This window comes from Lathyrus oleraceus, chromosome 3, assembly GCF_024323335.1.
Source record: "Lathyrus oleraceus cultivar Zhongwan6 chromosome 3, CAAS_Psat_ZW6_1.0, whole genome shotgun sequence".
In the NCBI taxonomy this organism is placed as follows: Eukaryota; Viridiplantae; Streptophyta; class Magnoliopsida; order Fabales; family Fabaceae; genus Lathyrus; species Lathyrus oleraceus.
In genome coordinates, this window is record NC_066581.1 from 300222083 (window position 1) to 300294171 (window position 72089).

Below are 72089 nucleotides of genomic sequence, written 5' to 3' on the forward strand. Positions count from 1 at the left end.
CCCATCAACTTAGTCAGGAGATTGAGACTCTCTCTACTCTCAAAAGTCTTTGTGATCATCGAATCCAACTCCAGAGGCAGAAGTTCGCCACTTTGAAGGAAACTTTTGCCAATTTTAATTTTTAGTCGAATTTATTTAGCAACTCTCAGCCCTTTGAGGCTTTCTTTGTAATAACTTTTGAATGCCATTTTTATTTGGCCCATCTTATCACAATTATGTTTTGCACTTATTCTGTTACTACTTTTACTTCCTGCAATATAGGCTTATATTTTTTCAAATACTTGCCATTTATTCTTAGGATTCTCTTATCCTTCTCTATTTCTTCTATTTCATACGCGCCGTTTGAAAATGTTCTCAAGACCTGGAAAGGTCCCTCCCATTTAGGAGACCACTTTCCCATTAATTTATCCTTTCGATCCATAGGAAGGATTACTTTCCACACAAGATCACCTATTAAGAAGGTCTTGAATCTTACTTTCTTGTTGTAAAATCTTTCGACTCTCTCCTTTTGTCTTCTTATTAGGTCTAGCGCGCGCAGCCTTTCTTCGTCTAAATCAACTAGTTCGTCCATCATCATACTCCAATATGTATCTGATGGGATTTTATGATGCCTTTGTACTCTGACTGACTGCAGATATATTTCGACTGGCAAAACTGCATCGTGTCCGTAAGTCAACTTGAATGGAGTCGAATTCGTTGCCTCTTTGGGGGACGTTCGACAAGCCCACAAGGCTTGATCCAAAGTCTTATGCCAATTTCTAGGCTTTTTCCCCACATGCTTCTTAATCAAGTTTATCACTACCTTGTTGGCTGCTTCAACTTGCCCATTTGCTTGAGCGTAGTAAGGTGTCGAAGTAAGGAGCTTAAAACCTGTTTCTTGTGCAAACTTCTGCATGTTTTTACCGGTGAACACAGATCCTTGATCTGTTGTTATTGTCTCAGGTATCCCAAATCTGTAGATTATGTATTTTTGGATAAAGTCTATGACTGCTTCTTGATCCACATTCGCCAATGGTATGGCTTCGGTCCATTTTGTGAAATAGTCTATCCCAACCAAAATGTACCTTTGCCCTTTTGAGGAAGCTGGTCGAATCTCTCCGATCAAGTCCAACGCCCATCCTCTGAATGGCCAAGGTTTTATAATTGAGTGCAACTCACTTGCAGGGACATGAGGTATGCCTGCATGTACTTGACATTCCTGACAACCTTTTGCGAATTCGACACAATCTTTCAGCATTGTTGGCCAATACATTCCTTGTCGAAATAAAAGCCACTTCATTTTGTGACGTGCTTGGTGCGCGCCACACGCTCCACTGTGTACATTCGACAAGGCTATGTAGGCTTCGTCCTCACTCAGGCATTTCAACAAAACTCCTTCTGCAGTCTTTTTGAACAATTCATTTTCCAAAAGTACGTAACTCAAAGCTCTGTATTTTACCTTTCTTTCCGCTTTCTGATTTGGGTCTTGTAGATAATCCTTGACAGGCTTTCTCCAGTCTGTTATTCCTGAATCATCTATGTTGAATATCTCGAAGTTTTCTTCGTCACCGTATCCTAATCTTATTGACTCTAGATCTGATGGGGACAACTTGGTGGACACGACTCTTCTTCTGACTTCAATGGCTTCTTCTAACTTTTCCTTCGACACTTTGTATCCGGACGCTAGTTGAGCAAGATCATTCGCTTCTTGATTCTTCAACCTGGGAATGTGCCTGAAGACGACGTTGTCGAATGCTTTGAGAAGTCTATTGGCTATTACAAAGTACATGATTAAATTTTCTTTCACGCACTTATACTCTTTCGTCAACTGCTTTATTACCAGTTCGGAATCACCCATTATTTCGACTCTCGTTGCCCCCAATTTCAACAAGATTTCAAGTCCAGCGATCAAAGCTTCGTATTCTGCTTCATTATTTGAACACAGACTTTCAACTTTGTACTTGAATTTTGTTGGAATTTTTTCAGGAGAAATAATCAACATCCTAACGCCCGTTCCGTTTTTATGACTGGAACCGTCGAAGTACAGTTTCCAAGGTTCCAGTTCGACGTATTCCACGTCTTCGTTTATAGAGTGGTCCGCTATGAAATCAGCGACCACTTGTCCTTTCACTGCTTTTAAAGGCAGATATTTCAAGGAGTATTCTGTTAAAGCTAAAGCCCACTTTCCAATTCGACTATGTAAAATAGATTTAGATAACATATACTTTATTACGTCGAAATGGGAAGAAATATATACATCGACAGGTTTTATATAATGCTTTAGTTTGATACAAGAGAAATATACACATAGGCATAACTTTTCTATAATGCTATATCTAGTTTCGGCATCGTTCAGGACTCTACTGAGATAATAAATGGCCCTTTCGACGCCATTCTCATCTTCTTGACACAACATACTTCCTAATGTTTTGTCTGATGCCGAAATGTACAATCTCATATTTCTTTTTCTGCAAGGAGACATCAGGATTGGGGATTAGCCAGGTACTCCTTGATTTTGTCGAAAGCCGCTTGCTGTTCTTGCCCCCATGCGAAGTCTTCTTTCTTTAGTCGAAGTAGAGGAGAGAAAGCTTGTGTCTTCCCACTGAGGTTGGAGATGAATCTTCTGAGAAAGTTGATTTTCCCTAGCAGAGACTGCAACCCCTTTTTGGTTGATGGCGCTTTCGCTTCCATTATGGCCTTGGCTTTATTTTCGTTTATTTCGATCCCCTTCTTATGGACCACAAAGCCTAAGAAATCACCCGCCTGCACACCAAAAGCACATTTAAGTGGGTTCATTTTCAAACCAAACTTCCTCATCCTTTCAAAAGACTGTCGAAGATGATCTATATGATTTTTTCCTGAAACAGACTTAATCACAATGTCGTCAATATACACTTGCATGAAAGTTTCGATGAAATCATGAAAGATGGAATTCATGGCACGTTGGTAAGTCGCTCCAGCGTTCTTTAAACCAAAAGGCATTACTACCCATTCGTACGTTCCTATGGCTCCAGGACAACGGAAAGCCGTTTTAGGAACGTCTTCTTCAGCGATAAAAATTTGGTTATAGCCAGAGTATCCGTCTAGCATACTTAAGTACTCATGGCCGGCTGCAGAATCTATGAGCATTTCTGCCACTGGCATAGGATATTCATCCTTTGGGGTAGCCGAGTTTAAGTCTCGAAAATCAATACATACCCTAAGTTTGCCATTTTTCTTAATTACTGGAACAATATTTGCAATCCATTCGACATACCTGGTTGTGCGGATGAACTTGCATCTTAGAAGTCTTTCGACCTCTTCTTTTATTTTCGACAGGATTTCTGGTGCGAAGCGTCTCGGAGTCTGCTTTACTGGCTTCTTCCCTTCCATTATTGGCAACTGCATTTCGACCAGACTTCTGTCAAGACCAGGCATTTCGTCATAATCCCATGCGAAGCAATCTTTGAATTCTTTCAGCAACTGGACTATTTCGACCTTGAACTGGGGGTCCATTTTTGCGCTTATGTACGTTGGTCTATGTTCTGCCCCCGCTCCTATGTTTATCTCTTCTAAAGGATCCTGCGCCACCATCTTCTCGTTAGTTGACACTGGATCTTTTTCGAACCCCAGAGGTTCGTCGTCGTAAATGGCGTCAAGCTTTTGGTGTTGCCATCCGCCCATTTGGTTGGTGACATGATCTTCCGCAACGTCTTCTTGAGGACATTGTTTGTTGGAGTTCTCTTGGTTGGCTTCGACAACCATATTTTTTACCTCAGCCTCAAGGGCCTCTTTTAGTTTGTTTTCGGCTATGTAAGCCGTAATCTTTTCGATCGCTGATTGTTCACTCGTCATCGTCAAATTCACTACCCCATCCCGTCGGCGCTATATGAGTGGTTCCCCATATGTAAGTTTCGCATTCACTTCTTTATCCCACTGGAAACCATGCGTTGGATGTAGGTACATGGAGCAATAGGCATTGTCTGTCGTCTTCAAGTCGAATTCTGCCGGGCTGCAGGGAGGTATATGAGCCAGGTTTTTGTCGAAGCTTTGGCTGTTGACAGTGTTTACCTCGGTCATGAAGTAGCTTTGGTCAGCCTCGATGTTTTCGACGATTCCATCTGGCCTCCATATGGCTATCCGCTGGTGCATTGAAGAGGGTACAGCTCCTACGCCGTGAATCCATTCCCTACCAAGCAGCAGGTTGTAGTTGGATTTCGAAGCGATGACTATGAACATTGTAGGTCTTGTTATGGTTCCTACAGTTAAGTTCACTTGGATGACTCCCATAGTTGTCCCTATCTTCCCTTCGTAATTCGACAGCACCATGTTGTGAGGCTTCGCGTCCGAATCGTCTTTTCCAATCTTCTTCAGCATGTGGTGGGGCATCAAATTCACTGTCGCTCCCCCGTCCACCAGTATCTTATTCACGCCGACATTTTCCACCTTTCCTTTTATAAACAGAGGTTTCAAATGCGCTTTCATGGAGTCGTCTGGTCTTTCGAAAAAAGCGTTCTGCTCTTCGACGCATCCGTTGTTCATCACATAGTAGCAGACGGGCTTGTGTGCCATTGTTTCTTCCTCCATTTCGTCTCCTTCATCCTCAATTTCCATGACTCTATCATAGTCTCTAGGGAGAACAGAGACCACGTTGCAAATCACGTTGAAGGATGCCTCTGAGTCAGAGTTAAAACTGTCGGTTACTTCATCATCTTCCTGTATCTTCTCTTTCGACGCCACCGATTCGACAACTCTGCTAGGATTGATCTGGAGGGGAGTCTCTTTCCTGCTCCTTGTCTGACGATTGTTGCTAGATTCTGCTTCATTTGGACCATTCATGTTCTTTTTCGCCATCTCTATTTCTGCCCTCTTCTGCCTTTGGAACCTCCTCCATTGGGACTTGGACATGGGATTTTTGCCTTTGTAATTCTCTGACGGGTATGGTCTTGGCTTGTGTTTTTCCATTTCCTTCTTGCCCTCCATCGACGCGCCTCTCTGAACCTCGAACTTTCCCCATTTCTTCTGCCCCTGGGCGTCCCTAATGGGTTGAACCCATTTGTCGTCCGTCGCTTTGTCAGATGGTTTATAGGTGTTCTGGCGTCTCTCTCCGTGCCTCCACTGGTGGTGATCACTTCTCCTTGGGTCATACCTCACTGTTCCCCAATTCTCTTTCCTTTTGGTCTTATCCACCGCTTCCAGGTTGGTTGCTGCCTTCCTGTCGAAGACTGCGCTGCAGCGTGGGCACAACATCACTTCGGTTTTCATCCTTTGGCACCTCTTGATGAATTCCATTAAGTTTTCCTCCTCTCTAGGGTACGCCAGCCTTTGGTACTCTTTCTGACGACGCTCTTCGCCCTCTTCGACCTGGTCCTTCTGAGATATTTCTACCATATTTACCCCAACATTTTGTTCGTCGGCGATGCTTAATTCGTTCATCTTCCTGATGAGCCTCTCTTCTTCGCCTTCGACGCCTTTTGGTGTCTGGTCGAACTCTTTCTCTGGGCAACAGCACCAAGATATGGTCCTGGGACCATGTTTGCAACAGCATTTGTTCCAATTCCTTCTGGGGTCTTCCATTGTCCTACGCAGAATCCCACTGATCATGGGCTTCGAAGGACCGTTAGCGGCTTTCGCTTTGATTTTTGTGACCTCTTCACTGAAAGGCCCCATGGTGTTGACGCAGTTGGCGATATCACCTTTCTTTGCTTTGTTAGAATCAAGGCCTTCAGCAGCCTTGTTTTCAATCGCTGGGTCTTCAGTAACCCCCCCCCCCTTCGTATTAGGGGCATGCTCAATTGCGTCGACTGTCCCCTCATTGTTTTCTGAAGAGGCATCTCCCCAACCGCTTGGTTGGATTGTGTTGATGTCGATCTGAGAGCTTGCCGACGCGTTGTACTTCACAAGAAAATCATATTTCCCACTTGGCTGTCCCAAGCGGTCCCAATTCTCCTCTTGTCGAAACTCCACATTCTCGACCGCATTGTCACCGTCCTTCTTGTCGAAACCTTCAGTAGTTTCTATTCTTTTCTGGCTTGCGAGATCATCAGTAATCTCGACCATGTTGACATTTGCGTCGAAGCTTCCAGGGGCTTCCACCATTTCCAAATTGCCATCAGGAGCAACTTCGGCCTCCACCATGTTTACGACGGATGGTTCAGCGTAATGGGCTTCGACTGCTTGCATAGGATTCGAGTCGATCTTCATCTGTTGTTTTGGTTTGTCACCAAACTTCAGCCTTCCGTCCCGGATAGCATTTTGAACGAGATCCCTGAAAAGGAAACAACGAGACGTCTTATGGCCCAGAAAATTATGGTATTTACAAAAACCTCTCTTTTTCTGTTGTTCCATAGGCGGTTCTTTAGCGCCTGGTGGTTTTATTAATTGACCATCTTTAACCAACAGATCGAAGATTTCGTCACATTTGGTAATGTCGAACGTATAAGTCCTTTTGGGGAACTTATCGTTGGTTTCGACTGGGTTTCCGTTCGACGGAGTTAGTACTTTGCACGAATAAGGTGGCCCTTGTTTTAGTTCTGCTAGGTCGATTTCTTGTTCGTCGAAACTACTTGGTTCGTGTTCGTCGAACTCATCATCTTGGCGAACCCCTACGTAGGCTACCCTCTCTTTTTTATTCTTATTTGCCCTGAATTTTTCGTCCCTTAACCTTTCGACCTGTCTCACTCTATCCGCTAATTGTGCCATATCCCTCAGATACTGGGTATCTAGTTTCTTCCTTATAGAATAATCTAGTCCCCCTGCGGCCATTTCGACCAACTCATGTTCTGGCACTGGGGTGAAACATCTAGCCTTTAGCAATCTGAACCTATTTAAATAATCATCTATTGGTTTGGAGTGTTTTCTCTTGACACTGGCTAATTCTTTCAGACTTATTTTTGTTTGTCCCATGTAGAATTGTTCATGGAACAACCTTTCTAATTGGGTCCACGTGTATACTGAGTTTGCAGGCAAAAATGTAAACCAAGTAAACGCGTTTTTTGTTAAGGAACTAGGGAAATATTTTATTTTCAAATTTTCGTTACGGGCTATCTCCCCTGCCTCGATCAGGTAACGTGCCACATGTTCTATAGTGGACTCACTAGTGTCCCCTGAGAACTTTGTGAACTTAGGGACTTTCCACCTTGGTGGCAATTCTTCTTGCAGAATATATTCTGATAGTGGGGATGCGTAACTAGGCCTTTGTAAACCCATGTTCATCCCATTTTGTGCCATTATCGTTTCGACCATGGCTGCCAAATTATTTTCGACAGGCGGATTATTATACCGCATCCGTTGTTGCAATACAGCATCCGCGTCCTGGCCTCTCTGGATTACTATCCTTCTAGGCTCTTGTGGAATGGGGATTTCGACACGAGGCTGTTCGACTACATCCTCTCGGTTTCTGATGTTCGTTTGAGGATTGTCTAACGGTATCTGGTTTATCGTAGGTTCTTCTTGGACCGCTACTGCTGGGTTATGAACCACTTGTTCTCTGTGTCGAGTTTGAGGGACTCCAAAGAAATCAGCAATGCGCGTCATTTGCGCTGCCAACGCTTGGTTTGTTTGAGTGGTTTTCTGTATCAGTGGATTAAACACCGCTCCCATTTGTTGCGTCAACATTTGGACCATATCATGATTACTCTCGTCCATCTGCTGTCTAATCACTTGCGCCGAATTATTTGTTATCGGCGGCACGTAAAGTGGTTGTTGATTCAGTCTACTCACGTTTCCACCATATCCTGACCCTTGTAAGGGTGAAGACACGTTGGCCATCGAGTCTGAATATATTAACGGGGAGTTATGTAAATTTGCCATCACCGAAGTTGGCATTCCGAAGGGTTGTTCCCTACCAGGCGGAGGCATGGTGAAATTCGTTACAAAAGGCCTAGAAGTGTTTCCCACAGGGGGGGTGTCCCAATGGGCATTTGTTGTGCCCTGAAGGACGAACTAGGCGCGTTTTGTGACATCGAAACCGCTGGTATCGACCCCGCTGACGAAGGTACAGCCTCTGACACAGGGACCGATCCTATATTGCCTTCTGTCGAAAGGACAGGGTTAGATACTGGGATGGATTCGTTAGGATTATTTGGCTGGTTCGCCATTTTCCTTACTCTTGTTCTTTTAGGTATTTCTACTTCGGATACGGCTAATTTACCGCTTCTCAGTCTCATACAAATGAAGGACAGATTTTGACTAGCGATTATCTAACTTTCTAAATTTTTGCACAGTCCCACCGGGCGTGCCAATTTGTTCGCTGTGAATTTTGGCGAACAACCTCTGGTTTACCAAAACTTGTAGAATTGGGTTACTTGCAGGATCAACCACACAAATCCTAGGACATGTGCAGATCTAGATGGTCTTGAAGATGTCTAAAATCACTTTCATATCTTTCATTTCTGTTCTCTAAGTGTTTTACGTCGAAATACGTTGATTACAATGTTAAGTGGATGTAAATTTAACAAGATAAAGTAAATGGCGGAAAATAACTGACGAAATGTAAAGTGTCGAAAAGGATAAAGTGCAGAAAGATAAATGACTGGAAAACGTAAAAGAGATTTGTAAAGAACTTTGAACTTTATAAAATAAACTTTGAAGGAATTGGTGTTTGTTTACCCATACATTTTCCAAATATGACTCTTTTCTCTCACACGGGTACTTTGAGTGTTTTCAGGAATTTTGTATAAGTAATTCTTCACACCTTTTTTTAGATAATAACTACCCTATATATACACAAATAACATAACTGTTATTAACGACTAAATCCTAAAACTATGACACATGGCTCTCCTCCTTTCGCCAGATGCTTCCACGCGTCTTCTGCCAAACGTCACAACCTTTTAAATTCAAATTTACTTTTAAGTCGAAATGACGTCTTCCTTCAGGATTTTTGTCGAATTATCAACATACTGCAATGTTCTCCCTATCTGTCAAAAGTGCTTTTCCTAGGTGCAAACATCTTTGTTGAAATGACGAAACTTCCATTTTGTCGAAGTGTCGAACCATACTTATTAATCAAATCGTTTCAACCCATGTCATCATTTGTCGAAAAAATCATTTCTTACACCAAATCTCATGGCGTCGAAAACGCACGTATACAGTGTCATGCTAGTAGTTTGTCATTGTTTCATGTATTTTCCAAGTAGGAGTTTTACAAGAGAAAACAGAGCAAAAATGGCCAAAAACAGAGAAGAAGTATAGAAAATGCACTGGTGGCGACCTCCGTTGCGTGCGCCATTACGTGGCACCCAAGGGGCGCTACCCACTTTAAAAGAAAAAGGCAAAAATTTGAAGTCTGAAGTGCGTGGCGTTTTCCACTGGGGTATGACATTCGCCATGACCCCTCCACCAACAACGTTCACCACTCAGTGCTCATGGTGTTCGCCATAAGGCCATGGCATCCGTCATGGGCTTTGTGTCCAAAAAAATAGAAAATGAATTGCTCAATTTTCTCCCATTGGAGAACTTTTCTCTCAACTAATCTCACACGAATTTGACTAACTTCTCAGTTGTTGGAACACTATATATAGTCTTAGTTTCTAGGTTTTAGGGGGAGGCAAGTTTTAGAATCAAATAGTCAGAAAAATCATTTATTGTAAAAGTGTTTAATTTCTCACATCGAGTAGTAAGCACACCATAATTTTAAGATTCTGCAAGTTTCATATTTGTAATTAAATCATTCATCATTTAAGCTTGCCGCCGTATTAATTCCCGAGTTTTATTTATAAGTTTTTCGGTTTCCAACTTCTGCACTATGTTGTTACAGTACATATTTTTCTTTAATTTTCTGCATTTTACTGTAATAAACTTTAATATTATAATTTCCATTTTTTATTGTTCTATTAGTTAAATTGCTACTGTTTAGATTGCTAAAGTTGTTTACTAGTATTAATTGTATACATTCAATCAATTTGCATACATATTGTACTGCAATATTATTTTTTGCATGCTATTTAATACTACTTCTCATTATCATCATTATATTATCATGTTTAAAAATTTATTTGTTATGCATAGTGAATTTAATATGAATATTATATCAAATATGTCCAGCTAAACTATTTAGGGTCCGGAATATGAGCACAGTCGTTTCGAAAATACTTGCATCTACATTGGAAATTATCGGTTAAATTGGGATTCATTTTTGGAATTGATTTTTTTAATGTTTTAAACTGAATTTAATCACCGCGAAAGCGTTAATCTTAGAGATATCGGTTCTGTTTTGAAAGAGAGGAATCCATATCTTAGCTAGAAAATAAAAACCAAATTTTAAATTAAATCTAAAGAGACACTTCTTTTAAACTATAAAAATAATCATTTTCAAAATAGAGTTTAGAAGAATAAATGTGTTGCGACAGGAGGCGTTTGTAAGTTTGGACTCTGGTGCTACGCGAGCGATAACCGTTATCACCTTTAAATTTGTTTTTCACTCGAAACGAATTTTTAATTAATTAGAAGTTCTTGATTTTCAAAAACATAAGTTTTATACTTTAACACGCTGAACTGCGACAACGACAATATAGATTTTAGAATAAAACCCAGTTCCAATTTAGTGAACATAAACAGTTCATTTAAATTAAGTTTCTTTCTATTAAAGAAAAATATTATCCCGATTTAATTAATTAATCTGACTTAGCTGTGAGTACTATTGATCGACGCAAACCATATTTCAGTCTCGCTTTTTAAAACCAACTTGCTTTATTTTCTATTTTAATTCCCTTTCTCATCCAAAATCCAATTAGTCTTAAATTTACAATGCAACAGTAGATAACATTGAGATTGACTATAATTTCTTGTGGGTTCGACAACCTTTTATATTACTCCGATACATTTCATGTTGTGAAAAACATCAAAGAGAAGGAAAAAATCACATCAACTACTGGCTTGCTTCAGCCAAATGAGGAGTTATTTCAGGAAGCTTTGTCCCTATTTGGGAAGAAGGATTTGTGCATGACCGATTATATTACGCTTAACCACGGGATGCTTAATGCATTCATAGAGAGATGGCACACTGAGACCTCATAATTTCATCTACCGCTTGGTGAGATGTCTATCACACTCAGTGATGTATCCTGTTTGTTGCATCTTCTGATTAGGGGGAACTCCTAGATCATGGTGGGATTACCTGAGACGAGGCACTCGAGATGATGGTAGACTATCTAGGATTTGACCCAAAAAATGCATTGAGCGAGTTTGAGAAAACCAGGGGGCTCATGCTAGGTTTGAATTCCTGAAAAAGGTGTATACAGATGCGCTCCTTAGAGCTCATGAGGCTAGAGGTGATGACGAGCAGGTGGGGCTCCATAGAGCACATGCTATGAGAGTATACCTGCTATATTTGGTTGACACTATGATTTTTATGTGTTTGGTCTACTTGTACTCGAAGTTATCAGAGGGCTGTAGGTGGAAAACGAAGTAGGTCACATGCAGCATCATACTACTAACAGTAATATTTATTGGTCTTTTAATGTTTCTATGTCATTTTCATTTCAACTTTGCAACACCATTACCGATTCTTCGTGTGTTCCAACTCTCTTAAGGCTTGGATCCTTCAGCACTTCCTGCACATCTATGACCAGGAGGGTGTACCGACTTATACTGAGGATATGTCACATACTATTGTAGTTTCCCCGCTCAGAGGGAACCAGGACACAAAGTCGTTCAAGGTGTATCTTGACTGTTTAGTTGCCGAGGTCATGCACTTCAAAAGTTATGTCGATCACCGTGAGACGTAGCCATTTGACGACATAGTGATATACTCGAGATGGTTGGCTTGCGGATCACATCTCACTCCACCTTATCTTTCCGAGCACGTGATGCTGCAGTTCGGTTACACTCAGACACCCTTTTGTCTATGTCTCTCCTGTTTTAACACGTAGACAGATGAATGCCATGTTTGATGATTATGAGAGTCACATGTTACCGGAGGAGGCACGAAGTAGCATAACTGAGAGTGAATGGAGCCACGTTGACGACTACATTAGGTGGTTCTTCACGATGTCACATAAGTATATGGTGCATGCTGCTCTAGGAGATCCACTAAGGGCATCTCATCAGGAGATACTAGAAGAGGAGCAAACACCGTCAGATCATACTCATGATATCTTGCCTAGATTTCGTCGCATAGTGGAGATTACGTAGAAATCATTGATAGAGGTATCTTTCCTGATGGGTTTGATAAGAGGTAGGTCCTAAATGTCATCATAACCGAGATATGAGAGACATTCATGTATCGGAGACAACACCGGAGGACGAGGGGTAGTCTGACATACGCAGTAATGTAGTAGTATATAGTAGTTGTACTTTTGATTAATTATGAATTGTATTTTATTTTTACTTCATGCTACTTTATCGTGTATTTCGACTTTATTTATATATGTAATTTTTGAACCATTTGGATTTATATATGTCATTTTTTTGCATATCGATTGTATGGTTTAAATCTCGTCACATAACATAGTACATAACACTTATAAATCTTCATTTGAATAAACATAGCATGCACTGTTCTGATAGGTTACAAAGGTGTATCTCCGTATAATAAACGGAAATGCATCTCCAGAACAATAAATATGTAAAATACCTTTTAGAGTGGATGCATGGTGTACGTTTTAAAATATTACGAAGATGCGTCTTTAGATCAGTTAACATTTTGATTTAGAACAATGTGTGTCCGAAAATGTATCTTTGAAGTTTGAGAGACATTTTAAATTTTCTAAAATATTTTTCCACCCATAGGATGAGATAAAAAAAATTCTATTTTTATTGTTTCTTGAAGATACATAGTCATGCTAGAAAATAACATAGACCATGTTAGCATCTAAATAACATTCAAATCAGCGTCCAATTGTGCCAAAAACAAATAACTTACCCTTCACCTCAATTTCTGTTTGTAGAAGTTAACGGAGAAAATCATTAGTGTAGACACAAGTTTTAGAGGAATTAAAACTTACTAAAATAATTTAATATCTAAAAGTAAATATTAGTATATGTAAAGAAACGAAAATATATTTAACCTTAATACTCCTTTCGTTCCATATTATAAGCAAATTTCACCTTTCTAAATTCATTAAATAATTAATGTATCTGATTTATTATATAGATCAGATATATTAATTATTTAATTAATTTAAAAAGATGAAATTTGCTTATAATATAGGACAGATGAAGTATCTCTTAAGATTAAAAATATACTGTTTTTTTTTTTATTTTAATTCTTCTATAAGTGTTGAAATCAGTTGTTATGATTATGAAGACGCATTTATTATATATATTCATTTGTCAACCATTTCGATTGAGATAGTTTGGTTGATTTCAAGAATAGTACAGTATTAAAGTCAGAGTAACTCGGTCTTCAATTAAATGCTACAAAGTACCAAACAAACACCTACTACTTTTGACCACAATAGTTAGTGTTTTTTCCTGTCGTATGTGCGATTGTGACATTGCATGCATACAATGGCCACTCATACATATACCTCATGACAAAATTTAAGTGATTTTTACTACTGTTTCCTTAACATGTGGAATATTTTTGAAGATTAAAATCCAAAACTCAAGAACTAAACTACTCTATCTATTTCCACATGTCATATACGTAGAACAACAAAACAATGAGAGCATTCCAAAAAACGATAAGAATTGTATATGTATCATATAAAATAAAAAGTTAATATTGTTATGTGCGTATCTAATGGAAATCATTGGCACGCTATTGTGTAAATCAACAGCTAAAAATCATTGTTGTGTTTATTCTATGCAAATTTTTGTATGTATTAGTAGCATTTGCTAAAGAGTGACACTTATTTATCCTAAAAGTGTGTTGGTCATTATAGTTTACGTTGTCGACATGTTTCTATTAGTCATGATCCATTTGGAGGACAAAGATCTATCTTTATGTAACCATGATAACACAATATTTGGTATCTTATCGAGCATTCCTATAGATCGAACATCTCAAAATTGATAAAATAGAGTTTGGGTCATTAAATTAGATTTCAAATTTAATATCTAAAAAATTAACTTGGTCTTAAAAAATCCACTATCTATTAAGGATAGTTCGGTCACATATAATTTGTTTAATTTGCAAAAATATTAAATCTAAAAAATATAATAATATGTATATTATCTCACTTAAAAATAACACAATAGATTGATGTATTATATTATATTCTTTATATTAAATACTATAAACTAATATATATTTTGTTTATTAATTTTAACAATTTTAAAATTTATTTTATTTAAAAACATGTTATAATATATTTTTTTAAATAATACAACACTTAAAAAATGTGTTATATTTAAATAATATATTTTTATATTGTATTTTCAATAAATATTATGAAAATTTTGATTTATTTACTTATAAATAAATAGTTTATTTAAAGTTGGATAACTCATAATTTGCATAAAACCAAAGTTAGATAATATATTAAATATATATTAAAACACAATTTTTAACTCAGTCTATAAAACTCAGGATACATTAAAATCTATTAGATTTAATTATTAGATTTAATTCATATTTAAGTTTGTTAGATATTAGATTTAAATATTAGATTTGATTCATATTTAAGTTTGTTAGATATTAGATTTAAATATTAGATTTGATTCATATTTAAGTTTGTTAGAGGCTTATAAATAGGGTGTCAATCATTGTAACTTTTAATCATGTTTTGTAGCCGTCATTCTTAATAGAATATTCATCTTTTATTCTACCTTTGCACCAACAATTGGTATCTAGAGCTCCGGTTCGGATTCATTGGGAAACACGGGAAACACGAGTGAACGTGAGGTCTTGTGTGTTTGGTTTTGATTCTTAGATTCGTGTTGAATCTTGAACAAAATCTGATCAGAATTTTAATTCTGTGGGTTGGGAAACACTGTGTGAGAAATCTGAGTGTACTGTGCAAGGTAGAAAGATGAACGGAAACGGCAACATGAACACCAAACTTCCAGTATTTGACGGTAAAAACTGGAATCGTTGGATGATCCAAATGCGTGTACTGTTCGGTGCTCAAGATGTTCTAGATCTTGTCACTGATGGTTATGTTCCGGTAGCAGCAGATGCGACGGATGAACAGAAAAACGCGCAGAAGGAAGTAAGGAAGAAGGATCAGAAAGCATTGTTCTTCATTCATCAATGTGTTGATGTAAATGTGTTTGAGAAGATTGCAGATTCAACGACAGCAAAGGCTGCGTGGGACACACTGGTTAGATGTTATGGTGGTGACGCATCAGTGAAGAAGGTGAAGCTTCAGTCCTTGAGAAAGCAATATGAGAATCTCAACATGAAGAATAATGAGAAAGTTTCTGAATACATCTCCAGAGTGATTCTGATCACTAATGAGATGAAAGCGTGTGGAGAAACTCTTTCTGAAGAAACAATCATGGAGAAGGTATTGAGATCCCTTACCTCTCAATTTGATTACATTGTGGTAGCAATAGAACATTCCAAAGATCTGAGCACCATGAGAATTGAAGAGCTGCAGAGCAGTCTAGAAGCGCAAGAGTTGCGTTTGACTGAGAGAACTTCTGAAAGGGAAGTAGAGCAGCAGGCTCTGAAAGCAACTTCTGATAGGAGGTATCAGAAGCAGTCAGAAGCCAGGAGAAGATCTGATGGTGGTCAGAAGTCAGAAAGCTCAACCTCTGATAGACAAAAGAATGTTCAGAAGGGAAAAGAGAAGTATGACAAGAAGAAAATCCAATGTTACTGCTGTAAGAAGTTTGGTCACTTTGCTAGAGACTGTTGGTCAAACAAGGAGAGAAAATCAGAAGAAGCAAATATAGCCAGAAGTTCTGATGACGAATCTGTGCTATTGATGGCCTCTGAATCTGGTGATATGGATCTGATAGACTGGTGGTATATGGACACTGGCTGTTCAAATCATCTTACTGGAAACAAGAAATGGCTGGTTGACTTTGACTCTGAAAAGAGGACAAAGATCAGATGTGCTGATGACAAATATCTTAATGCAGAAGGTATGGGAAATGTCAGAGTGACTCTGAACAATGGGAAAACAGCATTGATTCAGAACGTGTGGTATGTACCTGGCATCAGAAGCAATCTGATGAGTGTGGGACAATTAATTGAGAAAGGTTTTTCAGTTACCATGAAGGACAATCTTCTGAAGCTGTATGACTGCAATCAGAAGTTGATTATGGAGTCAGAACAGGGAAGGAATAGAACATTCAAGGTGAATGTCAGAACTGCAGACTCAGAATGTCTTAGTGCAACAAGTGCTGAGAAGGAGAGTGAGCTGTGGCACAGAAGATTTGGTCATTTGAATTTCAGAAGCTTAAAACATCTGAATTCAAAGAAGTTGGTACATGGAATTCCTGCAATTAAGAAGCCTGAAAAGTCATGCAAAGTTTGCATGGAAGGAAAACAACCACGATTGCCATTTGCGTCAGAAACTGCTCCAAGAGCAAAACATGCCTTGGGAGTTGTACATTCTGATGTGTGTGGTCCATTTCCAGTAGCATCGATTGGAGGGAATAAATACTTTGTGTTATTTGTTGATGAATTCACAAGAATGACATGGGTATCCCTTATTAAGTTTAAACACGAGGTGTTTGATGAATTCAAGAAGTTCAGAATGAAGGCTGAGAATCAGAGTGGTCAGAAGTTGAAGATTCTTAGAACTGACGGTGGAGGTGAGTATAACTCCAAAGAGTTCCAGAAGTTCTGTGAGGAGAATGGAATTGAGCATGAGGTTACTGCTCCTTATACCCCTCAACACAATGGTCTTGCTGAAAGAAGAAACCGCACTTTGCTTGATATGGTGAGAAGCATGCTAAAGGAGAAGAAGCTTCCTCAGAAGCTCTGGGGAGAAGCTGTTGCCACTGCAACGTATGTACTCAACCGTTGTCCTACGAAGAAGTTGAAGGAAATAGTTCCAATACAGAAGTGGACTGGAGATAAGCAAAGTGTTAGTCATTTGAAGGTGTTTGGTTCTGTTTGCTATAAACATGTTCCAGAAGCCAGAAGACAGAAGCTGGATGATAGAAGCAAAGTGATGATTCTGATAGGGTACCACAGTACAGGTGCATACAAGCTCTATTGTCCAGAAACCAATAAAATTGAATTCAGCAGAGATGTGATTGTGAAGGAATCAGAAGTTTGGAATTGGGATAAGTCTCAATCTGATTCTGATGTTAGAACTTCTGAAGAAAGGTCAGAGTTCAGAATTTCTGAGGTTGGAGTAAATTCTGACGTTGATTCTGACTCTGATAGTGATCCAGAATCTGATGTTCCAGACTCTGATGTTCCAGACTCTGATGTTGCAGACTCTGATGTTTCAGACTCTGATGATCCTGACTCTGATGACCCAGACTCTGATGGTAATCCAGATTCTGGTGGCAATTCAGACTTTGGAAATATGCCAGAACCTTCAGATGGTCAAAGTTCTGGAGGAAGTCAACCATCTGAAGGTAGAAACTCTGAAGTTGAAGACTCTGAACAAGTTCAGAGACCACAAAGAGTCAGAAACATCCCCAGAAGATATGCAGAATTTGACATGCTGCAAGACACTGAAGTAGACTCTGAAGGAGAAGTTATTCAGTGTGCCATGTTAGTAGACTCTGAACCCATAAGTACAGAAGAGGCTCTTAAGCAGAAGCTCTGGCTGAAGGCCATGAAAGAAGAACTTGATGCTATAGAGAGAAACAAGACTGGAAGTTCTGAACAAGAGATAGCCAAGTTCAAGAAAGTTCTGATGAATGAATTCGAAATGACTGATCTAGGCAAAATGACATACTTTCTAGGGATGGAGTTCAGATACTCTGAGAAAGGTATTATTTTGCATCAGCTCAAGTATGAATTAGAACTTCTGAAGAGATTTGATCTGAAGAATTGTAAGATTGCTGTTACTGCATGCCAAGCTGTGTGGATTCTGAATCTATTGCAGGATCTGAAGATTAAAGTAAACAAACCTCTGAAGCTGATGATTGGCAACAAGTCTGCAAACAATCTTGCCAGAAACCCAGTGTTGCATGGGAGAAGCAAGCACATTGAGACCAAGTATCATTTTCTGAGACATCAAGTTCAGAGGGGAGTGTTAGAAGTTGTACACTGCAACACTCAGAAGCAGTTGGCAGATGTTCTGACGAAAGCTATCAAGACTGATCAATTTCTCAGATTAAGGGATGGAATTGGTGTTACAAGTTTTGATAGAATATGAATTAAGGGATGGTATTAGATTTAATTATTAGATTTAATTCATATTTAAGTTTGTTAGATATTAGATTTAAATATTAGATTTGATTCATATTTAAGTTTGTTAGATATTAGATTTAAATATTAGATTTGATTCATATTTAAGTTTGTTAGAGGCTTATAAATAGGGTGTCAATCATTGTAACTTTTAATCATGTTTTGTAGCCGTCATTCTTAATAGAATATTCATCTTTTATTCTACCTTTGCACCAACAAAATCAACTCATTTAAATTAAAAAGACTATTTTGACAATTCTATATAAATCTGACATCCATATCCTCATGTTTTGAAGATCATATTAATTCAATTGTTGGGAGCATATATTCCAAACTTTTAGAAAATTATAAAAATGAAGGATTCTTACAATGTAAAAAGTTATTCTTACTTCAATGGTTGAAGTTGTGGATAAAATCAACAATTGTGTATTAGACTTAATTCGAGGTACAGTATGTAAAGTTATGTTCATTTATGTATATAATTAATCTTTAATCATGTTCAGTTACTAATGTTTTTATGTTTTAATTTTATACTATATTGAAACAGAAGAAAAATAATATCTAACATTACTTCAAAAAATATATACAACAACACTCACGTTACCAAAGTCCTTTGAAGTACCGTGATGATATTTCTAAATTTACACGTCAATATTTTTTAATTAAAAATTGTTAATACATTATCACGGTTGTTTAGAACAGTCGCGGTGATATCTTTAACCTTGTATGAGTTCGAATCTCAAAGCCGGCAAATTCGTGATTTTTTCGATATTTTAGTTGCGCATATCCTTTTTATTTATTTTTAAATAAAAAATAAAGATGATATCACTAAAGTTGTCTAATCCAACCATTGTGATATATTTTTCAATTTTTGTTTAAAAAAAATTTAAAAACTTAAAACTAGGACTTTTTTTTATAAAATTTCATTAAGTAAACCATATACGATTGGTTTATATGACCGTGGTAGAATGATTTATTCACTTAAATGAAAGACAACTATTATCTCTCTTCAGTAGCCATTATTTCATTTTCATTTATAAAACCATTTTCAATCCTAACTTTCAACGCTGAGAAACCATTTTCACTCAAGAGCAGTTTCATCGTTCATTAACGAAACCTAACCCTTTTCCACCAACATTGTCTTCATCTTCATAGTTCAAACAACTATATTCATCGTTCATTAATGAAACATAACCCTTTTCAACCAACGTCATCTTCATGTTCATAGTTCAAACAACTACATCTAGCATTCGCTAACGAAATACAACCATTTTCAACCAACGTCATCTTCATCGTTCTTGGCTTACGTACCTTCGAGGAGGAAGAAGAAGAATCTGACAATATTTATTTAGATTTTTTACTTACTCATTATGTTTTCGGTATGTAAATATTTTCCCCCATGCATCTATATAAATTACTAATGATAGCATATGGGCAAACGCTAAGGTATTAATTTAAATTTTCATCAAATCGATATTGCTTTATATAATTAATAATACATACTTATTGATGTAATTGTGTAGTTTAGTTTGAGTTTTCTAATGATTCTAAGTAGTAAAAAAAGTGGATCACTTATGCTGATATGTGTTGGAAGGGCCTTAAGTCACGACTCACGTGTGACTATATTAGGGATCCTAAGTCTGATCGTGAGCTTCTATGGGTGAGATATAATATTATTGACAAGAAGGTTTGAAAAAAATTTGTGTAGTCTTATAGTTCTGAGGAGTTTCTGGTTAGTACTAATTATATTTTCTGATAAATTTACGCTTATGATTTATAGATATAACCATGCAAGTTAATATTTTTCCTATGTTTAAAACACGTTAAAAGTAAAGCAGGAAAGCTGGACAAGGCAAAAAAGAAATACCCACATAGATTGCTGAAACTTGAGAAAATAATGATTGTTGAAAAAAGACAACAACTAGGAGATGAGGACTCCACGAGTCACGATCGCAACTTATCTCCATCATCATGACATGAGAAGTGGAAGATAGATCGACAAAGACCAAATGGAGACTACACTTCAGATGCCTCAAGATTAGTCGCTGAGAAAATTGTAAGTGGGATTTATTGTGCATATGTTATGTGTTATTTAAATCACTTTGGTAGTTAATAATGTATATCTTATAGTGTTATGTAAGATTTGTTGATTGAGATGGCTAGCCAAGTTTCCTTTGTTCCACAATCACAACATGATATATTAGTAGAAACAATCAGAATAAAGGAGCATGGTGGAAGTGTCTGTGGTGTTAGAGATGGCATCGGCCTGAGAGTGTGGTTTGGTACATCTAGAAAAAGCGCTGAACAGGAAAAAAATTGAAGATTTTGAGAGGAAGTTGAAAAGTAAAAAAAATAAAATTTGAATATGCGTTAGCAGCGGAGCGGAAAAATTACAGGAAAAACATGAAAGAGTTATATGCAGCATGTGAGAATATTATGATATCTGAAATATATGATATATATTGTGTTGATTATGTTTTGTGTTCCTGTGATTTTTATGATATTGAGAACCAATGGAACCGTCCCACAGTATACACATGAAAATGATCGTGATCAATCTCCTAAAAGAATTGTTATACGTGGTGCGAGTACAAAAGGAAGTTGTTCAATCGACCCTACCGATAATGAGATCCATAACGAGCTATTGACTCCTTCTAAAGAATCATATACCAGAATGTTATGCCACATTATAGATAAGATAGATCTAATTCCTCTTGAGCTAGAACATGATTGAGAGTTAGATTATTTTATGTCAATCCTAAAGATATAAAGGATTTGGTCATTGCAAATCGGTGGTTGGACATATGGTTACTTCAGGTTTGGTGCATGTAAGTGTATAAAATTGAATATCTCATTATGATACATTCATCGTTATTTATAGAACTAATTCCTCACTTATTTTTTTAATTTTGTTTAACCATTTAGGACATTCACCATGTTTGTATAGAATTAAATAAATTATATATTTATGGATTCTTAGATCCAGTTGGTATTCGATTTACAAGTAATTCTGCAAAAAATATTGAAGTATACTTAACATCATAGTTAGATGGAAGAAAAGACTGTCACTTAACATCATTTCTCCATGAGTGAGTAATTTTGAAATTGTGGTTTCTCTATTATATATAGTTAGTTTCCATGTTTTAACCAATACTAATTATATATATTTGTGTTCATTCAGTGAACATTTTCAATTGATCATCATATCTCTTCAATTAAATATGGTAACTACACTATGTTCCTTACACAATCCACTTGAATCTAAGATGAATCAAATTATTACTAGGAAACTTTATGTTTATGATACTTTTAGTAATATTTTCTTTGACTTTGTAATTAGTTTAGTGTGTAATATTTTTAAATCATTTTCAATATACAGAGTTGTGGAGCGACATTATTATACGAACAATTCTAGAAAAAAAACTCACATTTCGTGAGCCCAAGGTAAATGGATTACTTGTGAAATATATATATATATATATATATATATATATATATATATATATATATATATATATATATATATATATATATATATATATATATATATATATATATATATATATATATATTATTGAAATGTTTAAACTTGTATACGAGGACACAAGCAGAGGGATACGAGTGTGAGTATTTTGTAATGAAACACATGTTAAAGATTGTCTCTGCCAGCATTGTTGATTCTTGGGATCAAATATATATTATGTCAGGAAATGTTTACAATATATAAAATATTAATATTTAAGTTTGACATTACATTTAAAATCATGTGATATTCAATTTTATTCACTTTTTTATGTAGATATTTAACGACAAGACACCTTTCTCTCTCGATGACTTAAAAGACATCCGTAGACGTTGGACGTTTATTTTCAAATGCGCTACTTGACAAGGATGTTAATGTATGACTTTGGCTTTGATGTTTGTAAATATATGATTTTGGATTAATTTGATGTTTGTAATATATGACAATGATGTATACATATATGTTTGTAAATAATATTTTTTGCTTTTATGTAAAAAAATATTTAGGTAATATATGTATAAAATACATATACAAAAAAATACAGGCTTGTAATATATGGAAAAATAAAATAAAATAAAAACAAAGTATTTCATAATGATTATTTATAATAACCGTTGTTATAGGTAGCGTGCTAATTATATATTGCACAATGGTTGTTTACTATAACTGTTGTGATAGATAGTGTAGCATAGTTTATCACAAGAGTCACACACCCGTGGTGGAAAATAACATACTTACAACCACATCCTATCTTACAACAGTTGGTCAGTCGTGATGGTATCCTTTACCAATCATTGTGAAATGTATTTTCCGTAGTAGTGTAAGTTCATATTCAATTGATAGGACACAAGTCAATTATAATCAAACTTATGAAGTTCTAACTCTAGAATTTTTGAATTCTCTAAGAACATCAGGTCTACCAAATCACATGATTAAACTAAAAATTTTCACTCCCATTATGCTATTGAGTAATTTGGACCAAGTTGAACGGTTATGTAATGGAACAACATTAATTGTGATAAGGTTAGCAAATCACGTCATTGAGACCAAAGTTATGTATGGAAAGAACATTAGAAAATAATTTACATACCCCGAATGTTTATGTCACCTTCTGAAGCACCATGGTCGTTCAAATTGATTAGGAGACAATTTCTCATCATTTTCTCATACACAATGACAATCAATAAATCCCAAGGCCAATCACTTGATAGTGTAGGATTATATTTTCCTACTCTAATTTTCAGTCACGGCCAATTATATGTAGCAATTTTAAGATTTAAGAGAAAGAATGGTTTGAAAATTTTAATACACAACAATGACAACGAATCATGTTCAACTACTATCCATGTTATGTACAAAGAGGTCTTCCAAGCACTATAGTAGTAGGTAAAGGACTTATCCTTTTCTTTTATGCTATAACTTTAATCTTCTTTTTAAAAAAATTCTCTTGCTACTGTTTTATTCCACTTGAGGTAGAGAACCGAATGTACGGTTTATTCACTTTAACAAATTTTTTTATAAATATTCAATCACTTAAGTATGATGCATTTGATCTTGAAAACATTGGTTTTTTTATCAATAATTCATTTTTTAGCTTTCAATCTATTTGATATTGGGATGCTTCCTTCTTCTAGCCTTGAGGATTCGGTATGAAATCAATGTTCCTAATAAGTTATAATGCAAATAATGAACATGTTTCTCAAGTTTTCTTGTAATATTTTGTGTCATGTTGTAGTTGTTGAATTTTAATTTCTTGTGTTGAAGCAGGTTGCTTGACAGAACTAGGATGTGTCGAATAACCTAGTGTGTCGAGTTGTATTAGTGTGTCGAAGTTTCGAAGCATGTTGCTTCACACAGGATTTCGACTTAGGCATATTTTTAGTAATGTTATCTATTTTGGGCTTTTAGAGTTTGGGGATTTGGCTTAGGGAGTAAACTAACCTAAATCTCTAAATAGAGGGAGTAACCCATATTCTTAATATAACTCATAACATTGTATTCACAGAACTTTGCAGTTGCAGAGTGAATAAAGAAGTTTTCCACACGTTATGGGCAGAGAGAAAAATCTGCAGAAAATATTCTTCTTCTTCTCCAAAGTTCTTTTCTTTCTTTCTCAATGGTTATTTTATTTTCATTGTCATTGTGTGGTTGATAATAATATTGTTCATCAAGATTGATATAAATTCTCCATAGGTTGTGGTGGATTTCCAACATCCGGTATCAGAGCCTCGTTTGAGCGATTCTTGGGAAGAAAATCACGATGGCAATGAATAATCCAAACGGGCATTTTCCAGCGAATCTTCTGATTCTCAAGAACAATACTTATGAGAATTGGTGCAAGCAGATGAAGTTTGTGTTTTGTTATCAAGATCTTTGGGATCTTGTGAAGGAAGGAATAACAACGCTTGCAGAAAACTTGACAGATGAAGAAAGGGTTGCACATAAAGAATTGAAAAAGAAAGATTATAAAGCTCTCTTTATAATTCATCAATGTGTTGATCCAAATAATTTTGAAAAAGTTAGTGATGTAGAGTCAACGAAAGAAACATGGGAGATTCTGGAGAAGTCGTTTGGAGGCGCAGAGAAGGTGAAAGAGGTGAGGTTACAAACTCACAAAATGACGTATGAATTGCTTCAGATGGAAGACAATGAAAGTATAACTGATTTCTTCACTAAGGTTACGAAACTAGTGAATCAAATCAAGGTATTTGGAGAAGTGTTGACATCAAGATCTGTTGTTGGAAAGATCTTGAGGTTGTTAGCTCCAAAGTTAGACCATGTGGTAGTATCCATAGAAGAGTCGAAAGATTTGTCAAAACTGACAAAGGAAGAGATTCAAGGGACGCTTGAATCTCATGAACAAAGAATGGTTGAAAGAGTTGCAGGAAATTCGAAGAGTGATGTAACTTGCAGGCGCAATCTGCAAAAGAAAGGAAAGGTAAAGGAAGTTGGAATGGCAACAAAGGCAGATGAGGCTACAGTAATTCGACTGGTCGAAATCAGCAAGAAGGAAACTGGTCGAATCAGAGAAAACCCTGGAACCAAGACAACCAAAGAGGTGGTGATATAGGTAGAGGAAAAGGTGGTGGTCGAAAGCCAAACAAGAGCCACATTCAGTGTTACAATTGTCAGAATCATCGTCACTGTTCTAGTGATTGTCCAAAAAAGTAGAAGAATCAAGAAACTGTTGCAAAGCTGGAGAAACATGAAGAAGAAGAGATGTTATTGATGGTTAAAACGAGAGATGAAGAGAGATGCAAGGACCAGTGGTACTTGGACTCAGGATTCTCATCGCACATGTTTGGAAGGAAATATTGGTTTGTCAACATAAAGCCCTCAATGAAGAACACAATGAAATTTTCAAATGATAATACTCCAGCAACTGAAGGTGTTGGTGATGTTCTGATTATGAGGAAAGATGGAAAGAGGTCAGTAATTTCAAATGTGTTGTACATACCAGGAATGAAGAGCAATTTGCTCAACATAAGGGTGTTATTCTAAAAGAACTACAAGGTGTCGATCTAAGATAAGATGATGAGAGTTATCGACTCAAATGAAAGGTTGACCTTAAAGATTGAGCTTAATGTGATGGAGCATAAGTGCCTTACAATAGCAGCCAACAGAGATGAATGGATATGGCATTATAGACTTGGCCATCTCAATTTCAAAGACATCAGAGATTTGAAGAGAAGAAATATGGTTTTAGGATTACCAGAAATCGACATTCCAAATGAAATGTGTGAAGAATGTGTACATGCGAAGCAACACAAGAACAACTTCACTAAGGATGCAAGAAGCAGGTCGAAGGCAATTCTTGAAGTCATATACTCTGATGTATGTGGTCCCATCCAGGTGTGTTCGATTGGAGGTAACAGATACTTTGTTACATTCATAGATCATTTCAGTCGAAAACTGTGGGCTTTCCTGATCAAGAAGAAAAGTTAAGTGATCAAGGTATTTTCCAAGTTTAAATCTATGGTTGAAAGAAAAAGTAGTCGAAAGCTCAAGATTCTAAGGACTGATGGTGGTGGAGAATATATGTCGAAAGATTTCGATGCATTATGTATGAAAGAAGGGATTGTGCATAAGGTGGTGCCACCCTACACTCCACAACAAAATGGAGTCTCATAAAGAAATAATAGAACCATCATCAATATGGTGAGAAGTATGTTGAAAGGCAAGAATCCACCCACAATATTATGAGGAGAAGTTGTGTCGATTGCAACATATATCCTGAACAGATGTCCAACGAAGAAGCTAGAAGGAATCACGCCAGAAGAATGTTGGTCTGGTGTCAAGCCTAGCTTGAGTCATCTGAAGGTGTTTGGATCTATAACACATAGACATGTGCCAGATCAGTTGAGAAGAAAACTTGATGACAAGTTGAGTCAGATGATCCTGATAGGATATCATTCGATTGAAGGATACAAGTTATTCGACCCAGTGAATAAACAAGTGGTGATCAGCAGGGACGTGATCATAGATGAGCTTAAGGAATGGGATTGGACTGAGAATGTTAAAAAGGATTTAGTTATAATCTAATGGAATGAACCAGCTAGTGAAGTCGAAAGAGAAGTTCGACAAGAAGTCAGAGGTGATACAGGCCCACACAGACCTCAAATAACAAGACACGTGTCTGCAAGGTTGCAAAAATGTGTGATTACATCAGATGATGTGGTCAATGAAGAAGGTGAGCTGGTACACTATACTTTCTACACAGATGTCGAACCAGTCAATTCAATTGAGGCATTGAAATATTCGAAGTGGGTGAAAGCACTGAATGAAGAACTGAAGTCAATCGAAGTCAATAACACTTGCTCACTTGTCGAATTGCTTCAAGACAAGAAGGCAATCAATCTGAAGTGGGTATACAAGGTGAATTTGAATCCCAAAGGAGAAGTGACTCGACACAAGGCGAGACTTATGGCGAAAGGATTTCTTCAAAAAGAAGGAATCGACTTCGACGAAGTTTTTGCACCTGTTGCTAGGATTGAAACAATCAGGTTGGTTGTTGTTCTAGAAAACATGAACAATAGGGAGATGTGTCAGATGGATGTGAAATCTGAATTCCTGAATGACCCCTTAGAAGAAGAAGTTTATGTTGCACAACCATCTAGGTTTGTGAAACAAGGCGAAGAAAGAAAGGTATACATGCTGCATAAAGCTATGTATGGACTTAAACAAGCTCCAAGAGCTTGGAACAAGAAGATATATGGTTTCTAAAGGAAAAGGAATTTATGAAGTGCACAACTGAACATGGAGTATATGTAAGAAGAAGCAAGAGCAAATTGCTTATACTATGTCTCTATATCGATGACTTATTGATAACAGGTAGCTGCAAGAAGGAGATAAAAGACTTTAAAGGTGATCTCAACAAGGAATTCGAAATGTCAGATCTGGGTAACATTTCATATTTCATTGGCATCGATTTCTACAAGAGTGGTAGAGGTTTGATGATGCATCAAAGAAGGTATGCAGAAGAAATACTCAAGAGATTTGAGATGCAAGATTGCAACCCAACTTCGACTCCAGCTGATCCCAAATTACAATTGTCGAAAGCTTCAAATGAAGATGATGTTGACCCAACCTAATATATAAGACTTATTGGGTCACTTCAATACCTTTGCCACACAAGGCCTGACTTAGTCTACAATGTAGGTATGGTGAGTATATTCATGCAGAAGCCAAAGGTACCACATATAACTACGGCGAAGAGGATACTAAGGTATCTAAAAGGAACTCTCGACTATGGCATTTTATTTCCTATGGCTGATGAAGGAAAATAATGCAAACTAATGGGATACACCGACTCAAGTTGGTGTAGTGATGCTGAGGATCGAAAATCCACAGCTGGCTATGTGTTTATGCTAGGTGGTGCACCAGTTGCTTGGAGTTCGAGAAAGGAGCCAGTAGTGGCATTATCGTCATGCGAAACAGAATACATAGTTGCTTCCCTATGTGTATGTCAAGTAACATGGATGGTGAATTTGGTCGAAGATATAACAGCAAAGAGTCATGGAGCAATTACCATGAAGATTGATAGCATGTCAGCTATCAATCTAGCGAAGAATCTGATAGCACATGGTTGAAGCAAGCACATAGAAATGAGGTTCTACTATCTTCGAGAGTAGGTAGCAGATGGAAATATTGTTGGTGTAAGCCCTAGAGGCCAATACTTTTGGTACTTGTATCGAATTATTTATTAATAATAAAAGGCTTTTTCTTTATTATGTATGTTTAATAAAGTCCCTAGAATAGCTAGTCCGTTTAATGTATGAAGTGTGACTTAATCATGAGATCACATTAAACATAAGGACATTATTCTTAAAGTATCCGTAGTCGAGCTTTATTGTGAAGTGGGATAACATTAAAGCATTAAGACTATTATATATATAGACTGATGATCACATCTCATGGATCATGGATAAAGAGTTATCAAGTCTTAAACATAGGTATGCATATTAAGAGTAATATTTATACTGGATTGACCCACTATGAGAATACTATATAGAATGTTATGCAAAGTGTCATAAGTTATTCTCATGGTGATAATGGTGTATACCACCCTTCGAACTGAAACCACTATGAACCCTAGATGTAGAGTCGAGTGCCTTATTGCTGATCAAACATTGTCCATAACTGGATGACCATAAAGACAATTGATGGGTACTCCACGAAGCATGCTAAGGGACATGAGTGACCTAGATGGAATTTGCCCATCCTGCGTAACAGGATAAATGTCTATGGGCCCAATATTGAACTGGACAAGGATGACACGGTCTATGCCTTGTGTTCAATATAGACATAAGGGCCAAAGGGTAATTGTACACATAAGTATTATCACAAAAGGATTTGTCATATCACATGACATTTTCGTGTCTTAGGTAGCAGTGATGTGTTGCTAGATACCGCTCATTGTTTATTATGTTAAATACGTGATTTAATATAATTGCCAATGCCGCGATAACCTACAGGATCACACACAAAAGGACGGATTGATGAGAGATAGAGTAACTAAGGAACACCGTAAGGTACGGTGCACTTAAGTGAATTGTAGAACATCGTAAGGTACGATTTACTTAAGTAGAATACGAAATATGGTAAGGTACCACGCGCTTAAGTGATTTTGGCATATTATAAGATATGGGCCACATACACTTAAGTGGGCTTTTTAGCTTATAGCCCATACAAGTGGTTCTATAAATAGAACCGTTGTGCAGAAGCCTTTGAGAAGTTGAAATTTCGTTTCTCTCTCTCTCTCTCTCTCTCTCTCTCACTCAAAGCCTTCATTCGTAGCAGTTATCACTGAGATTGAAGGAATCTGTTCGTGTGGACTGAGTAGAGGCGTTGTCATCGTTCAACGTTCGTGATCGCTTCGTAGATCTGCATCAAAGGTTTCAATCATCACAAGAGGTAACGATTCTATCACTGATCATGCCCATTCGTAAGGATCACTAAAGGAGAAAATTTTAAATTCCGCTGCGTTTTGGATCGCTATTCTCCTTTAGTGGTATCAGAGCCACTTATGAAACCATGCATATGATAACTATTTATTTTCTGTAATAATATGATTAAAAGACAGAATGAATCAAAGAATAAACGAGTAATTAAATTTGGCATCATGTGTGTATGATTTGGATGATTGATGTTGACTATGCTTCGGAATCCGACATTAGTATGGTAAAGCAGCGATACATTGATCGATCAAGTTATGTATATGATATAAGTAATCCTGATGCAAAATACGGTATATATGATATACTATTTTTGTTCCGTTCATTCAAACACTTAATGGTTGTTTTCCTTTGAGCGATCAATGGTCGTATGCTTCTTGATCCGACATTAGTGTGGTGAAGCAATGACCCATTGATCAATCATACCGAATCAACAATCGAGGTGTGTTTGACGGTCTGAAATTGATGCATTAGGGTTAATGACGGCATAAGGGTTATGCTGTCAAAGAGTTTCAAAGCACTGATTTTGGTCGCGTGACGTTCGTGATGGGCCTGTGACGGTCGTGACAGGCTGGACGTGACGGTTGTGACATGCTTTGTGATGGTCGTCACATTCACAAAGTCTGTATTCTCTATTTTTCTATTTTGTGACCGGGCAGCGGACCATCGGCTAACTCTGCGTAGTGTGATCGGTCACCAAAATTTAATTTGGTTTTAATTAATTAAAAGAATTAAAATTAATAATAATAATGTGTTTATTATTATTGTCTTGTGTTTATCGGTTATGGCCTTAGTTTTCCTTTACTTTGTTTTGGGATTTTAAAATACGACTTGCGTGTCGTGCCTCTCTTTTAATCTCTTAATGTAACTTCTTTTCTCATCTCACTCCCTCGTATGTAAAACGAGTTTCTTTTATGTAATGTAATGTTATGAAGAAAGAGAAGAATTCAATATCAAAGGAGGACAACCTTGAAGATCTTGCTTGAAGAAGCTTAGATCGTTATTAGGTTAGCTTACGTTCTCTCATTGGCTTGGGAGAACAATTGCACTAGGGGCCATAACTGTTTCATTATGTATGTTGATGCATGTGAATGTATGTTGATGCATGTGAGAGACGATTTATATGATAAATAAGTCGGTGAGATCAGAATAATTGTAAATTCCCTCAAATTAAATATTAAGTTTATGCTTTCCAAGTTTTAGCACTCATCAAGACTAGTATCGGATAATGTAAGTTTCGCCTACGCGAGGTGCATGTTCTATATTAGTAAGGTGATATGGGATAATTGTAATATGCAATTGTTAAAACAATGGGTCAAACTTAACTAAACAAATTATAATAAGATTATATATATTTAGAAGCAAGAGTTGGAAATGATCCATGTGATGGATTGGAATAAGGAGTTATTCACCCAACTAAAGTATTCGAGAGTTGTATTAGATACAATTGGAAGGAGTTCCTACCTAAATAACCTAGTTTTATGTAATCCGCCTACGCGGACTTAAAACAAAGTGAAATGTGGATCTCGACCCACTGGAAAATCTTCCAACGGGATTTTCTGAAATAAACGATGAGGGTCATTTGTTTTGAGTAAAATAGTGGGAGCATATTTAATTAAAGGCCTAATTAAATATGTTATTGATACTTATATTTTCATTATTTTCATGTATATTACCATGAAAACAAACACCTCTAACAACATTTTATGATCAATCCTTGACAAGGAAAAATTGTCTGGGACAATTTTTTTTGATTGGCACCGAATTTGAGGATTGTCCTCAAACATGATAGAAAGTTGTATGTCTTGGAGAAACCTGTTCCTGAAGAGGAACCTCCTAGTTCTGCACCTAAGGCATAAAGAGATGCTTATAAGAAGCATGTCGATGATGCCAATGAAACTGCTTGTCTCATGCTAGCTACCATGAACTCAGAGTTGCAAAAGCAACATGAGAACATGGCAGCGTTCGATATGATCGAACACCTGAAGATGCTCTATCAAGAGCAAGCAAGACATGAAAGGTTTGAAGCTTCAAAAGCCCTTTTTAAGGAAAGTTAGTTGAGAGAGCCCCTGTAGGTCCCCATGTGCTCAAGATGATTGGGTATGTGGAAAACCTTGAGAGGTTGGGTTTTCCCCTCGGAAAGGAACTTGCGACTGATTTGATCTTGCAATCGTTTCCATATAGATTCAGTCAATTTGTCCTAAATTTCAATATGAATGAGATGGACAAATCTCTTCCTGAACTGCTAGCCATGTTAAGAACTGTTGAGCAGAATCTGAAGTCAAAAGGGAATTCCATTCTGATGATCAGAAATGGAAAGAGACAGAACAAAAGACCCACCAAGCAGGGTGATAAAGGGAAAGGCATAGCAAAGGAAGGCACCTACTTCCATTGCGGTAAGACCGAACATTGGAAGAGAAACTGCCCAAAGTACCTTGAAGATAAGAAGAATGGAGTAGAGACTTCAACTTTAGGTATTTTTGTTATTGAAATTAATTTATCTACTTCTGCATCATGGGTATTAGATACTGGATGCGGTTCTCACATTTGTACCAATGTGCAGGGGCTAAAAAGGAGTAGAGATTTGGCAAAAGGTGAAGTTGACCTACGAGTTGGCAATGGAGCAAAGGTTGCTGCTTTAGCCATAGGAACTTATGTATTGACTTTACCTAGTGGTTTAATAATTCTGTTAGAGAACTGTTATTATGTACCTGCAATTAGCAGGAATATTATTTCCGTTTCTTGTTTGGACAAGTTTGGTTTTTCATTTATAATAAAGAACAATTATTGCTCAATTTATTTGAATGATATATTCTATGCTACTGCACAAATGAATAATGGACTATATGTCCTTGATCTTGAAATGCCTATTTATAACATTAATACTAAAAGGATGAAACCTAATGAGTTAAATCCAACTTACCTTTGGCATTGTCGATTAGGCCACATAAATGAGAAACGCATTTCCAAACTCCATAAAGATGGACTCTTGGACTCTTTTGATTATGAATCATATGAGACATGCATATCTTGTTTAATTGGAAAGATGACAAAGTCTCCATTCACAGGAAAAGGTGAAAGAGCTAATGATCTTTTGGCCCTCATACATACTGATGTATGTGGACCACTGAACATACCAGCCAGAGGAGGTTTTCAGTACTTCATCACATTTACTGATGATTTCAGTAGATATGGTTATGTGTATTTAATGAAACACAAATCAGAGTCCTTTGAAAAGTTCAAGGAATTCAAGAATTAAGTACAAAACCAACTAGGTAAGAATATTAAAACTCTTCGATCAGATCGAAGTGGTGAGTATTTAAGCCTAGAGTTTGATGATCATCTGAAAGAGTGTGGAATCCTATCCCAACTTACTCCTCCTGGAACACCCCAATGGAATGGTGTACCTGAGAGAAGAAATTGAACCCTGTTAGACATGGTCTGATCCATGATGAGTCACGCCGATCTTCCAAACTCCTTTTGGGGACATGCACTACTGACAGCAGCTTACACACTTAACCGTGTTCCATCCAGAAAGGTTGAGAAGACACCATGTGAGATATGGAGTGGTAAGAAACCACATATGTATTAAATGAAGATTTGGGGTTGTGAAGTTTATGTGAAACGACAAATTTCAACTAAGCTTGAGCCAAAATCTGACAAATGCTTATTTGTGGGGTATCCTAAAGAAACAAGAGGGTATTACTTCTACAATCCTTCTGAGGGAAAAGTGTTTGTCGCTCAAACTGGAGTTTTCATAGAAAAGGATTTTATTTCCAAAGGAATCAGTGAGAGGAAAGTAGAGCTTGAAGAAATTCAAGAATCACAAAGCATTGATACACCTATGGAGGAATTAGAGTTGGAAACACAAGTAGTTATGGAAGAGCAACCTGCTCAAGTAGAACGAGACCAGCGTAGGTCAAGCAGGATAAGTCACCTACCGGAGAGATATGGATATCTCATAACTGATCAAGGTGATGTATTACTCATGGATCAAGATGAGCTTGTGACCTATCAAGAGGCCATAACTGGTCCCGAGTCTGAGAAGTGGCTAGAAGCCATGAAATCTGAAATGGATTCCATGTACACAAACCAAGTTTGGACCTTGGTAGAGCCTCCTGTAGGAGTTAACCCTATAGGATGCAAGTGGGTCTTCAAAAAGAAGACTGGCATGGATGGTAAGGTACATACATATAAGGTAAGACTGGTTGCAAAAGGATATAAACAAATTCATGGGGTTGACTATGATGAAACCTTTTCACCAGTTGCAATGCTTAAATCTGTTCGGATTTTACTTGTTATCGCTGCATATCATGATTATGAAATATGGCAGATGGATGTCAAAACTGCTTTCCTTAATGAGAATCTTCTTAAGGATATGTACATGACACAACCTGAAGGATTTGACATACCAGAAGAAACCCAAAAGATATGTAAGTTACAAAGATCAATCTATGGATTGAAGCAAGCTTCCAGAAGCTGGAATCTTCGTTTTGATGAAACAGTAAAACAATATGGGTTCATCAAGAACGAAGATGAGCCTTGTATCTACAAGAAGGTTAGTGGGAGCATGATCGTTTTCCTGGTATTATATGTAGATGGCATATTACTCATTGGAAACGATGTCCCTACCCTACAACACGTAACGTCTTGGTTGGGGAAATGCTTTTCTATGAAGGACCTAGGTGAAGCAACCTATATATTAGAAATCAGAATCTATAGAGATAGATCACAAAAACTGCTTGGCCTAAGTCAGAGTACATACATAGACAAAGTGTTAAAACGCTTTAATATGCATGATTCCAAGAAAGGATTCATACCTATGCAACATGGCATGTGTCTATCAAAAACACAATCCCCTTCAATTAAGGAAGAAAGGGATAGCATGAATAAGATTCCATATGCATCTGCAATAGGATCTATCATGTATGCCATGTCATGTACTCGACCAGATGTCTCGTATGCTTTAAGTGCAACGAGTAGGTACCAACCTGATCATGGTGATGCTCATTGGGCAGCTGTCAAGAATATCCTTGAGTATTTGAGAAGGACTAAGGACTCATTCTTGATATATGGAGGTCAGGAAGAGCTAGCTGTAATTGGATACACCGATGCTAGCTTCCAGACAGATAAGGATGACTTTAGATCATAATCTGGTTATGTGTTTTGCTTAAACGGTGGCGCTGTAAGCTGGAAGAGTACAAAGCAAGATACAGTTGTTGATTCTACAATCGAGGCCGAGTATATTGTTGTCTCAAGTGCAGCAAAGGAAGCTGTTTGGATCAAAAAGTTCATTAGTGAACTTGGCATAGTTCCTAGCATTGTGGATCCCATTGGTCTCTATTGTGATAACAATGGTGCTATCGCACAAGCTAAGGAGCCTAGATCTCACCAACGATCCAAACACATAGTTAGGCGTTATCACCTCATTTGAGAGATAATAGATAGAGGAGATGTGAAAATGTGCAGAGTACCCACACTTGACAATATTGTTGACCCACTGACAAAGCCTCTTGCGCAGCAGAAGCATGATGGCCATACTAGATCTATGGGCATTAGGGGTATGCCTGATTGGCTCTAGTGCTAGTGGGAGATTGTTGGTGTAAGCCCTAGAGGCCAATACTTTTGGTACTTATATCGAATTATTTATTAATAATAAAAGGCTTTTTCTTTATTATGTTTGTTTAATAAAGTCCCTGGAATAGCTAGTCCGTTTAATGTATCAAGTGTGACTTAATCATGAGATCACATTAAACATAAGGATACTATCCTTAAAGTATCCGTAGTCGAGCTTTATTGTGAAGTGGGATAACATTAAAGCATTAAGACTATTATGTATATAGACTGATGATCACATCTCACGGATCCTGGATAAGGGGTTATCAAGTCTTAAACATAGGTATGAATATTAAGAGTAATATTTATACTGGATTGACCCGCTATGAGAATACTATATAGAATGTTATGCAAAGTGTCATAAGTTATTCTCATGGTGATAATGGTGTATACCACCCTTCGACCTGAAACCACTATGGACCCAAGATGTAGAGTCGAGGGCCTTATTGCTGATCAAACATTATCCGTAACTGGATGACCATAAAGACAATTGATGGGTACTCCACGAAGCATGCTAAGGGACATGAGTGACCTAGATGGAATTTGCCCATCCTGCATAACAGGATAAATGTCTATGGGCCCAATATTGAACTGGACAAGGATGACACGGTCTATGCCTTGTGTTCAATATAGACATAAGGGTAAAAGGGTAATTGTATACATAAGTATTATCAAAAAAGGATTTGTCAGATCACATGACATTTTCGTGTCTTGGGTAGCAGTGATGTGTTGCTAGATATCGCTCATTGTTTATTATGTTAAATACATGATTTAATATAATTGGCAATGCCGCGAAAACCTACAGGGTCACACACAAAAGGACGGATTGATGACAAATAGAGTAACTAAGGAACACCGTAAGGTACGGTGCACTTAAGTGAATTGTAGAACATCGTAAGGTACGATGTACTTAAGTAGAATACGAAATATGGTAAGGTACCACGCGCTTAAGTGATTTTGGCATATTACAAGATATGAGCCACATACACTTAAGTGGGCTTTTTAGCTTATAGCCCATACAAGTGGTTCTATAAATAGAACCCTTGTGTAGAAGCATTTGAGAAGTTGCAATTTCGTTTCTCTCTCTCTCTCACTCAAAGCCTTCATTCGTAGCAACTAGAACTGAGATTGAAGGAATCCGTTCGTGTGGATTGAGTAGAGGCGTTGTCATCGTTCAAAGTTCGTGATCGCTTCGTAGATCTGCATCAAAGGTTTCAATCGTCAAAAGAGGTAACGATTCTATCACTGATCATGCCCATTCGTAAGGATCACTATAGGAGAAAAAATTAAATTCCGCTGCATTTTAGATCGCTATTCTCCTTTAAATATGAATTTGGAACACTGCAGAACTGAGAATCAGATCGCATACATCATGTTGAAGGGAGTGCGGGTCGAAATATTCAGAAGAGTAAGAGTTATGATGAATGTAGAAAGCTTAAACACAATGAATTAGGTGGTGTGTTGAATTGTAATTCCTCGTGTCTGAAATTCTCGTATGCAGATATCAGATGTCCTAAGATATGTCGAGACACTGATATCTGAACAAGGAAATAATAGAACATACAAAGTTGTTAACCCAGTTCGGTGTACAACAACACCTACATTTGGGGGCTACCAAACCAGGGAGGAAATTTACTAAATAGTATTAGTTTGTAAACCTTCTTCAAACTATCTCCAATTTATAGAATACACCCTAATCACTACCCGTGCTTAACTTCTACCTAAGACGCTCCTAGGTGTGAGGCCCTTATCACCTCCCTTTCAATCACAACAGTGACAGGTCAAACTATTACAAGAAATTATGAAGTCACACTTCACAGACACACAATCACTCAATGCTTAAAAGCTTATGAGTGCTTGACAATCCTTACAACCAGTTTACATAATCCTACTCATATATCAAGATGATATTTGAGAGGCTCACAAACAGCTCGTACACTCAAACCCTAATACAATAAACTATCTTCTTTTCTTTGTCTTTAAATTAGGTTTTGAGACATTCTAAATATAGCCATAAAATGAACTGGATTTGGGCCTTGTACATGAAGTGAACCAGCTGCATAACGTTAGGTTATCAATCAAAAGTTTCCTAAAATGTATCAACATTTAGAAAACTGAATCCATTAAAATCAATCAAAATCTCTGATTCCTCAATCACGAATGTCACAAGGGATTACTTAATATGCTTAGGATATTCTGAAATCAGTTAAACAATTAATTGTTACCAAGAGTAAAACCTGTTTCAGACAAGATGTCGAATCCACATGTTAGGACATCTTGTTCAACATGTTGCAACTAATTTAGTTTTACCAAAATTACAGCCAATCAAAAAACAAGGAATTAACAATCTCCCCCTTTGGAAAAATTTGGCTAAAACAACCAAGTTCACCTCGCACACCTGCACCACAGTCCAGGATAACTACATAGGACTGGGAAAAAATAGATCACTATCACATACACATATTACCGGGGCACTCAAGCAATCATATCAGTCAGTGTCAGTACTCCCCTTGTTTCACATAACCATGACTCCCCCTCAAGGGTTCCTCCATAACTCAAAACACTTCCTTAGTCAAGTTGATGTCAAAACATCAGGTTTGACATCACAACACAGCAACCTAGAAAGGGCCAGACATGCATCTCCTTTAACCTTAAGCACATCCAGGCAGTATAATTGAGGTTAGTGGTTAGTGGTTAGCACACACAATACTCCCCCTTTGTAGCCATAGTCTGACAAAGGTAAGCATCTAACCAAAAACAGATAAAAATACATTCAAAAAGTTAATGATCACACACAAGAGAGCACCTAAGAGTGCAAAATATCCTGGTCACGGACCACAAAACATAATTAAATATAGAATAAAGCAATACTGCAATTAGATATCTTCTGGCTATCTGAGTCAGTTGTTGCATACTCTTCTCCTTCATCTTCTTTCTCTTCATCAACATCATCCTCGCCAGTATAATCTTCATCATCAGTTCCTTCATTACCATCACCACCCTATACAACTTCCGTCTTCTCCTATTCCATCATAGCCTTCATCAATGTCTCCAGTTTAATCTTAGTTGCGGTTCTAGGTCTAATGGAATCCTCCAGCTCTTTACAAGTTTCCTTCAGCTGAGAAATGACACTCTTTTTGGAGGTGGCAGGGCCAGGTGCCTGAGAGGATGTCATAACAATGTCTGGGACATGTGTTCCTGCAAAGAGTTTGTAGTGGAGTGTGTAAGACCCCAATTTTGACCCTAAGATCCCTAATGCCATCTCATCATTTCCATTGGCATTGGGATCACATCTTGGCATCCTCCTCACCCCTCATTCATTGGGTTTGCATTGGGAGAGATCACCAAGAATTTGGAATTGTATCATACTTTATTTCTCTTTGTTTACTAACCAAAATACCAAAAATATGTCTAGGGTTTGAGACCCTAAGTGCAAGTGGTCAATCAATGAAAGGTTCATATTTCTAAGCATCATATATGGATCACCATGTTCTTCATTTGTCATTTTGGTCAAGAATTCATCAAGAGTTTGAAGCTTGTTTGTCAAGGAAGCCCAAATTCATCTAATTATCTTGTGTGCCTTCCTCAGTAAGTTTCTTCAACATCTGATCAAATATTCCCTCTCAAGCTCACATCTAGGGTTTGAGACCCTCAGTGCAAGTGGTCAATCAATGAAAGGTTCATATTGGTTCTAAGCATCAGATATGGATCACCATGTTCTTCATTTTTCATTTTGATCAAGAATTCATCAAGAGTTTGAAGCTTGTTTGTCAAGGAAGCCCAAATTCATCTAATCATCATGTGTGCCTTCCTCAGTAAGTTTCTTCAACATCTTATCAAATATTATCAAGGGATACTCCATTTTACTCCATCTTATGAATATATGATCCTCTAAGAGCCCCAAAGAGCAAAATAACCTCAAGTTTGCAAGTTGGTTCGAGGAGGTTGACCAGAAAAGTCAACTGGTCAAATCTAGGGTTCCCTAGATCCTATCTCATACAATTTTTGTCATATAAAAATGATTAAAATAAAAACTTTACTCTTTATAACATTCCAAACAACTTTCATGTTGGCATCAAGAGCTAAATTTGCTTGTAAAGTCATTTTTTATGGTGAAATATTATAGGTCATTTTGTTTGTGCCCTAGATAGAAGGTCAACTTCCAAGAACCATAACTTTCTCAATTTTTGTGATATGAAGATCATCCAAGTTTCATGATCAATTGCAATATGTTTTCTCCAATGTTTTGTCTTTGATAAAGGTCAAATTTCACTTGCAAGGCCATGTACTAAGAGGAACCATTATGGGTCATTTTGGGTTATCACCATTGAATAAACAATTATCCTCAACTTCTAAAATCCATAACTCCCTCATGCAAGATCCAAATGGTGTCAAATTTGTGACCAAATTGAATATCATTGAAAGATATACAACTTTGAAGAAGGAACCAAAGTCATTTGAATCCCATAGTAAAATTTATTCAAGGTGGAAAAAGGGGTCATTTGACTTTTAACTTAGAAAATTTTCAAGTATGTTTGATTCCTCCAACTTCCACACTAAAATTTATCATGATCCAAGCTTCAAATGGAAAAAATTTCAACATAAAAGTTGTTCCCTTACATGCTAGCTTTCCAAATAGTCCAATATCATGGCATTTGGATTAAAATTGAGGGACTTGCGCATGGTTCCTTTGCATGGCCCTTTTTGGCATCTTTTGAACTCAATTTTCACACAACTTTGCATGGCTTCATGAAGTGGTCTCAGCATCAAATGTGCACGAATTTGGACCTATTACAATCAGAATTTGGGCCTTAATGTATGCATATGCAACCATGCAAATGAGTTGCTATGTTTGGATTCAATTTGAAATGGTGTGAATATCACTTTGCCTTGCCTATATAATGAACACATTAGCCTCAGAATGAAGGAGGACGTTGGCCCAAGCTTTGATCATCAATCACAAACCTCCATTGACATAATACCTTGAAGTTTTCAATTGAAATCGAGTTTTAGTTCTCTTTATGTTTTTGAACTAAAACTCCAAGGATTCAAAGCCTTTTGTATCCCAATCACCTCCTGCAAGCAAGAGGAAGCAAGGCCAACATCATTTGCATTGAGATCTAACTCAGAATTCACCACCCGAAGGTGAATTTTTAGAAACTTCAAGTCTTTGATTCTCTCTAAGATCTCCATAATTTTACTTGATTTGGGGTTGGCTGAAGTCCTACCAATATAGACAACAAGATTGAGTTGCTTTAAGGTCAAATCGAAGCAACTCAGTTTGCACACCTCATTTTTCAATTCCACATATCTGTCTATATAGTAAGAATTGGAAGAAATGGAGGTCAGGTTTGTGTTCCTCGTGATTTTCTCTTTAAAACCATGTATACATCTTTCATTTTTATGAAGCTTTTGGTTGGACTAGTCCGGTGATGGTCATCGAAGAAGATGAACGGAGCTAGGGCTCCGGTGTGCGCTGGAATGATCTAGGCCATCTGATCTGGTCCATAGCTTCTAATCTTGGCCCTTGGTTCTGGTTACTCTGTTTGTTGCGCATTGACTTTGTTCCACCATAGGCCTCATGCGTGTGGCCATCAGATCTGCCACCTTAATTAATAAGGGAGATCTTATGACACTCCTTTTTTCTGATTTAATTGATTTTCACTTTAATATTTTAAATACCCATTTCTTTTTAAATTCATAATAATTTCTATAGCGGTAAATTCATGACTATCAAGTTATGGACAAACTTGACGTGAATAAAACCAGAGTCGCCACCGCGCTTTTATTGTTTCCAAAGGAAAAGGGAAAAATACGAACAAAATCCAAAGATAAGAAGTTTTCAAATCAAAACTAATAAAATGTCAAAGATTACAGGTAAGGGGGTTGGTTATACAGAGGGAAGGTGTTAGCACCCAAAGTGTCCTAGGTACTCATAGGAAGCCCTTTTTTGTGTGCAAGTGTTTTGGTCTAAATGATGTTTGATGAAATATAGACTGAGGAGATGAGAAAGAATTCATTGATCATATTTTTGTGTTTGACAAGACCTACGGTGTTATGCCTACGTACCAACATAAAAATGAGTGATCAAAACCCCGTAGTTCGTGGTAAATATTTCAAAGAAGTTGGTGAATTGATTTTAATCAAAAGTTTAAATGAAAAGGCACAAAAAGGCCAAAGATTTGAATGAGGTTGTTAGTTATTTGTCTTTTTAAAATTAAAGTCAATATGGTTAAGTTCATTCACAAGATTGATTAAGGAAAGAGTTTGAAAATTCATTGGCATAAGGCCAAAGTTTATAATCATTAAAACATGTCTAAGTTGAAAACACAAACAAAGAAAGTTTTTTAAAAGAGGGAGAGATTTTTAAATTTTAGAAGTGGGAGGAGATGAAGAGACTACCCTAGGCAAAATTTAAAAGTTAAGAGTTGAAAAGATCTGACCAATGGGATGTAATCCACATGACATGATTGTTAGATAGAAACCCATTTTTGTTTGGACTTTATCAAGCAACAAGCATAAGCAATCCAAGCAATTATATAAAGACCAAGACATCAAATAAATATGGCCATAATATCCAAGCAAGCACTCCAATAGCTAGCAGTCTTCAATGTCTTCCAATGTATAAGATGAAAATATTTCCTTGGTCAACTCTAAGAAACAATCATTAAACATAATCAAAATAACAATTAAACACAGAGACCAAGTGATAGATGAACTGAGTGGCACTTCACGCTTGCATCAAATGAAAGGCACTGTCTCAGATAGATCAGTCTCAAATAGTGGCATTGGCCAAGTCCTTTAACATAGGGAATGTGGCCTAACTCTAAGTCCAAAAGTTCAAATCAAGTCCAATAGTCCACAAAGATGCTTTTTAGGGTTTTTGTTGTTACTAAGTATTTTAAGGTCCTAAGACCACAAACAAAAACAAAGACAAGAAACCAATATATACATTCACAAGATATGGCTCAAGTGAGCAAAGTGAAAAGGACTTGAAACATAAACAAGTTGCATGAAATATAAATGGAAATGAATGATAAATGCACTAAAATTTAAATTGCACTAAGTAAATGACTTGAAAATAAAGCAACATTAATAAATGGCCAAGGGATTTATCCTAGGTCAAACAAGGTCAAAGTACCTTAGACAAAAAAATTCAGAATTTTTGGAAAGTCAAAAGTATTTTAAAATATTTAAAAACAAGTCAAAAAACATTTAATTCATGAAAAATGTCAAAATTAATCCAAAAAATTATTTTAATTCAAAATATGGAAGAGGAAAATATTTAAAGATTTTTGGTGAAAGTCCCATATTTTTTGAATTAAAAATGAAATTTCTATGAATTAAATGAAATAAATGGATTAAAAGTAAAAATCAGAAATTAAAAGGAAAATAGAAAAAATAAGGGCCACCAGATCTCCCTCATTAATTGAGGTGGCAGATCTGATGGCCACACGCATGTCATCCACATTGGTTCTTAGTCAATGCACGCGTACGATGGGTCAAACAAAACAAAGGTTAAGACTAAAAAGTTTTAACATGATCAGATGGCTTGAGGCACGCCAACTCATCACCGGAGCCCTAGCTCCGGTGATCTTCTCTGGTGGACCTCACCGGACTGGTCCACCACCAAAGTTTACTAAAATAAAAAATGCATACACTATTTTAAAGAGAAAATGCTTAGGAGCTCGAATCTGGCCTCAATTTCTCCTAATTCCAAGTATATTGAAAGATACGAGGGATTGAATTTTAAGGTACACGATATTAGTTGCTTCGATTTGATCTCAAAGCAACTCAATCTTATTGCCTACATTGGTAGAACTTCAGACAAGTAATAAACAAGTAAAGTTGTGGAGAAATGAGAGAGAATCGAAGACTTGAAAATCTGGAAAAATCACCTTCGGGTTGCAGTGATTTGGCTTGATCTCGATTCAATTCCACTTGGTTCTAGTTCACAAACAGAATTTGAACTATAAGCTCGATTTTTATGAAATCCTCAAGGTATTCTATGAAATGAGGTTCTAAGATGGCTTGGCAAGGCTTGGGCAAGGTCCTCCCTTCAATCTGAGGCCAATGAGTTCATTATATAGGCCATGGAAAGTGATATTCACACCATTTGAATTTTGAGCCAAAAATAGAAATTCAAGTGCATGGGTGCATGGACATGTGTTAGGCCCAAAATGATCATTGTAATCTACTCTTCGTGCATAAATTCCACTGATGTCATAACATGGAGGCATGCAAAGGTAAATGGTCATTGAATTCAAAAGTTGCCAAAACAAGCCATGTAATGTATCCATGTGCAAGTCCCTTAATTCTTGTCCAAATGAAGTGATCTTGGATGTTTTAGAAAGGTGACATCAAGGGGAATAAAGTTTATGTTGAAGAAGTTTCCATTTCGAACTTGGATCATGATTAATTTTGAGGTGGAAGTTGGAGAAATCAAACATGGTTGAAAATTTTCTAAGTACAAAGTCAAATGACCACTTCTTCCACCTTGAATAACTTTTGCTATGAGCTTCAAATGAAAGTGGTTCCTTCATCAAAGTTGTATCTATTTCATTCATATTCAATTTTATCACAAATTTTAAATCATTTGGATTTGGGGTGGTGGATTTATGGATTTTAGAAGTTGAGGAAAATTGCTTGTTCAATGGTGATGGCCCAAAATGACCTATAATGTTTCTTCTTGGCACATGCTCTTTCAAGTAGAATTTGACATTTCTCAAAGAATAAAAGTTGGAGAAGAAATATTGAAATTGATCATGAAACTTGTATGGCCTTCATATGATAAAAATTGAGAAAGTTATGGTTCTTGGAAGTTGACCTCTTAACCAGGGCACTTACAAAATGACCTCTAATCTTTCACCATACAAAATGACTTTCCAAACAAAATTAGCTCTTAATGTCAACATGAAAGGGGTTTTTAATATCATAAATAGTAACTTTTATCTTGGAATCATTTTCATATGACAAATATTGTAGGAGATACGGTCTAGGGAACCCTAGATTTGACCAATTGACTTTCTCTAGTCAACCTCCTTGAACCAACTTGCAAACTTGAAGTTCCTTTGATCTTTGGGGCTAATGGAGGATCATATATGCTTAAGATGATGTATAATGGATTATTAATTTATATCTTTGACCAATTGATGAATAAATTGTTGAGGAAGTCACACAAGATACCGAGATGAATTAGGGCTTCCAAGGCAAACAAGCCTCAAACTCTTGATGCATTCTTGACCAAAATGACAAATAAAGAACATGGGGATCCATATATGATGCTTAAAAACATTATGAACCTTTTTTTGATTGATCCCTTGCATTGAGGGTCTCAAACCCTGGATATGAGCTTGATGAGGCATAGGTGGAGGCGCACACTACCTACAAAAGAAACAAAGCTACACATAGACATATTTTTGGTATTTTGGTTAGTAAACAAATAAAAACAAAGCATGATACAATAAAATATGCTTGGTGATCTCTCCCAATACAAACCCAATGAATGAGGGGTAAGGAGGATGTCAAAGTGTGATCCCAAAGCTAATGCAAATGATAAGATAGCATGAGGGATCTTAGGGTCAAAATTGGGGTCTTACAATTAAAATTTTAATCCAAAAAATATGGGACTATCACGAAAAATATTTAAATCATTTCCACTTCCATATTTCGAATTAAAATCATTTTTTTGGGATTAGATTTGGTATTTTTTGCGAATTTAATGTTTTTTGACTTGTTTTTAATTAATTTTAAATACTTTTGATTTTCCAAAAATTCTCGAAACTTTTGTATAAGGTCCTTTGATCTTGTTTGACCTAGGATCAATCCCTTGGCCATTTATTTTGTGATTTGAAGGGATTTGAGGTTTTTCCCCTTTTAAGATGCATTTTATTCATTTAAAAATTGATTTTAACTTGATTAATTGTTTAAAAATTATGTTGAGCTATTTGGTTGACCTCGAGTTGTTTCATCTTCTATTTGGCCTTGATCATGGTTGATTTTAACTTCCATTTGATCAAAACTATTGGATTTAGGGGGTTGATGAAGTGTAAACTTCATCCCTCAAGATGAATGGATAATATTGATCAGATGAAATTCCTCCCTTGATCAATTTGGGATTCCATTTCCATTTCACTTCATATCCATCTCCTTCTTCCCCAAATGATCAAAGGCTAGTTGATTCATCAACGACTTTGTTTCAAATGAATGAACATGCGCTTGATTGAGATAGGTCCATCCCATTTTATTTTATGTGTGTGGTATGCTTTAGGAGCTTGGTTCTTTGTAGCTTGTCTCTAGCATGTATTAACACCAATATTATTATGGTATGGCCTCAGATAGTTGTGACTTCTACATAATTCCAATTACGATTGCTTAACATAGAGCTAAATTTGTCCCAAAGGCATAACATTTTTGTAAGTGAGATTCTAAGTCTCTCATTCCTCATGGTATTGTGTGAAGACTTAACCTTTTTTCCATTTGTGAGAGCTAGTGGCATACTTGTTGATTTATCCAAGTTGGAGTCCTTATCATGGATGATGTCTTTATGCTTGTGAGTGGATGGTTGAGTATTCTCCAAAGAATGACTTAAACCATTATTTTATTCACTAACATTTGAGTAACTTCTCTTTATAATTTATTTACTTTCAATGTCATTTAATTAATGCAATTTAAATTTTTAGTACCTTTATCATTCATTTCCATTTACATTTCATGAAAGATGTTTATGTTTCAGTCATTTTCACTTTGATCACTTGAGCGATATCTTTGTGCTTGTATATATTATGTGCTTGTGATTTTGTTCTGTTTGTGATCTTAGGACCTTAAAATAACTAATAATAACAAAAACCCTAAAAATATATTGGTGTACACTTGGACCTCTGCCCTTGACTTGATCTGAACTTTTGGACTTAGAGTAGGCAACATCCCCATGCTTTGAAGGACTTGGCCAATGCCATTATTTGAGACTGAATTATCTTGGCTAATGCCATTAATTTGATACAAAGCCTTGAGAACCCCATTGGTTTATTTGTTATTTTGTCTCTGTGCTTAAGTTGTTATTTTGATCTTATTGTTTGTATTTGATGATTGTTTCTATGAGTTTTCCACAAGGAATATTTCATTTGATAAATTTGAAGACACTGAAGACTTCTTGATGTTGGAGTACTTACTTGGATGTTTGTCTATCTTTATTTGATTCCATTTGATCTTCATATTAATTCCTTGGATGGTTATGTTTGTTACTTACTCAATAGTCCAAAGGAAGTGGGTTTCTATTTGGCATTCTTGTCTTGTGGATTGCATCCCATTGGTCAGATCTTTTCAACTCTAAACTTTTAAATTTTGTCTAGGATAATCCCTTCATCTCCTTATTTCCTTCTTAAATTTCAAAATTTCTCCCTCGTTTTAAAACCTTCTTTGTTTGTGTTTTCAACCTAGACTTGTTTTAAAGAGTATAAACTTTGGCCTTATGACATTGATTTTCAAAACATTTTCTTAATCAAAATTCTGAATAAACTTAATCATATTGACTTTAATTTCAAAAGAAAAAAAGAATTAACAACCTCATTTAATCCTTTTGGCCATTTTGTGCCTTTTGCTTTTAAGTTTTTTAAAAGAGAGAATTTACATTTGAGTTATCTTTGGTTGAGATATAATTCTCCAATTCCATGATATATTGATTATAAGTCTTTCCATTTATTAGGGGTTAGTGTCATACTTGTTGATTGGATCGAAGTTGGAGCCCTCTCTCTTAAATGTTGTAAATCTTTCATTATCGGTGGGTGTTTGGTTGAGTATTCTCCCATTGATAACAAAAGATCTTTAAGCTTTTGTTAAAACCAACCCACCAATTTCTTTAAAATTTCTACCATGAACTACGAGGTTTTGATCCCTCATTTTTAGGTTGGTACGTAGGCATAAGACCGAAGGTCTTGTCAAACACAAAAATATAATTAATTAATTCTTTTTCTCATCCCCCATTTTATTTTTTAGCAAACATCATTTCCAACCAAAAACACTTGCACACAAAAAGGGCTCCCTAAGAGTACCTAGGACACTTTGGGTGTTAATACCTTCCTTATGTATAACCAACCCCCTTACCTGTAATCTCTGATATTTTATTAGTTTTGATTTGAAAACTTCTTATCTTTGGGTTTTGTTCGTATTTTTCCTTTTTTCCTTTAGAAACAATAAAAGTGCGGCGACGACTCTAGTTTTATTGACGTTAAGTTAACCAATAACTCAGTGGTCATGAATTTACCGCTACAGAAATAAAGTGGCGACTCTGTTGGGGAGTAGTCCTCAGTGGGTTTAGGATACTTTTTATGTGTATTATATTTGATGGTATTTGATGTTTGTTGGTATATATTGTATGTGTGATACTCTTTGTCTGTTGTGCTTGGTGATCTCTGAGTGGTGAGATAAGGTCTAACCCGAAATTGAGTGCAATTAAGATAGGAGGATGGTGTAGTCATGTTCGACTCGTGTGGAGTAGTCCTTAACGTGTTGGCTTGAGACCCATCTACTCAGTGGAGACCCCCTTGGAATTACTGATATCACACGAGTAAGTTGTGGATAGACATTACTTTTTTCGACTTGGGAGTCCGAGAAGCTGAAGACCATAGAACATTTAACCCAATTTGGCCTATTTAGAATGTAGTGCAGAGACTGTTCAAGTGTAAACTTGATAACAGTTGTTACGCGATACTACACTCAGACAAGTTTCTCTAGAGAATAATATGGGTTGATGAGTCAGTCATTCTAATATATAGTATCTTATAGATGGGATCACGACTCTGGGAACTTCTTAGAACATGCTCTACAGGTTTTTATCCTAAGTACACTCCTTTGGGATGGTTCTTAACCTGACTTCATGCTCGTGACTCACAACAAACCCATTGATTCTCGGTTGATCCGATCATTCTCGTCAAAATCAATGGATCTTGGGTGTTGATAAGGTGAAAAATTGTAATCCACCAAAATGGATGATTGATCTTGATGATGAATTGACCCATCCCGTGACCTTTGTTTGTGTTTGCCTTGTGTGTGATCCATTGTGTGTGATTGTTGCATTCATGCGCATCATAACATTCATCATAGTAATAATTTTAAGGAACTAAGGTCATGTTTGCAAATATTTTCAGACCATGGATTATGGACGAAGGAACACTAAAAAGTACAGTTTCAGATATCCTGACTTAAAAGAGTTAAGGAAGCTATCATCCTTTGTATTAGATCTCTTGGATTTCAAGCAACGTCATAGGAAGCTTCTATCTGTATTGTCTACTGAAGTTGTGGAAGGACTCTTGAATGTCTTGGTCCAGTTTTATGATCCTTTTTACCAGTTCTTCACTTTTTATTATTATCAGCTTTTGCCTATGTTGGAAGAGTATGCCCATCTCTTGGGTATACCCGTATCTAACGAGGTTCCTTTCAATGGATTAGAGGAGATTCTGAGGTCTCAAATCATAGCTAAGGCTCTTCATTTGAAGAAATCCGAGATTAATGCTAATATGACAAAGAAAGAAGGGATTCTAGGGTTAACTTCTGAGTTTCTCATTAGTAGAGCTACTGCTTTTGCTCAAGTTGGTAGCATGGACGCTTTTGAAGCCATATTTGTCTTGCTCATCTATGGTTTGGCTTTGTTCCCTAACATTGATAGCTTCGTTCATGTTAACACCATTAGAATATTCTTGAGTGGGAATCATCTTCCGACTTTGTTCGGTGACACGTATTTCTCTTTGCATTTAAGGAATTCTAAGGGAGATGGAACCGTTGTATGATGTTTTACTCTTCTATACAAGTGGTTCATTTCTCACTTGCCTCAGACACCAGTCTTCTTGGAGAGCAAACAATGTCTACGGTCGTCTCAAAGACTGATGTCTCTCACTAATGATGATATTGTTTAGTATGATTCTACGTTGGATGGCTTAGAAATTATTGACAGTTGTGGGGAGTTCTCTGATGTGCCTCTTATTGGTACACAAGAAGGAATTAGCTACAACCCTGCTTTGGCCCATCGTCGACTTGGGTTCCCCTTAAAGGATAAACCTAATGACATTTAGTTAGAAGGTATGTTCTATCAATAGGGTAAAGATCCCCAAAATTTGAAGAGTAGAATGGTGCATTCTTAGCATAATGTTCATAGGAAGGGAAGAGTCGAGCTTGGTCCGTGCAATTGTGTAGCTTTTGAAGCTTACACTACTTGGGTCAAGAATAGAGCTTTGGAGCTTAAGATTTCATACGCCTGCGAAATACCTATGTCTATGGTTGTGGTTGATCCATCAACTCTCCCTAACCAAGATATAGAGGAGTTGGAAGACGCACTTGCTAAGATGACGTAAGAGAGGGATCTATGGGAAGAGAGGTTCCATGCTTTGAACCGTAAGCATGTGGAATTGCAACTTGAGTCGAAAGATAAGGATGGACTCATCAAGGTTCTTGAAGAGCGTGCAGTGAAGAGATAGAGAAAACCAGAGAATTTATTTTCCTCCAGTATTCCTCTGCCTTCCGGTGCTTGGAAGGAGATTGTTTATCAGCTCGTCCTCGAGAAGGCTCAGATGAAGACAACTTTTGAGTCAGAGATTAGACGCATCTGAAGGAAGTACACTCCCTTGGCCAGTTCAGCTGATGCAGTTGCTAGGGAACCTTAGGATGATACTTTCTTTTTCTCTTGTATTTGTATTTTTGGTTTTTGAAATAGTACTCAGTGTAATCCTTCCAAAACTTTATGAATAAAATGAGAGATTTTATGGTCAATTCAAAAATGTTATTACTGATTATTATTATTGATTATTTAAATATTTGCAAGTATGAATTTGTATGTTCCTTTAAATTAAAATTAAAAACATTGCATCTCATGCATCATGTGCATAATAGGTTTCTTGAGTTCCAGCCTTCGTCCAGATGTCTTATTATTCTTCTTCCTTCTATCATACAAGTTGACTCATTACTACAATACTCGAGCTAATCACCAGAGAAGAATGGATCATCTAGAACAAGATAACTGAGAGCTCACGGAAGAGATTGCTTGGCTCACTGCTTTGATGGAGTCTGTTCTTGATGCTCAGAATCAACCATCTCCAACTCCTGCAACTCTTCCTCAAAGGATTGTTATCTCTGAAGTTGTTTCTACACTAGTGCATGTAGTTCCCGCTAGCCAGTCGGCGCCAGCTATGCCTACCAGTTTCCCGTGGGGAGTGCCTCCGAACTTTATTCCTGAAAGATATGCTCCAACTTTTGATCCTATGCCGGCATCTAGCCTGGTCATGTCTGTTCCTCCTCTTGTCATGCATACTTTGCCCCGTGTCAAGGAAACCATCTATCATTCCGAGCCGTCTGAAGGTCCTGATATTTATGAGAAGATGGACGAGATGAAAGACTAGTTTCTTGAGCTGAGAAAGGAATGAAGACCCTGAGGGGTAAAGATCTGTTTGGTAAGAGTGTTGATGAGTTGTGCTTAGTGCCCAACGTAAAAATCCCTGTCAAGTTCAAGGTCCCAGACTTTGAGAAGTATAAGGGAAATACATGTCCTCTGAGCCATCTTGTAATGTATGCCCGTAAGATGTCTACTCAGACAGACAATGATCAACTACTCATTCACTACTTCCAAGACAGTTTAACTAGTGTTGCACTCCGGTGGTATATGGGATTGGACAGTGCTAGTGTTCGTACTTTCAATGACTTGGGTGAGGCCTTCGTCAAGCAATACAAGTACAACATTGATATGGCTCCCGATCGTGATCAGTTATGGTCGATATCTCAGAAAGATAAGGAGACATTCAAGGAGTACGCACAGAGATGAAGAGAACTTGTTGCTCAAATTATCCCACCTTTGGAAAAGAAAGAGATGACCAAGATATTTTTGAAGACTCTAAGTTCATTTTATTATGAACGTATGATTGCTAATGCTCCCAATGATTTCACTGAAATGGTGAACATGGGGATGCGTCTAGAAGAGGGTGTCCGAGAGGGCCGTTTGTATAAAGATGAAGCATCTACGAGCAAGAAGTATGGTTATAGTTTCTCCAAAAAGAAGGAAGGGGAAACCAATACAGTGTCTGTAGGGAGGCAGAAGAAGCCTCATGTGAGGAAGAAAGCCAGATCTCAACAGCATCACCAAGTGTCATCAATTATTCCCGTTTTTACCAATAATTTAATAATTCAATCAGTACCCGTTCAACAACAACAACAACAACGTACCCCCAACAATCATTACAATAACAATCAGCAAAATATTGAGAGGAAGAAGGTCACTTTTGATCCTATTATGATGCCTTATGCAGAATTATATCCTTCTTTGGTTGTCAAGAATTTGATTCAACCAAGGAATCCTCCACATACACCTGAACCTTTGCCATGGTGGTTCCCAATCTGCATTGTGCTTTTCATCAGGGCCCCCCCGGCCATGACATTTAAAATTGCTATCCTTTGAAGCATGAAGTCTAGAAAATGATCAAGAGTGGTATGGCGTCCTTTGAGGACCGTGCGGCTAATGTCAAAGCTAATATGTTGCCTGCTCATGGCAATGCTTATGTGAATATGGTAGATCATTGTCCTGGGAATTTTAGGGTTTTCCGATGTTTGTCATATTCTTCAGTCTTTGGTAGAGATCCATAAAACTCTATGCTTGATCAGTGATTGTGAGCATGACCATGATGGTTGTGTTATCTGTAGTGTTAACCCTCGAGGATGTGTGATTGTCAAGAGGGACATTTAGAAATTGATAGATGAAGGTGTAATTCAGAGCCAACAATCCAGATATATGGGTAATGACGTGAATGTTATCGTGCCAGTGTTCAAAGCTCTCGAGCGAGTAGTTATCCAGTACGACAAAAACAAGAATGACAATAGATAAGTATCACCATCGGTAATACGGTTAGCGGGCCCAGTCCTGTATTCATCCGATAAAGTTGTACCTTATAAGTACAATGCTACTATGATTGAGAATGGGCAAGATATTCCTCTTCCTACAGCAAATTCAGTAGTGAGCATTGCATATGTTGTTAAGGTGACCCGTAGCGGTCGTGTATTTGGCCCAGTATCTCCTAAGGTTATGGAAGATGTTAGTAAGAAGGCAGATGTTCATTTAGTTAATCTTGTTAATGCTCCAACTTGCCAGTCTGGTGAATCCAGCGGGTTGAAGGTTAAATATGATGATAATGATGAAGTTTTACGATTAATCAAGAAGAGTGAGTTCAATATAGTGAAGCAGTTGCTCCAAACGCCATCAAAGATTTATGTGTTATCTTTATTAATGAACTACGAGGCGCATAGAGAAGCTTCGCAGAAAGTGTTGAAGCAGGCATATGTAGAGCACGATGTCACAGTGGATCAGTTTGATCACATTGTCGTCAATATCACTTCTTGCAACAATTTGAGCTTTTATGATGAAGAGCTTCCCGTGGGAGGAAGAAATAACAACTTTACACTCCATATATCAATGAATTTCAAAGAAGATGCTTTATGAAATGTTTTGTTGGATACTAGTTCATCATTGAATGTGCTACCGAAATATACTTTAGCAAGGTTGTCTTATCAAGGCGCACCTATGAGGTACAACGGTGTGGTAGTGAAAGTGTTTGATGGTTCTCAAAAAACTATCATTGGAGAGGTGGACCTTCCAATCAAGAATGGTCAGAGTGAATTTCAGATTACTTTCCAAGTAATGGACATTCACCCGGCCTATAGCTGTTCACTGGGAAGGCGATGGATTCATGAGGCTGGTGTGATCACGTCGATGCTACATCAAAAACTAAAATTTGTTAAGAATGGCAAGCTCGTCGTTGTTGGTCAGCCATCTATCATCCTTCACCTATGTAGAAGCTGAAGAAGAAGTTAGAACGTTGTTCCAAGCTTTATCTGTTGTTGAAGAGATTCAGAAGACTGGGGCATCCATGTCTTCTCTAAAAGATGCAAGGAAAAATTTTCAGGCTGGTAGTAACGACAAGTTGGGTCGTGTTGTAGAAGTCGTCGAGGACAAGAGTAGAGCTGGTATGGGATTTCAACAAGGTCCATTCAACGGAAATGTCAAGGCTATGCAACCAGTTTTCCGTAGCGGAGGGTTCATTAATGAAGATGAACAACACTCAACTACAATTATTGAAGACGAAGACGAAGAAGCTTGTGCCAACTTTGTGACACATGACCAGACTTACAACAATTGGGTTGTTGTTGACGTTCCTGTCATTGTGTATCATTCAAAGTAATTTGTTTTATTATTAAAAGAAAAATCCTTCTGCTATGCCTAAGGGAGAAGTGAAACATTGTTGGGCATTTTCAAATTCATCATCAATAAAAATACAATTTTATTCATCCACATCTATGATGTTTGTTTTTTACTTTTTGCTTTTTCTAAAAAAATGGTAATCACAAAAAACATAAATAAGCAATAATTTTCCCATATCTGCATAATATTTGTTTGCACTTCATTTATCTAATATCAAAATATCAAATCGTTATGTAGGTTGATTCTCAAACCCATTGAACACAATGATCCTACTCCTTCTCCTAACTTTGATTTCCATGTGTTTGAAGATGAGGAAGAGAATGATGATGAATAAGTTCCTAATGAGTTATCTCATTTGCTTGAGCATGAGGAAAGATCCATTCAGCCGTTTGAAGAGCATATTGAATTAGTCAACTAGGGTTCTGAAGATGATGTCAAGGAAGTCAAGATTGGGTCGCAACTTTGTCCAGAGGTTAAGAAGGGGTTAGTTGATCTTCTCCAAGAGTACTCTTATGTGTTTACCTGGTCCTGTCAAGATATGCCAGGTCTTGATGCCGATATTGTGGAGCATAGATTTCCATTGAAGCCAGAATACCCGCCAGTCAAGCAGAAGTTGAGAAGAACTCATCCTGATATATCAGTGAAGATTAAGGAGGAAGTGCATAAGCAAATTGATGTTGGTTTCCTTGTTACCTCCGAGTATCCGCAATGGGTGGCCAATATTTTGCATGTATCTAAGAAAGACGGAAAGGTCCATTTGTGTGTTGATTATAGAGATTTGAACAAAGGCAGTCTAAAAGATAATTTTCCCCTGCCACACATTGATATGTTGGTAGGCAATGCAGCTAAGTTCAAAGTCTTCCCTTTTATGGACGAATTTTCCATTTATAATCAGATTAAGATGGCACCTGAAGATATGGAGAATACCATATTCATTACACCTTGGGGAACATTCTACTATAGAGTGATGCCTTTCGGTTTAAATAATGTTGGTGCGACGTACTAGAGAGCCATGACCATACTTTTCCATGATATGATGCATAAAGAGATTGAGGTCTAGGTCGGTGATATGATTGCCAAATCAAGGACTGAAGAAGAGCAAGTTGAGAATTTATTGAAGGTATTCTAGTGTTTGAGGAAGTATAATATCCTCTTGAATCCTAATAAGTGTACTTTTGGTGTTCGCTCTGGTAAGTTGTTGGGATTTATTGTTAGTGAGAAGGTATTGAAGTTGATCCTGCCAAGGTCAACACAATACAAGAGATGCCTACGCCAAAAAATGAGAAGCAAGTCAGAGGTTTTCTTGGCCGCTTGAACTATATCTCAAGATTTATAACGCACATGACTGTCACATGTGCACCAATTTTCAACCTCCTTCAGAAAGATCAGTCTTGTGATTGGACCGAGGATTGCCAAAAAGCTTTTGACATCATCAAAGAGTATCTGCTTGAGCCTCTGATTCTGTCTCCGCCTATTGAAGGGATACCATTGATCATGTATTTGACTGTGCTTGAAGAGAGTATGGGATGTGTTCTTAGTCAGCAAGATGAATCTGGTAAGAAAGAATATGCAATTTACTACCTCAGTAAGAAGTTCACCGACTATGAGTCTCGGTATTCTATGCTTGAGAAGACATGATGTGCTTTAGCTTGGCCTGCTAAGCATCTGCGCTAGTATATGTTGAATCATACTACTTGTTTGATATCAAAAATGGATCCAATCAAGTACATTTTTGAGAAGCCTGCTTTAACTGGGAGGATTGCCCGTTGGCAGATTTTGTTATCCGAGTATGATATTGAATACCGAGCTCATAAAGCAATTAAAGGTAGTATCTTTGCTGACCATTTGGATCACCAACCTATTGAAGATTACCAGACAGTGCAATATGATTTCCCTGATGAAGAGATTTTTTACTTGAAGATGAAAGATTGTGATGAACCATTGCTTGAAGAAGGGTCAGAGCCTGGTTCCCTTTGGGGAATGGTATTTGATGGAGTTGTTAGTTCGTATGGTAATGGAATTAGAGCAGTGATTATTACTCCTCAAGGCACTCATTTTTCTTTTACAGCTAAGTTGACCTTCAAATGTATGAATAATATGGCTGAGTATGAAGCTTGCATTATAGGGCTAGAAGAAGCCATTGATCTCAGAATTAAATATCTTGACGTCTATGGAGATTCAACTTTGGTGGTTAATCAAATCAAAGGTGAATGGGAGACGAATCAACCTGGTTTGATACTTTATAGAGATTATACGAGGAGGATATCAAATTTCTTTACAAAGGTTGAGTTTCATCATATCCCTCAAGATGAAAACGGATGGCAGATGCTCTTGAAACATTGGCTTCCATGATCGTGGTGAAGTTTTGGAATAAAGTTCCCAATCTGACTATGATGCGTTTTGATAGGACAACTCATGTGTTTGTTGTTGAAGAAATCAAGGATGATAAGCCATGGTACCATGATATCAAATGTTTCCTCCAAAGTCAGATTTACCCGCCTGGGGCATCTTTGAAAGATAAGAAGACTTTGAGAAGATTAGCAGGCAACTTCTACCTGAATGGTGATGTGCTTTATAAGAGGAATTTCGATATGGTTTTACTCAGACGCATGGATAGATACGAAGTAAACCTACTGATGACAGAAGTACATGAAGGATCCTTTGGTACTCATTCGAATGGACATGCTATGGCAAAGAAGATGTTGAGAGCAGGTTACTATTGATTGACAATGGAATCTGACTGTTGCAAGTTTGTGAAGAAATGCCACAAGTGTCAAATTTATGCTGATAAGATTCATATTCCTTTGACACTCTTAAATTTCATTTCCTCTCCATGGCCCTTCTCCATGTGTAGAATTGATATGATTGGCATGATTGAGCCCAAAGCATCGAATGGACATCATTTCATTTTGGTGGATATTGATTACTTCACAAAGTGGGTTGAAGCGGCGTCGTATACAAATGTGACCAAGCAAATTGTTGTTAGGTTTATCAAGAATAAGATTATACACCGTTATGGTGTGTCAAGTAAGACCATTACTGATAATGGATCGAACTTGAATAACAATATGGTGGAAGCTCTTTGCAAAGACTTTAAGATAGCACATCATAATTCTTCTCCCTATAGACTCAAGATGAATGGGGTCGTTGAAGTTGCAAATAAGAATATCAAGAAGATTATCCAGAAGATGGTTATGACATACAAAGATTGGCATGAAATTCTCCCATTTTCTTTGCATGGGTACCGGACATCCATTCGCACTTCAACAAGGGCACCCCCTTCTCTCTTGTTTATGGCATGAAAGTTATGCTCCCCGTAGAGGTTGAGATCCCATTATTGCATGTGCTGATGGAAGCCAAGTTGACTAAAGTTGAATGGTGTTATACCAGATATGATCGGTTGAATTTGATTGAAGAGAAGAGATTGACTGCCATATGTCATGGTCAGTTATATCAACAGAGAATGAAGAAAGATTTTGATAATAAGGTCAAGCCTCGTGTGTTTTGAGAAGGTGACCTCGTGTTCAAGAAGATTTTATCTTTCAAACCTGATTCTAGGGGAAAATGGACTCCTAATCATGAAGGCTCATATGTTGTTAAGAGAGCTTTCTCAGAAGGTGCTTTGATTCTTACAACTATGGATGGTGAAGAGTTCACTCGTCCTGTGAATGCTGATGCAGTCAAGAAATACTTCGCCTAAGAAAGAAAAGAACAACTCGTTAAGCTGAAAACCTGAAAGGGTAGCTTATGCAAAAATGAGCGTCTCGGTGGATTAAAAACCTGAAAGGGCGATCCAGGCAAAAGTTAGAGACATAAAACAGAAAAAATTATCCCGGTAGATTGAGTACCCCACCTTGGGGAAATCTACGCAACAATTGGAGATTATGGCAAGTAACTGCATCCGGTTGGTCCTGATATTTGAAGAAGTTTTGAACAGTCATTTGGTTCTGATTCATCATTCTCAATCGAAGACAAAAGCATAGTGGATCTCAGAGTTGGTAGGAAGAGTAGCGGTCATTGTATTCAATGTATCCCTTTTTTCCATGCAAATTACCATTTTTAAACTTTGTAAAGATCCATGGAGTCTTACCATTTGTAGGCTACCATTCTACTAAATAAAGTTGAGCCTTTTATCCAATTAAATGTTATTCTTACTTGTTTTTGTTTAATAAAATTGAAATTTTATGATGATAATGTTGAATTAAATAAGTGAATAATCACTTTTCTAAAATAATAAGGCATTTACTTTAAGAATATTGAATTCAAAAAGGAATGTCAGCAGCAATCTAAGAAAGGTAAGTCTTGATGTGTGAAACATTGTTGTCTTCCCCAAGCAGCTGTTGGTGATTTATCTTCCCAACAGTTTGCTTTTCATCCTCAGCCTGGTTGATAAGATGCTCCCCAAGCAGTTTATCATTTATCCCCAGTAGAGCTGATGTGTTGTTCTCTTCGAAGTTCGTCCTTCCCCAGTTGAGGCTTTCTTGAGTTTGCAATTTGCATTTGCTTTGTGATTGAACCACAAATCTCCAATGAAACCTTTATTTGGTTCTCAGATCCCCAACACCTATATTTGGTACCATGGAATTGGTTTATTTCTCAATATCCAAGAAGAGTCTTGTGACTGATGTTTTCCTTTTGAGGATTTTATTGCAGGTTTACCTCCTCATATGGCCTTTGATTTGTCTTGTCATATTTTATCCCCAGTGAGGTCCCTCATAGAGTTGATTTTTATTGGAATCCCTAGTAGATTGTATGGTTCCCTACTCAGAGTTTTACCTCTTGTTGTGACATGGATCCCTAGTGGAGTATCCTCTTTTGATGATGAAAGATCTCCTCATTTCGAATAGTGTTTGAGTCTGAGCTTTATTGTGACACTTTGCATAACATTCTATATAGTATTCTCATAGCGGGTCAATCCAGTATAAATATTACTCTTAATATTCATACCTATGTTTAAGACTTGATAACTCCTTATCCATGATCCATGAGATGTGATCATCAGTCTATATACATAATAGTCTTAATGCTTTAATGTTATCCCACTTCACAATAAAGCTCGACTACGGATACTTTAAGAATAGTGTTCTTATGTTTAATGTGATCTCATGATTAAGTCGCACTTGATACATTAGACGGACTAGCTACTCTAGGGCCGTTATTAAACAAACATAATAAAGAAAAAGCCTTTTATTATTAATAAATAATTCGATACAAGTACCAAAAGTATTGGCCTCTAGGGCTTACACCAACATATATATGTGTCTATATATATATATATATATATATATATATATATCCCTCAGCTTGAAGATGTGGATCCTCAACAAATCTCTCTCTTATTCTAAGCATGTTGGTAGATTCTCTCAGCAGTGCTTTCGTCCCCCACGAAGTTGCCAAGCTGTATTTTCTCCTCTCCCAGAGAGTTTGAGCTTTAAGCAAGATCTTTGTCAATCTTTGCCTATCCCCTGGTAGTTGTTTCCTCCTCTCTTGAGAGTTGAGTTTTGAGTTGGGTTCATGTTAATCCACATGATTGCTATATATATATATATATATATATATATATATATATATATATATATATATATATATATATATATATATATATATATATATATATATATATATATATATATATATATAGACACATATATATGTTGGTGTAAGCCCTAGAGACCAATACTTTTGGTACTGGTATCGAATTATTTATTAATAATAAAAGGCTTTTTCTTTATTATTTTTGTTTAATAAAGTCCCTAGAATTGCTAGTCCGTTTAATGTATCTAGTGTGACTTAATCATGAGATCACATTAAACATAAGGACACTATTATTAAAGTATCCGTAGTCGAACTTTATTGTGAAGTGGGATAACATTAAAGCATTAAGACTATTATGTTTATAGACTGATGATCACATCTCATGGATCATTGATAAGGAGTTATCAAGTCTTAAACATAGATATGAATATTAAGAGTAATATTTATACTGGATTGACCCGCTATGAGAATACTATATAGAATGTTATGCAAAGTGTCATAAGTTATTCTCATGGTGATAATGGTGTATACCACCCTTCGACCTGAAACAACTATGGACCCTAGATGTAGAGTCGAATGCCTTATTGCTGATCAAACATTGTCCGTAACTGGATGACCATAAAGACAGTTGATGGGTACTCCACGAAACATGCTAAGGGACATGAGTGACCTAGATGGAATTTGCCCATCCTGCGTAAAAGGATAAATGTCTATGGGCCCAATATTGAACTGGACAAGGATGACACGGTCTATGCCTTGTGTTCAATATAGACATAAGGGCAAAAGGGTAATTGTACACATAAGTATTATCACAAAAGGATTTGTCAGATCGCATGAAATTTTTGTGTCTCGGGTAGCAGTGATGTGTTGCTAGATACCGCTTACTGTTTATTATGTTAAATACGTGATTTAATATAATTGCCAATGCCGCGAAAACCTACAGGGTCACACACAAAAGGGCGGATTGATGAGAGATAGAGTAACTAAGGAATACCGTAATGTACGGTGTACCTAAGTGAATTGTAGAACATCGTAAGGTATGGTGTACTTAAGTAGAATACGAAATATGGTAAGGTACCACGCGCTTAAGTGATTTTGGCATATCATAAGATATCGGCCACATACACTTGAGTGAGATTTTTAGCTTGCAGCCCACACAAGTAGTTCTATAAATAGAACCCTTGTGTAGAAGCATTTGTGCAGTTGCAATTTTGTTTTCTCTCTCTCTCTCTCTCTCTCTCACTCAAAGCATTCATTCATAGCAGCTAGCACTGAGATTGAAGAAATACGTTCGTGTGGACTGAGTAGAGGCGTTGTCATCGCTCAACGTTCGTGATCGCTCCGTAGATCTGCATCAAAGGTTACAATCACCACAAGAGGTAACGATTCTATCACTGATCATGCCCATTCATAAGGATCACTAAAGGAGAAATTTTAAATTCCGCTGCATTTTGGATCGCTCTTCTCCTTCAGTGGTATCAGAGCCACTTACGAAACCATGCATCTTATAGCTGTTTATTTTCTGTATTTTCTGTATTAATACGATTAAAAGACAGAAGGAATCAAATAATAAACGAGTAATTAAATTTGGCATCATGTGTGTACGATTTGGATGTTTGATGTTGACTATGCTTCGGAATCCGACATTAGTATGGTGAAGTAGCGATACATCGATCGTCCATAGGTTATGCAATAGAGATCGATCAAGTTATATATATATATATATATATATATATATATATATATATATATATATATATATATATATATATATATATATATATATATATATATATGAGATAAGTAATCCTGATGCAAAATACGGTATATATGATATACTAATTCTGTTTCATTCATTCAAACAATTAATGGTTATTTTCCTTTGAGCGATCAATGGTCGTTTGCTTCTTGATTTGACATTAGTATGGTGAAGCAATGACTTGTTGATCAATCATACTGAATCAACAATTGAGGTGTGTTTGACGGTCTGAAATTGGTGCATTAGGGTTAATGACGGCACAAAGGTTGTGTTGTCAAAGAGTTATGCGATTAGGGTTGTGACTGCGCAAGAGTTGTGCTTTAAAGTATCAAGTGTTGATACGAAAAACGACGTCAATTTCAAATGAATTGTTCATTAAAAAAATTCGGCCAGGGGCGCTGCCCGGGCAACGGATCCCCGACTAACTCTGCGTAGTGTGATCGGTTGCCGAAATTTAATTTGGTTTTAATTAATTAAAAGAATTAAAATTAATAATAATAATGTGTTTATTATGATTTTCTTGTGGTGATCGATTATGGCCTTAGTTTTCCTTTATTTTGTTTTTGGTTTTTAAAATACGACCTGCGTGCCGTGCCTCTCTTTTAATCTCTTAATGTAACTTCTTTTCTCATCTCACTCCCTCGTATGTAAAACGAGTTTCTTTTATGTAATGTAATGTTATGAAGAAAGAGAAGAATTCAATATCAAAGGAGGACAACCTTGAAGATCTTGCTTGGAGAAGCTTAGATCGTTATTAGGTTAGCTTACGTTCTCTCATTGGCTTGGGAGAACAATTGCGCTAGGGGCCATAACTGTTTCATTATGTATGTTGATGCATGTGAATGTATGTTGATGCATGTGAGAGACGATTTATATGATAAATAAGCCGGTGAGATCAGAATAATTGTAAATTCCCTCAAATTAAATATTAAGTTTATGCTTTCCAAGTTTTAGCACTCATCAAGACTAGTACCGGATAATGTAGGTTTCGCCAACGCGAGGTGCATGTTCTATATTAGTAAGGTGCGATGGGATAATTGTAATATCCAATTGCTAAAACAATGGGTCAAACATAACTAAACAAATTATAATAAGATTATATATGTTTAAAAGCAAGAGTTGGAAATGATCCATGTGATGGATTGGAATAAGGAGTTATTCACCCAACTAAAATATTCGAGAGTTGTATTAGATACAATTGGAAGGAGTTCCTACCTAAATAACCTAGTTTTGTGTAATCCGCCTACGCGGACTTAAAACAAAGTGAAATGTGGATCTCGACCCACTAGATAATCTTCCAACGGGATTTTCCGAATCAAATGGTGAGGGTCATTTGTTTTGAGTAAAATAGTGGGAGCATATTTAATTAAAGTCCTAATTAAATATGTTATTGATACTTATATTTTCATTATTTTCATGTAGATTACCATGACAACAAACACCTCTAACAACATTTTGCGATCAATCCTTGACAAGGAAAAATTGTATGGGACAAGTTTTCTGGATTGACACTAAAATCTGAGGATTTTCCTCAAACATGATAGAAAGCTGTATGTCTTGGAGAAACTTGTTCCTGAAGAGGAACCTCCTAGTTCTACACCTAAGGCAGAAAGAGATGCTTATAAGAAGCATGTCGATGATGCCAATGAAACTGCTTGTCTCATGCTAGCTACCATGAACTCAGAGTTGCAAAAGCAACATGAGAACATGGCAGCGTTCGATATGATCGAACACCTGAAGATGTTCTATCAAGAGCAAGCAAGGCATGAAAGATTTGAAGTTTCAAAAGCCCTTTTTCAAGGCAAGTTAGTTGAGGGAGCCCCTGTAGGTCCCCATGTGCTCAAGATGATTGGGTATGTGGAAAACCTTGAGAGGTTGGGTTTTCCCCTCGGAAAGGAACTTGCGACTAATTTGATCTTGCAATCGTTGCCAGATAGATTCAGTCAATTTGTACTAAATTTCAATATGAATGATATGGACAAATCTCTTCCTGAACTGCTAGTCATGTTAAGAACTGCTGAGCAGAATCTGAAGTCAAAAGGGAAGTCCATTATGATGATCGGAAATGGAAAGAGACTGAAATTCTGGTGTAGTCAGAGTTCAGATGTTCTACTCCATATCATGACATCTGATCTAATATTGTTGCAAATACATCAAGACAGTTATATAAATTATGATCCAGTACTCATATGCACACATTCACAGATGTTACAACATCTGCTAATATACCACCATGGAAAGAAGAACATCCAGTTATGTCCATCTAGTGCAAACACACAGTAGAGATCAAACATAGCCCTTATGTTTATTTATCCTACCCAGTTATCAGCATGATGTCTCAACATTGGTTTGAACATCACCTGTCCCAACAATACAGATGAGTGAACTATAACAGACCAACCAGTCCATCAATATCAGCAGTCAATGATGAATGTCATAACATTCTGTTTTACATTCAGACTACAGGCTATGTGTCATATCTGTTATTCCCTTCATAAACAGACTAAAACCAGACTGAGTTATAACAGACAAATATAGTGTGCAGAAGGTAAAAACACAAGCAATTGTTAACCCAGTTCGGTGCAACTCACCTACGTCTGGGGGCATACCAAGCCAGGAAGAAGATCCACTATCAATAGTATTAATTCAGAGTTAAACTCCCCCGTTTATAACTCTTCACTTAATCCCTACCCAATGCAATCTATACCTAGGAACTCCTAGATAGAAACCTCCAGTTTCCATTCCTATCACTACAATTACACTGTAATGTTTAAACAACTTGAACTTGCTTCACAGCTTCGTTCAAGAACATAATAACTCTTGCCTACAGGCTTTGAGTTACAACATAATCTCATGCTTTCTAGCACTGAGATACACCTGGTAACCTTCCCACAAGTTGGGAGGTTTACCTCACACACACCCATAATTTTACATGGTTTGAGGCTTACAAAAACCTAGGTTACACTATGTTATTTATAACCTAAGCACCCAACTGGATTTGGGCCTTCAGAAATCGCAGCAAACTTCTCCTTTGTTGTTACAAAGCCAGCAGAAAGTTTCTGCTACAATCAAGGTCTTCAATCTTTTAGTTCCTAAAATATCTCCATATTTAGTTCCTAAAATATCTCCATATTTAGTTCCTAAAATATCTCCATATTTAGAAACTGTTTATTCTGATTGAGTCTTCAAGACCTCCACAAATAGCATATGCTGTCAGGAATGAATGTCACAGCATTCAGTTTGACGTCCAGAACATAGACCATATGCTAAGTCTGTTATTTTCCTGAAAATAGACTGTGCTAAATGTTGTACTTTAGCAGACCAATCTGTCTATATTTCAATATCAGCTTACAGTAATAAATGTCAAAACATCTAGTTTGACATTTACACAACGGCCTTATGCCAGGTCTGTTATTCTCTTGATAAACAGACTGAGATACATACTGAACTGAAGCAGAAAACCAACCTGCCTATTATTCAGTATATGCTGTCGCTGATGAATGTCATAACATCCAGTTTGACATTCAGACAGTATGCCTTATGCCAGATCTGTTATTTTCTTGATAAACAGACTGAAAATAAATACTGAGTTATAGCAGAACACCAACTGTTCTATTCCTCAGTATCTGCTGACAGGGATGAATGTCATAACATCCAGTTTGACATTCAATAAATCCTGGATTAGCTAAACCTGCAGTATACTACTCAGAATATCATGACATCAGCCAAGACATCAGAGTACAGTTAGATGATCTAACACATAATGCAGTCAATCAAACATCTCCACAGCATGTCACGACATCAGTCAAGACATTAGAGTCCAGTTAGTGTTTTACCATAAAATGCAGCCAATCAAACATCTACAAACTCCCCCTTTGGCAAATTTTTGGCTAAAACAACTTGGCATCACAACAGAGTCCATAGCAGCGGAAAACACACATCTAGCAGGAAATTAACCTAGCTAATACACTCTGAGCAGCAACACACTCACCACAGATAGAAGTTAAATAAAAACTTCACATTGCAGCACACATACAGAAGTTAAATAAAAACTTCTAATTGCAGCACACATAAACACACTCACACTCATAGAAGTGGAACACAGCTGCAGCATGACCTCTGGATTAGAGGATCTTGAATATCTTTCCTGAATATCTGTTTAGCAAAACAATCTGTTATCCTGGGGAATCACAGGTGTTACTCCCCATTTTTGTCAAAAATGTTGCCAAAGCAACACTTAATATTACAGACCAACAAATACTGCATGACCATGTTTTTGAACTCCAGCAGGTACATAGGATATCTTATGTTAAGACATCACACATAACATCTTGTGAACACTCTTTGTTGTACCAAAATTGCCTATATCTTTCCTTTTTGTTCACAAGGTAAACTATAAACAGTTAAACAGCATAACAGTAGTTTAAACAACAACAGAAGCTACACAATTACTAGCTTTATAGTTACTAGTAATACACACATGCCCAAGGGTACTTCTCCCCCTAAATTTGTGCACCAAAAACAGAATTACTAGTTAAGGATGCAACTAGTAAGACACACAAATCCACAAGGGTACTCCTCCCCCTAAATCTGTGCATACATCAAATAACAGTAACTCCAACACCTGTACCACACAACTGTAACACACAGGCTCATTCTAATATATCATAATGAGACACACCACATCCATATTTCCTTATGACTGTAAGTTTCAGAAGGAAATAACAATCCGGTCAGACATTCTTCTGCTCACTCAGCCTTGACACACACCACATCATCCCAATAACTAACCAGGTGCCATACCTTGTTATCTGAGAACATATAGACCACAAGCTTGATGATTACTTGCAGCACAAAGACAGAACTCCCCATGTCATGAACAACCAACTCTCCTCTTGAAACTTGGAGATCACACATGAACATATCCAACACCCCAAAGTTGGACCTTCACATACTTCCTGATTCAAAGAGAACCCAGACCACTTGATGAATGGAAAACATAAGACGCATCTTCATGTCTTCAAGAGCACACCCTCTGATTAACCCTCTTGGCTGAACACATCCACACTCTGTGTCAATCTCTCTTCTAACCAGAGCAGAGAACCAAAATGTTCTAACATAAGTTAGGACATCCAAAGAACACCATCTGATAATCCTCAGATATCACTGGGTCACCAGCTTGATCCAAAAGGAACCAGACACAAATTGGGACATATACATTCTCATCCCATTACACGAGATAATTTTCCATAGATAGCTCAGAACTCCTACCACAAGCTCCAAGAGATGAATAGAAAACACCTCCTTATGTCTTCAACTTACTACTTTTCTGCTCAAAGTAATTTGTCTCAGACCTTCCTCAAGCATAATCAGCTGCCATATGTTGATTATCTTGATTTTTCGAACTCACTTCTGAGATAGAACAAATGCCACTGTTGATTACCTCCTTCATGAATCCTCATATGAAAAAAATCAAATGCCATTTTTGACCTCTCCATGTTTATCAGACTTCTCCCAAAGATATTCTGATCTTCCAAGTGAGACTTGAACTTCAAGCTACATGTTGAACAAAACTTAGATTTTCTAAGACATGAACATGTAACATCCTTTCTATCCAGCAACTCCAAAGAACTGCAACAAGAACGACCTTTTTGAAGTATCCAATCTACAACCCTGTAGACCCTTCTGTCTTAAGTTGATGTGCCACTTCACCAACTAAGATTCTGATGTTGAACCAAATGTCACAACATTGTGTTTTAACATTCAGCTGTAGAATTCAGCTCCTTCTTCTACCACTTGAAAGAACTTCCTCCCTACACAGAACAAGAGTTCAATGCTCTCATAGACTTGATTGTGGAACCAAGTTTGAGTAAACAACCTCCATCCTGCAGGTTTGCAGTTAAGTCATCCAAGCTCACACCTTGATGAATCCCTGTTTCTTCTCCAAAGACATCAGACACTCTGATGTATGAGTCTTCAGAAGGACTAGTTAGAAACTGTCCCTTCAGCTATACCAAGGATTCCACTTCCTAAGGCACGGCTGTTTCCATGATGTTAAGAATGCTGCCACTTATTCTTAACTTCATAGTGTGCATTAGCCAATGCACTTCCTTACCTAGATTAGAAGTAAACTGATCCAAGTAACCACCATCAGGACTATGATGTTTTCTTCTTCTTGTACACACCAAGGCTGAACATGTTTCTTTCCAGGAAACCTTTTCAGTGATCATATGCTTTTGTTGCCACCAAAGTGATAGATCATAAGCCAATGTACTATCCTTCCTGTGATTCTGCACAGGGTATTGAAGACGAGATGTTCCAACCTCTTTAAAAACATCAGTAATCTTGAGCTCCAAGGATAATCAATTAAATACTTGTACTTGGCACAAGTAGCCATTGATCTTAAATCCTTTCCCAATATTCCTTTCAGATACTTCCACCATAAGAGTACTTTGAAAATACTCTTCTTATGTCAACATCTTCTGCTTGCAAGCACCTCAACAGTTTTGAAAAACTTCCCAGATTAAATTCACCCTTAGGAATGTGAGAGATGAATCCTTCCTTGCAAATGTGTCACACAACCACCAAAACCCATGTGACATAGGTCAACAGCCAACCAGACCCTAGGCTGACCAAACGTGAGGAGGTTAACCAAAACTCCCCCTCAAATTAACAATCATGGAAACTCCACACTAATATCCATGCATTGTACACAAATGTCTCAACATGACATACACCATCCCTACCAGTGGCAACTAACTCTATGAGTTATACCTATACATACTCCAATCACACCAATCAGACTCCAGCTGACCATACGTACTAGTGAACGAAAACAACACCAGTCAATAGTAGATATGCATTGCTAGAGCATACTACCTCAACCAACTTCTGAATCTTCATATTCTCACTCCTTGAAAGAACTGCCACTTCTGAGTGTGGTGTTTGAATAACAAGATTCATGGTCCCAATCCTCTTAAATGATATAGCAATCAGGTTACCCCATTATTGAATTCTAACATCCAGGGGACTTGTCTTCCAACACAACATAGTACTTCAGGGAACAACTATCCCACCCTGATCAATCTACAGGAATAAGACAACCAGCAGGAAATTGCACAATGTCACATCTCAACCAGCTCCACTTCTAGAGATCAGACTTCTAAAAGTGACTTTCTTGAGCACACACGCAGTTGACCCTACCCTTGTCAACTTAGCACAAACAGATGTCTCCTCTTCCAGGTCAGGAGTAGGTTCCAAACAAAAGTATCCCTTTGTTTGACACCTAATAACATCTGCTCTTCAACCAGTAGCTGCATACTTGTTGAACAACATGTTCTAACATCACATAGAACATTAGTTCCACCTCCTTGGAACAAACCCTTCTTGAAAGTATTCAAGGTCTTCATATACACTACCCAAGAGAGTAAAAGAATCAGTGATCAGGTGATTCTTACCATCCTGAAGTGAGAACGTCATGATGAGTGGACTTGAGGAGACTCAAGTATCTTTGACATCTTCAGTAGATTATGATGAAATCTTGAATATAGCAGCCTTTCATCCACATGAGGGGAAACTACATCAGAGTTTGAGTTTTGCCAGGTATTATTTAGTGGAAATCATAATACAACTCAACCTATGAACACACACTTCACCAGATCAGCCTCCAAGAACATACCAAGTTTGAATATGATTCAATACTTAGCACAGTTGTCCCACACAAGGCCAATTGCCAACCTCCAGAGACAGGTACACACAGTTCCTGTCATGAATAGTCCATCCACCTACTTCAAGGGACCATTCAGGGAGATCACAGAACCTTCCACAGGTTCCAACATCAGTACTAACATAACTCCTTGCAAGATACCAGAAAGTATCACCCATGGATCTCATCCAGAACCAAAACAGGATGCCTGCTCTGATACCATTTGTAATTCTGGCATAGTCAGAGTTCAAATGTTCTACTCCATATCATGACATCTGATCTAACATTGTTGCAAATACAGCAAGACAGTTATATAAATTATGATCCAGTACTCATATGCACACATTCACAGATGTTACAACATCTGCTAATATACCACCATGGAAAGAAGAACATCCAGTTATGTCCATCTAGTGCAAACACACAGTAGAGATCAAACATAGCCCTTATGTTTATTTATCCTGCCCAGTTATCAGCATGATGTCTCAACATTGGTTTGAACATCACCTGTCCCAACATTACAGATGAGTGAACTGTAACAGACCAACCAGTCCATCAATATCAGCAGTCAATGATGAATGTCATAACATTTTGTTTTACATTCAGACTGCAGGCTATGTGTCATATCTGTTATTCCCTTCATAAACAGACTAAAACCAGACTGAGTTATAACAGACAAAATATAGTGTGCAGAAGGTAAAAACACAAGCAATTGTTAACCCAGTTCGGTGCAACTCACCTACGTCTGGGGGCATACCAACCCAGGAAGAAGATCCACTATCAGTAGTATTAATTCAGAGTTAAACTCCCCCGTTTACAACTCTTCACTTAATCCCTACCCAATGCAATCTATACCTAGGAACTCCTAGATAGAAACCTCCAGTTTCCATTCCTATCACTACAATTACACTGTAATGTTTAAACAACTTGAACTTGCTTCACAGCTTCGTTCAAGAACATAATAACTCTTGCCTACAGGCTTTGAGTTACAACATAATCTCATGCTTTCTAGCACTGAGATACACCTGGTAACCTTCCCACAAGTTGGGAGGTTTACCTCACACACACCCCTAATTTTACATGGTTTGAGGCTTACAAAACCTAGGTTACACTATGCTATTTATAACCTAAGCACCCAACTGGATTTGGGCCTTCAGAAATCGCAGCAAACTTCTCCTTTGTTGTTACAAAGCCAGCAGAAAGTTTCTGCTACAATCAAGGTCTTCAATCTTTTAGTTCCTAAAATATCTCCATATTTAGTTCCTAAAATATCTCCATATTTAGTTCCTAAAATATCTCCATATTTAGAAACTATTTATTCTGATTGAGTCTTCAAGACCTCCACAAATAGCATATGTTGTCAGGAACGAATGTCACAGCATTCAGTTTGACGTCCAGAACATAGACCATATGCTAAGTCTGTTATTTTCCTGAAAATAGACTGTGATAAATGCTGTACTTTAGCAGACCAATCTGTCTATACTTCAATATCAGCTTACAGTAATAAATGTCAAAACATCCAGTTTGACATTTACACAACGGCCTTATGCCAGGTCTGTTATTCTCTTGATAAACAAACTGAGATACATACTGAACTGAAGCAGAAAACCAACCTGCCTATTATTCAGTATATGTTGTCGCTGATGAATGTCATAACATCCAGTTTGACATTCAGACAGTAGGCCTTATGCCAGGTCTGTTATTTTCTTGATAAACAGACTGAAAATAAATACTGAGTTATAGCAGAACACCAACTGTTCTATTCCTCAGTATCTGCTGACAGGGATGAATGTCATAACATCCAGTTTGACATTCAATAAATCCTGGATTAGCTAAACCTGCAGTATACTACTCAGAATGTCATGACATCAGCCAAGACATCAGAGTACAGTTAGATGATCTAACACATAATGCAGTCAATCAAACATCTCCACAGCATGTCACGACATCAGTCAAGACATTAGAGTCCAGTTAGTGTTTTACCATAAAATGCAGCCAATCAAACATCTACAGAGACAGAACGAAAGACCCACCAAGCAGGGTGATAAAGGGAAAGGCAAGGAAGTTGCCAAACCCATACCCATTGTTGCTGCTTTGAAGCCTAGTGGAGACATAGAAAAGGAAGGGACCTGCTTCCATTGCGGTAAGACCGGACACTAGAAGTGAAACTGCCCAAAGTACCTGGAAGATAAGAAGAATGGAGTAGAGACTTCAACTTCAGGTATTTTTGTTATTGAAATTAATTTATTCACTTCTGCATCATGGGTATTAGATACTGGATGCGGTTCTCACATTTGTACCAATGTGCAGGGGCTAAAAAGGAGTAGAGATTTGGGAAAAGGTGAAGTTGACCTACGAGTTGGCGATGGAGCAAAGGTTGCTGCTTTAGCCGTAGGAACTTATGTATTGACTTTACCTAGTGGTTTAATAATTCAGTTAGAGAACTGTTATTATGTACCTGCAATTAGTAGGAATATTATTTCCATTTCTTGTTTGGACAAGTTTGGTTTTTCATTTATAATAAAGAACAATTATTGCTCAATTTATTTGAATGATACATTCTATGCTACTGCACAAATGAACAATGGACTATGTGTCCTTGATCTTGAAATGCCTATTTATAACATTAATACTAAAAGGATGAAACCTAATGAGTTAAATCCAACTTACCTTTGGCATTGTCGATTAGGCCACATAAATGAGAAACGCATTTCCAAACTCCATAAAGATGGACTCTTGAACTCTTTTGATTATGAATCATATGAGACATGCAGATCTTGTTTAATTAGAAAGATGACAAAGTCTCCATTCACAGGAAAAGGTGAAAGAGCTAATGATCTTTTGGCCCTCATACATACTGATGTATTTGGACCATTGAACATACCAGCCAGAGGAGGTTTTCAGTACTTCATCACATTTACTGATGATTTCAGTAGATATGGTTATGTGTATTTAATGAAACATGAATCAGAGTCCTTTGAAAAGTTCAAGGAATTCAAGAATGAAGTACAAAAACAACTAGGTAAGAATATTAAAACTCTTCGATAAGATCGAGGTGGTGAGTATTTAAGCCTAGAGTTTGATGACCATCTGAAAGAGTGTGGGATTCTATCCCAACTTACTCCTCCTAGAACACCCCAATGGAATGGTGTATCTGAGAGAAGAAATCGAACCCTGTTAGACATGGTCTGATCCATGATGAGTCACGCCGATCTTCCAAACTCCTTTTGGGGACATGCACTATTGACAGCAGCTTACACACTTAACCTTGTTCCATCCAAAAAGGTTGAGAAGACACCATATGAGAGATGGAGTGGTAAGAAACCACATATGTCTTACATGAAGATTTGAGGTTGCGAAGTTTATATGAAACGACAAATTTCAACTAAGTTTGAGCCCAAATCTGACAAATGCTTATTTGTGGGGTATCCTAAAGAAACAAGAGGGTATTACTTCTACAATCCTTCTGAGGGCAAAGTGTTTGTCGCTCGAACTGGAGTTTTCCTAGAAAAGGATTTTATTTCCAAATGAATCAGTGGGAGGAAAGTAGAGCTTGAAGAAATTCAAGAATCACAAAGCATTGATACACCTATGGAGGAATTAGAGTAGGAAACATAAGTAGTTGTGGAAGAGCAACCTACTCAAGTAGAACAAGACCAGTGTAGGTCAAGCAGGATACGTCACCTACCTGAGAGATATGGATATCTTATAACTGATCAAGTTGATGTATTACTCATGGATCAAGATGAGCCTGTGACCTACCAAGAGGCCATAACTGGTCCCGAGTCTGAGAAGTGGCTAGAAGACATGAAATCTGAAATGGATTCCATGTACATAACCAAGTTTGGACCTTGGTAGAGCCTCCTGTAGGAGTTAACCCTATAGGATGCAAGTGGGTCTTCAAAAAAAAGACTGACATGGATGGTAAGGTACGTACCTATAAGGCAAGACTGGTTGCAAAAGGATATAAACAAATTCATGGGGTTGACTATGATGAAACCTTTTCACCAGTTGCAATGCTTAAATCTGTTCAGATTTTACTTGCTATCGCTGCATATCATGATTATGAAATATGGTAGATGGATGTAAAAACTGCTTT